This window comes from Dermacentor variabilis, chromosome 5, assembly GCF_050947875.1.
Source record: "Dermacentor variabilis isolate Ectoservices chromosome 5, ASM5094787v1, whole genome shotgun sequence".
Taxonomy (NCBI): domain Eukaryota; kingdom Metazoa; phylum Arthropoda; class Arachnida; order Ixodida; family Ixodidae; genus Dermacentor; species Dermacentor variabilis.
Window position 1 is genome coordinate 149259449 of NC_134572.1, and position 72089 is coordinate 149331537.

The following is a 72089-nucleotide window of genomic DNA, read 5'->3' on the forward strand; positions in this document are numbered from 1 at the left end:
GGGTGCTTGTACTGATACTGTCGCAAGACATCGAAAAGCGCGAAGTCAACGCCCCTGCTTACGCACACCTTTAAGCAAGCTAGTTCCCTCCTCATTATTTCACTCCGTTTTCCAATGGCTTTTACAGCGCGTTGAGTCAAGTGTTTGATGTCACCTGTGAAACAGTCCTCATAGAGCCCACCGCGCTGTCCACTCTGACAGCAACTGATGTCATTCACGTCGACCGACTCAACAGCGCCTATCACGCTCCCCACACGACGCACACGTTTTCTGCATCAGGACACAGCTCACTCGTGCGGGGATAGAATGACAACATAGTAAATGACCCCGGCCACAGCAAAGCTGACGATGAAAAACACAGCTGTGCTCAAGCTGTCATTCATTCTGATCACGATGCAGCTGTTATAGAAACTTGGTACAAATTGCCTCTGTGCAAGGCGTAGTTTATCACGCAACACTGTGTAAAGGTAAGCGGCTGACAAAGCATATATTTTACTGGTGGCAACGCAGGAAGTGTTCGTCAGCTGTGTTTCTCTCAAAGACGGCACTTGTTTGGACTCCGTCAGCCTGGAGCGCATAATTTCCCTGCATATGCAATTCATTGCTAACATCATCAAATGGCAGACACATCATCGGAAAAGGGACGCGGAAAGTGACATCACATTGAGTTCGAGTTAACAGTTCATTATTCTTTTGACAGTCTTATGCACTTCAGAATACTTGTTCTTGTTGTTCTGCTGTCGTATACAGTTCGGTATTCTTCTAAATTTATTTAACGACATGGACACAATATCGTTAAATCATAAACAAGAGACATGGCAGAAAAGGAAGGTCCTACACAGGTTGTGTCTCTCGTTCGCGCTTTAAAAATATTTGTCATCATCGGCCACGTCGCGTACGTTGCAGCCTACCACAGATGGCTGCAACACGAACGAAACAAAATCAACGTGCTCATCAGAAGAGCGTACAAGACAGCGCTGGGCCTGTTCGAGTCCACAAGCACGACCCGCTTGTTACAACTCGGGCTACACAATACGCTCGAAGAAATAGCCGAAGCGCAACGGACCTCTCAACTGGAGCGGCTGTCCATGACCAAAGCCGGGAGGAAGATACTGGACGATCTGGGAATAAGACGCTCGAACGAGGTGGAGATGAAGCTCCCCGTCCCCGAAGAGGTCCGACGCCAGACCAGAATCGACCCCATACCGAGGAACATGAATCCCGAGTTCAACAAGGGAAGAAGAGCTGCGAGGGCCAAGGCTCTCATCGACCAGCATGCCAACGACGACCACGCGCGGTACGTGGACGCGGCCGAATACCAACGGAACGCCTTCGCAGCGGTCGTCATAGAGGCGTCAACCGGCGCCACGAGGACGGCAGCGAGCGTGAGAAGCACCGAAGCGGAGCAAGCGGAGGAGGTAGCCATCGCCCTGGCCATCGCCGACGCAGACTGCCACACGGTGCTGAGTGACTCAAGACAGGCGGTGCGAAACTTCGCCAAAGGGCAAATCTGCAGGGAGGCTGAGCGCGTGCTGCGAGCGGTAAAACTAGACGAACGAAAAGTACGACTCAAGTGGTTCCCGGCGCACGCGGGCGACGCGTCGGAACGCAATGAGAACCATAACGAGACGGCACACGCCGCGGCGCGAGCGCTAACCAACCGCGCCCCGGCGACAGACCGTCCGACGTGGTTCGGAACGAAGGACCGCATGACGGATTACAATGAAATCACGAAGGCCTACCGCTTGGCTCGCAGGACTCTTCCACCCCCGCACCCGAGACTGAGTCGAGCGGAGGCGGTAGTACTGAGACAGCTCCAGACCGGATCGCTACCGAGCCCGAAACTGTTGAATCGCATGTACCCCGAGACATATCCGACAGATATGTGCAGAGTCTGCCGGAGGGAGACCGCAGACTACACGCACATCTTGTGGGACTGCATTAAATATCCAGAAGACGCTAACTCAAGAACACTCCCACCGCGGCTCGAGGCAGCCGCGAAGAGCTACGACCGAGACGATCAGCTCTGGGCCGTCCAGCAGGTCCTCGAGGCGCTCGAAAGGCACGGACCCAGCGAGCCGGCAACGGCGAGCGGAGACCCGCGCCGAGTAACGGCACCTTCGAGGATGACGTAGGCCCTCGTCGGGGCGCGCGAGCGCCCAACTGCAGGCATAAATAAAAGTTTCTCCAATCCAATCCAATGTCAAGTATGCACCAACTAGGCCCACAGAAAGTTCTTCTAAGTGGACAGAATAGTACAGCAAACCTAATCAGCGCAAAGAAGAATTCTTGTGGAGCACTTTTAAAGAAAGTTGTCGTGCGAGGCGCATCTGCTCGGTAATTCATCTTTTGATGTAGAAAGTCTTCAAAAAGTGTCAAAAGGAGTCGCCCGCTGAAGCTGATATATGAAGCTCGAGCTGGTTGCCTAAGGACAAAAACATACGAGCGCTAATATTCGCAACAAGATGAGGCATGTGCAGGCTGCAGCAAAAATTCAAAGACCACTCAGCACCCCCTAGTGGAATGCCCCCAGTGAGACCCCGAGGTGACCTACACCTTCCAAAACCACTTGGGTTTAATGTGGACGGAAGCATCAACTGGTCAGCCGTATAGATAAGCAAGAGACGCTTAGAGTAGTGGTGGAGAAAAGGCAGCGCCGGAAAGATTGATACGACCAGATCTGTTACGGGCATGGCTAACGATGCAAAGTAGATGGAGAAGTTCTGAGCGAAAAAAAAAAAGAGATTATGGAGACGTACACAGAATTGCTGGAATAAAAGACATGTAGTAGTATGCCTGAAGGCTCGGTGACCTTGTCGTAGCCCCGTTTCAAATTGGATGCCAATTTAGCATCGCGCGCAGCATTCAGAGAGGCATAGCTTAACAGCACGTTTGTTCATCCCAACTGGTGTTCTCAGAAGTTGTGAGGCCTACACATGCGCAATATTTTGCAAAAATTTCACATGTGCTTAGCTCCCATTGAAGACTTAAGTTTGCTAAAAAAACGATTTGTCGTGATAGCGGTGAATTAAATCGGCTGCTGGTCAGACAACAAAACGATCTGCTACAGGAGCGACACATATATGTGTGTTTATCAAAGCGTTCCAGCGTTCAGCGCGAGTACTTCGAAGAATATTCGTGCTCTTAACATGGGCCACTGACCATTCATAAGGAAGCAGTGACAACTAACAAAGCAAAGTGAGGATGCCGCGGCGAATTCAGTAGGCACGTTGATAGAGAGAACAGATGCACGCACACAAAGTCACTCCTTTTCCTCATGGTTTAGTTGCGCTTGCGTGCACTTCAGTGATGTCTTACCAACTACAGACCAGCAACAATCGTCTTCGTTTATGATTTATTTATACAGCTCTGCCAGGCTAGAACCCTTGACATCAACTGCAATGTTATCCGCAATATGCACCCCCAGCCGCCAAGCGCGTTCCTTGCCAATATCCGGCGCAACATAATCTGCTTTTCAGCTTTCATTTATAATGGAACCTATGCTCAAACATGAATGAATTCTTGACATTTATCTAAACGTTGGTATGTGCGGAGTTGTTCTGACGTCAAATTTGAACCGGTGCTTTTTCTTCGGAAACATTCGACATGCAATTCTTCCACCGGGACTTGAAGGAACCACGAGGTCCGGGTACCGAAAGCCTAAAGCTAGAAGCCGTTGTAGGAACTGTAGTGGTAGGTCAGCTTATATGCGTCCCGGTAGGGCTTTAATTCTTTAAATAAGCCAATATGCAAAGTAGTAAGGACTAAACAAGAACCCTCTAACCCTTTATTAGTAAGCACTAAACCAGAACAAAAGCCGGGAAGTTTCTACGGTGTGCATTTCAGTGAAGGCCGGCTCCCGACAGGAATTGCATTTTGGTCGCGGTACTTCTAAGCACAGATTGCTGAATGGTGACTCCATAAGCTCTCTGCTTAAGGAGTGGATGGTTGGATTTAAGCAGGAAACAAAATGCCCAGTTTCGTTTCTGTGCCCTTCTGATGCATACTGCATTAGCTTTTCGATATTTCGTGCTACCTTATAACAGCTCCCTCCTTATGTAATGCCTTTGGGCCTTTGATGCTAGAACAAAGGAAATGGTTATCGTCACCATCGCTAGCTGTTAACATGTTAGCATATCCTTGTCCTGAAGGAGCTCAATGTGAGACGTCACTGCGAAAACCACTCCGTTACGCGCCATGGAGTGTGCTTGTCGCAAAATATGCACCAATAGTTATCCTTACTGGCTCTCTGTTGATTTCTAACTACCGCTAACAAGGAGTCTGCCCGATGAGAACGGTAAAGAGAAGGAGAGCTAACACATAGCCCCATCTCCACGTGCGCCTCGCAAGGAGCAGATAATTGCGTGCCTAAATTTGGGACCTGCCCGCATTTCCATACGCTGGGAAATCCGCCCGCGATACCGCAGTGCCATTAACGAACCGCCATCTCAAACAGCAAGCAGAAAACCCTCAGGTGACAGTGAGAATAGTCGGAGGGGGCGAAATCGAAACGCCATCGAATCGGAGGCGTCAGGGAACGACGCGGAACGCTGCTTCGATCGAAAGCAAGAGTGTGTGCGGGCAAGCCGGAGGAAGTACACAAGTGGGGGTCGGGGGGGGGGGCACATCGGTCGCGCCGAAATCAGCGTCCCACGGTAGGATAACGGTGGCGACGAGACGCCGCCGCCGCACGCGTGAAGGCCGCCCCGCGAAGCGCGCGCGCGCGCGGAGCGGCAGCAGCAGCAGCATCATCTCGTCCTTCTCTTCATCCTCCTCCTCCGTCACCTGCACAGCAGAAGAGAAACTGCGGTGGCGGCGGAGGGTAAGAAGGAAAGCGGGGCATAGGGTCAACGCGCGTGCGGGACCCCATTGGTCCTCCGGCAACCCTTGCCTTCCTCCACCCGCGTGGAAATATATAAGGAAGATCCGGCCTTGCCAATGGTGGTTCTTGTGTGTGTTCACTTTCCACCGCTCCGTGTGTTCTTCTCCCGTTGCCGGTCGTGCCCCCCCACCGCCGCCACCAGCACCGTTACAAGCGCTCGTCTCTTGTGGCCCACTTCGCACGCAAAAGGACTTTCTCCTCAGAGCCAGCCCGGACGGAGCTCGGAGAAGGTTGTTACGCCGCCGTTGCGCTACCGACGCACACACTCGACGAGCTATCCCCCTCCGCGACCAAGCCAGCATCCGTGCATCCCCGAGGATCTTCTTCGTAGCAGCCCCGCCACCACAAGGTGAGGCAACCGCGCACTGACACCGAACCTACCTCCCCTAAAGGCCGATCGCCGCCTGCAAGGCAAGCAGCCACTGTGGCTCCTCGTCAACCCGCCCACCCCACCTTCACATACATCTTCCGCAACCCTTGCTCCCACGGCTCCGACTCTGCGTGCACCATCGACGCTCGGCCGACACCACTTCGCGTGTTGTTGCGTGTGTGTGCTGGACCCTGAGCGCCGAGCATCCTATCGAAGGGAGCTGCCTACTCGTGTCGCCCATCAGAGGTCCGCGTGTTATGCAAAGTGGGCCGCGCTTGCGTCTGACAGTCCCCCGTGGCCTTTGCCACGAGTAGAAAACGAGTCTTGAGCGAGCCGACGTAGACGCCATCGCGACAGTCTGCTTCGTTTGTCACTGGCACTGGCCATTGTTTCATGCACGACAACGGGTCGCAATGGAAAGGACCCTAATGTAGCAAGAACCGCGAGTGTGGTGAGCAGGCCAGGCACGCTCTCGCGGCAGGAAGTCGTAGCGCTCGGTGATCTGGATAAGCTAAAGCATACAGTTGGGAACACAGCGGGTCCAAATCTGAAAAAGGGCGATCAGCAGATTCGTGGCTTAGTAAACCGTTTTAGTGGGTGAATCGCTTCATAAAGCTACGATTTCGCTACAATTTTTGTTCCTTCGCATTCTTTGGAGCGTATTGTGCGCGACGAGCCTTAGCATAGAAGACAATGCGCGCTATGTAGGATGTTCAGGCCCTGAATGCGCGAGCAATGCTTCTGCCCCGTACCTCTTCGGAGGTTGCAAGAAGGATAGCCCTTGTCGTGATTACGCCTAATTTAAACTTCCTTAGGCAGCGCTTACGAATCGCTTGCACGTATAACGCGGCATAAAAGCATTGGTTGCGGTGTTACGTTGAGGTCGTTTATTTCCTCAGTCAATACATTTGCATAATCACGAACACGTCAAGGGTAGCGTGGATTGTAAATGCATCGGTGTACCGTGATTAACCACGCTGGTATGCTGAACGGTACCATCCCAGGCAAACATGTTTTCCGCGTTAACCCTGGAAGGCTTGCTTACCTACCCATTTATTACAGCTGCCTTGTACGCTTCGCGGGTCATGTACAGATAGTGCTTGTGGGTATTGGAAAAGCAGGCGAATGGTAGGACAAGGTATACTTTGTCAGATCACTTTCTTCGGTATAGATTTGAGCGGCCTGTCTGGGCCAGCCATATTTATTGCTGATAACTCTCTGAAACTTATCAGCGGCTAGCTTCTCGCAGTTTCCTGTTCTTAACAGGAGATTGTCACTGGTTTTCGCCATCGCCCATCATCCTGTTGCCTGCGACGTTGGCCGGTGTCCGCTTGTAGAAGATATTGTTCCACCGTAGAACAGATATATCAGTCTGGACTTCCCGAAGTGATTTCGCAATGCTACTTATGGTTTTCGCATTTCCTTCGTTATCTTATATTCCAAAAGAAGTAAGATACTTGACTATGTTATTCTCTTCGGTGAAAAAATTCTCGGTACATTTGAACGAGACACCTTACAAAGACACAAAGTGAAAGAGTTTCAGCGCTTACATTAACATTATCTATTTTGTAGGTAGTGGAGGCCATATCGTTTCGCGAAACCCATTTCAGGCGTCTTCACATTTAAACGTGACCCGATCCGTATACCTTGCCTTTACCTTGATGCATATGCCTTGCCTAATACTTTGCATGATATTTCGCACGCACTGGATACTTCAAGCAGAACTAGCACAGCCTATATGAACATGACAGCCGTTTATATATTTAATACGGAAACTTGTTCTTAACAAGCGGTCACTCGAAGGAGCTTCTTTAGGTCCGCATTTAATTAAGAATGACAAAGCTTAAGCGAAGCGGGGAAAGAAATTCAGTGCGACACGGTACCCGTGTTAGTATCTTCTAGTCACTTGCGGCGCGGTCTCTCCGGCTCTCTCCCGGCCCTTATCAGCGACGCAACTAAATCCCGCAGTATCGTCGCAACAAAACCACACGTGCGCGAGGGACAAGTAGCACTCTGGCGTCCTTCCCGCGAGCGACTGCATGCAGCGGTCGCGAGACCAGCTCGCGTTACTGGTTCCCCGCAATCCCTGGCCTGAGAGATGAGCGAAACTGGTTCTTCCTGCCTTACGTCTTCCGGCGCTGTGACAGCGACGGCGCTACATCGGGGCGTCCCTTTAAGCTGCCCCAAAGCGCGAGCAGCTCAGAGTTCCCTGCGGCCATCGCGGGTTATAAGTAACCCCAAACCCAGCCTTCGCCGCACGCTGACATAACTCCTGCGCCAAGTCCCTCGCCTTCTCTTCGTCTGTTATTCTCTCGCGTTTGCTTTCTTCTGTTTTGTTTTTGACGCACAGTGCGAGCCTCTTAGCGCCTGCACCTCGCCTCCTCTCACCTCGGCTTGCTTCGCTGAGTGACGAACGCGGAAAAAAAAAGGGAGGCGCTGCCACCTGACTCGGACGGCTGCTGTCCGTCATATTATCCGAGAGGCTACAACAGCTTGTCCGCGTCTTTGCGAAGCACAGCGGCTAGGCGCCACGAAGGAACACGATGGATTAGAAGCGCAAACATGTGTAGGCTGCATAGCTCCCTTCTCCCTACGCACCCAGCATGTCGAGATGTTCGAAAAAGTCCCGAGGCTTCTCGTGCCGCGCAAGACGAAAGGCTCGCCGCGCGGTCGGGCTTGGAAGAATTCCGAAGCGAGATTGACGTGAGAAAAAGGGCCGACCAGCGCCGGCGTCGAAAGGTAACGCGACGCGGGCAGCCGGTGCCGCTGCATAGGCGTGTCCGACCGGGGCACCCTCCGGGAGTGGCTCCACTTACTTACGCGAAATTGCGCCAGGTCGGGCGTCCGGAGGAATGCTATTGAATTTCCATTAATTGGCCTAGCCCAGAGACGAGATGCCGAAGCCCCAACGTCGGAGCGCGCGATATTGACGCGGACGACCAGATGGCCAGCGCCCCGAGACGCCCCTCGCACGAATATTCGAATCTATCTCCATAACGGTGAATAATTTCTGCACGAGTAGCGTACCAGTCCATGACGGCTTATTTTCGTTGACTATCTGTAGGCGTTTATGCTTGGTCACGTAATATAACCTCGGGCTTGCCTTCCGTGACGTGCAGTCCAGCCGAGGTTCAGGAAATATGTAGTAGCACTTAAATTAGGATGGTAATTGGATGGCAAATTTGATAGGTTACCTGCCGTGGTGGCCTAGCGGCCATGGGGCTGAGCTGCTAAGCACGGAGGTCGCAGGATCAAAATCCCGACCGCGGCGGACGCACTTCGATGGGGGAGACATGCAAAAACGTCCGCGGTCATGTGCATTGGGGCACGTTAAAGACTTCCAGGGGGTCAAAACTAATCCGTAGTATCCAGTACGCGTGCCTTATAATCAAATCGTAGATTTGGTGCGTGAAACCCGAGAACTTCATTTAAGTTTTAACACTGTTATTTCAAGAAGACAGCGACGCAAGGCTGCCTTCTCTTTAAAAGAAAAAAAAAAAACATCCATACGTACGTTTGTTCAGAATTCTTTCCATGCCATGGTGATAGAATCGAGAGCGGACGCGGAGTGGTGAGCCGCTGTGCTTCTCACTGTGATTGATTTACTTTTGTGTGTTTTATGCATTCAGAAGTTCATGCGTTTCAGCACTCTTATGTCATGACCATGCCTGCTAACACTGACTACGCGACTTCGTCCTCCAGTGCTGGGGGGCAAACGAAACGGACGATAACAGACTCGTGGCTATTTCTCTAGGAAAGGTGGCGACATTATTATTTCACTGCCTTTTCAATTACCTCCACATTCGAATTTCGATACCGACGACTCTCTTCGAAGGAAGTGAAATTTCGTCGCGTAATATACGTAGCGCGGTAAACTGCACTGCACAGGAACAAACTGACAGTGCGAACTCTAGATATGTCCCGTTTTCTCCAAAGTAGACCGAGACATCGGGACATATCGAGAGTTCACAGAGTCAGTTTGTTCCTGCGCAGTGCAGTTTACCGCGCTACGTATAGTGCGCCACGAACTTTCACTTCCTTCGAAGAGAGACGTTCTAGACGACAGGACGTTCTAGACGACAGGACGTTCTAGTGCACTAGAACGTCCTGTTCCGCCATAGAAAAAAAAAAGAAATATCGAGCGTTGAAAGACGCAGCGGAAGCAGAAAGTGAGCACTAATCTGTCGCGAGATACAATTACCGCGTGTAAACGAGCTCCTGCTAGAAGGCAATACAGATTAGACAAACGTTCGTGCGAAGCCCTGGCGCTCGCCTTTCCCGGGCATGCAAGTAATAGGAATGAGCTGTCCGTATCGTCTTGCGAAAGGTAATCACAACACCTCGAGGGCCTCCCCATGTTACGCCCTGCACGCAAGGTCGACGTGACAAGCATCCCAAGCGCCCATAGATCGCGTGTGAGAGCGCTCACCGATCGCGATCCGCCGTGCATTGCAGCTCGCTTCGCTCCACACCGCCCGGCGATCGCCGAGTGGGTGGGATGACGCCTACTTGTTTTGCTTCGCAATACCGCGAGGGGCTCGTATCCTCGACATGCGCGGTTCGGGACGGAATGAATTGCTGTGGTAGCTCGTCCTCGCTCCCGCAGCAAAAAAGAAAGCTGTTCGTGTACACGAAGTACGCGTGTAGAACGAGTTAATCACGACTGCGCGGACGTTGAGAAAGCGTCGTCCACCGTGTGAGCGCTCGCGAGAACGAATTGTCCGCGGCATACTAAGCGCCCAGTCGTGACGATTAGGAAGGCAAGGATTTTCCGTGCGCGTTCCTCGTGGTCTTTCACCTTACGCGCATACGCGGAGGTCCACCAAGCCTGGCACGTGGGTGCTGTTCAAAGAATACGGAGCACAGACTCGCTCTGTTTTTCTTCTTTTTTTTTTTAAGCTATCTGGTTTTTCATCACAACGTGGCCGTAAGAGACGATGTAGTAAAGAGGCGTTGGGAAAATGGAGGGGAGGGGAAGGAGAGGAGGAGTCTGGACAAGTTTTGGTCATCCGGGGCTTTCTTACGTGCACTGAAACTTCACTACACGTGCGGTTTTTTTGTGTTCTGCCGCGAATGAAATGCAGCCTGGTGGAGCCCTTAATTCAATTGCTGTCTTTGTGCTTAGCCAGATAACGCCATAGCCGAGAGACGGGCCCTCCTTTAACTTGAGATATCGACTGCAGCGATGCTTACAAAACTTTTGTAAAGATGGAGACACATTGGGCGAAGAAAAAAGGAAGAGAAAGGCTTTCTTGCAAGTTGCGCGAGCGGTACTTGGAGTCGAAATACGCATTCAAACATGCTGGCGACGTGATTGGTTTGTTAAAAATGTCAGCTTCTTTCTGGCACCTCAGTTTAAAAGTTATGTCTCTATGTTGCTGAAGCATGACAGTGAGTGGTCCTTCGATGTTACAGAAAGTCGAGAAGCGCGATATGCGTAACCAAAGTATCACTCATTAATACGTGAACCAAAATTGTGTAGCCCAAGGTAACGTCAAACATTTTTCACCTCCTTACATTCCTCGCGAACAGGTGAAACTGTCTCCCATGGCACAAGCGCGAGAATTTAAAGCAACCCACACACCGGAAACTCAACAGAACTCATTTGTTGGTACAACGCCATGCGCAATGCACCCACGCGCATAACACTACAAATAACGTTTACATTCAATTGAAGACGAATCTTTGCTCGCGCAGGGTTTGTTGGGCGACGCCCTCCCCCCGTCCGCGCACACCGGAAATAACGTTCACATTTACCGCTATCGGGCAGCCGTCAGGCGTTAACAAAAGCAAGAGGATCCACGTACAGCGTGGCTCATTTTAATCAGCTCAAAGTGCGCACTTTCTCTTGCGACACGAAATGGTGAAAGGCACACACACGCTATGCTCGAAGAACACACACAAACAAACAAAAAAGGAAAGGAAAAAAGAAGGGGGTTGCAAGTTCGAGGTCAGGCAATCGACGAACAATGCCACCCTTGAAAGACGCCCGTTCTCGATACGCCTTCGCGCCCGCGAACTTCGATGGCTATCGGTTACGGAAGAACGCACAGTTGCGGTAGTACCCCGGGGCACCGTCAGCAAAGAAAGGGACCGCCGCTGCCGCTTTAATGTCTCTTGCCTTTCTTATCTGTGCGCGTGGAAGAAAGAAACACGGGAACGCTCCCCTTTCGTTGCAGTAAGCGACCGCAGTTTGCCTCTCACGTTTTTGCGTGAGTTAAGGTCGCCTGCCCGGGGCGAGCCTCCATTCATGCGGAAGGAAGGTAAGCACCGGCACATCTTGCGGCACGGTGTTGCGTCTGCAAATAGCGAGCTTCCGTTGAGACAACACGATGTCTGGATGAGCTGCAGAGAAGCCACACGTTTCGTGCCTGAGCAAAGGAGCAGAACGGCACAGTCGGCTGCAAGCGCGTGCCAGCACTGAGCTTCTTATCTGTGTTGGATGCAAGTGCGATCGTAAGGCTTGGTACTGTGGGCGCCAAGCCTCTATTAATATGTATGAAAGTTCCAGCCAGAAATCGGGATCTAATCGGCCCTAAAATGTATAGGCCACACCGGCGCCGGAATCTTCAATGTGGCCAGAAAGAACCCATTCAAAATTGCGCACTCGAATTAAACCAGACAGGATAAGGCACGTATCAAAACACCTGCACGGTAGGACGTAAATTGAAGCAGCTGAAGGCGATCAATGAAGAGAGGAGACTCCACCCAGTGCCAATTTTCCGGCAAGATCACTTGCCATAGTCAAGGCATTACGAGTGCGAAAGTAGGCACAGACTTTTCAGCTTGGCAAGCTAGTTCTGCTATGGCGTTCTCTCGTTTTTCCTCTCACGTTTTAGCTTGTAGCAGGAATCTATAATTGTCATACTTAAGAATTCCTCGAGAGCGAACCTTCTCAATTGAAGCAAATTTTGTCTTGGTCCCGAGGGAGGAAGCCAAGTAGAAGCCATGGTCTTTGCGGGGCGATCGCTCCACCAGGTTAGCTAAGCAGGTAGCAAAACACCTGCTTAACTACACCTGCTGCTACCTGTGTAGCAAACATAGGTAGCAGGTAGTTGTCGGTTAGTTCGCTCACGCTCTCTTTCGCTACTAATTGCCGGCTGGATAAACTCCGGCTTATCTCTGGTTGTAAAAGGACTACTTTGGGAATGCAGTGGTGTTGGGTTTGATTGCCTGACAAGGACAATCGTTTTCGTTAAGTGCGCAGCTTGCGTTCTAAGGGAACCTTGGGCGTCATAACGTAAAGTCATTCCATTCTTACTTGATTCCAAACTTCTAACATCAAATTTACGTAACCGCTGGCACAAGCACGAGCGGTGACCCGCAGCGTTGTACCAACAGCCTAATCAAACACTCTCCTCATTTGTAGGAGGAGATGGAGTTGAGAAACAGTCGGCGACTTTGATTTCAAACCAAGTATCGTTCTGCTACCGTGACATGTTTTACATATCTGCTTGGCTGACGAGAGGCGAGCAGCGCGCAGAAGAGCGGATAGAACTTCGGGAGAGCCGAGCTGGCACAGTGAAACTAGATAACCGCACGAGGAGAGTGGTGCCAGCGTCTCTAGTTGGTCCGCTTCCCCTTGCTCAGCTTGCGGTGACTCGTCGACAAACGCGGCGGCGTGCAGTGGGGCTTTAAAATGCTGCTAATGCAGGGCCTCAGTGAAAAAGAGTTGGCAGAGCGATGTCGTATACTTGCCGAAACGTATACGACACGTATACGCACGTATACGTGTCGTATACGTGCGCTCTACAACGTTATAGCGCCACTCAAGTTTTTTTTTTCTTTTTTTTATAAACGCAAATAAATTCATTATTCATGGCAGCTTGAATTAAGTATCCAGCGCCAGACTGATCGTCGGGCAGCCGTCTTCTATTTTTTTCGTAACAGGATCGTCAGTGGCTATTCGAAAAAAAAAAAACAAATCTGTTATGTTTGCCATAATAAGGCATCTTTAGTGCATAGCCTTTGCGTCATAGTGACGCATATACCTAGTTTGGAGGATAGGGCCAGAGCGAGGCCCAGTGGTTAGGACACCGCGGCAGTGTTTGATCTATTAACTAAGAACGAAAGAGAGAGAAATTGATGCTGGAATTAGTCGTAACGAATAATGGCCCAGAAGTGTCTTTTTTTCTTCTAATTCAATTCATGCTAATGATGCGTCCCACCAACTAGTCAATACCGGCGACAGACGGGGGCGCGGCTTCGTGTTGGCCAATTAGGAAGGACCAGAAGAACGAAAAAGTAGAACGGTTCGCCACAGAGTACGACGGCACTATAGGTTTCTCCACACGTCTGAACAGACGAAGGGCAGGAACATGCACCTACGCTCTTATAATGCATTCCAAAAGCCGTCGCTGCAAACTCTCGCTTCTCGCGCGTAGGCGCCGTGCGTCGTTGGTGCAACGACATCAGTAGAAGCGAAACAAGAACAACACAAAACGAACGAACAAAGAAAAAAAAAGGCGTCAGGAACCACGCGTTTCTCAGTTTCTGCTCTCCCGAGGAGGCAGCGCGCGCTCACAAGCGGTTGCGCAACCTCCGGCACTTCAGCACCCCCCCCCCCCCGCCTTTCCCTCCATCAGCAAAGAGCAGTGCAAGTTGTCGTCGTGAATGCGATGACACACCAGTGCGCGCGCGGGTGAGCTTACCTCGATCTCTAATGGCAGGGTCACACACAACCCGCACACACGCACTCCCGCACGTTCCTGCGGCGTCGGCCCTCGTCGAGCCGCGGGTATCATTGTCAGAGAAACGCCCAGCGGGCACGTAATCGCCGCCCACGCTGCCGACACGTACCGCTCAATGCGTGCGGTTCACCGCGCGTGTCATTTCCGGGTATCCGATTCACGAGGCGTCTTCTGCGCGGCGCTCGCGAGCTCATTCCGCGGACTGATCACGTGCGGATCGCTCCTCTGTTTCCTTGCCCTTTGTTTCCACGCCGGACACCGCTGGGCAGCGCGTTCGGACTCGTGGCGTATGCGTTCGTTCATTCATTGCCTCATTTTTTTTTTTTTTTCGGCAGCGTGGGAGACTTCTTCTTTTTTTGCGAAACAAAGCCAACACGTTGAGACCTCCCGCAGCCGCACTCCCGTAAGTCTTGCGGCGGCAGTGTGGACCGGAAGGAAGGGGGAGGTGAGTTGGAAATTTGGATGCCAGCTTGTGGTTATTATGACGTCATTTTATCGCGGGCACCACAGTCCGACATTGATGAAGTTAGGGAACACCACAGGCACTTGATAGTAAATTCAGCGATCCAAGTTTGTGCGTCAGGTCGTACAAGTGGAGGAGGAGTTTTACAATAAATGTGCTTGCGTAGGAGAGGTTTTCGTCTCAGGTGTGATGCAGGCTACACCTTCTCGCTTAGGCAAGCAGTGCATATCAGACAAAGGCACGCCGGTTCAAACAGTCGTACAAATGAGCAAGCAAACAATCATACGAATGAACAAACAAACGAACAAACAAACAAACTAACTAACTAACAACTTAATATTAAAATGAAGTCTGAAGAGTAAGAACGTACTAACGCGTAGTTCACGGAATGTTGATACTGGCACATTGCAGGTCTCAAAACACATAGTTTATGCAGCAAATAATGATAGGCCATAAAAATATGATATCAAATTAATATTGTAGCACAGCCACTTGCACCCTGCACCTGGTTCATGTAAGCACCGTATACAATGTTTGCCTAGTGCAGGCGGACCTAGCGTCTCAAGAGCTGTGGTCAACTGCTCTTCCCAACCGCTACTTATCAAGCGTGTTAGACCCTGAAGCAGGTCACAAACTAAACAAGAGACCATGAAATGCAACCATCAACTCGCATAGAAATGTTGTGAATGATAAGAAGGAGAACCAAGGGCTCAGTTTTTCTTTCTTTTTTTTTAGGTCACAATCATATGAAACCAATTGTAGTTTTTAATTGTGATTTTTAATTAACCATCGCTTTATTTTACGGCAGAAACAGTAAGCACATCTGTATAAGGGAAACCACTGTTAATTTCCCTTATGCTTTCCTCGGCTTCATCGCCTGTTCGCTTCATACGATTGGGATCGAACTGTTCGACATTTTACGTAGAGTTGAATGCGCAGGCTACATCCCATATTTCCAAAGGCTCCTTGCCTCTTTTTTTTTTCTTCTGCACTTTCCGTTTAGCTCAACCTTAGTGCTTGTATAGACGCGTTCGTCTCGGGAAGCTTGCAGCTTATGCATCGCTTTCGGTATCTCGAGAATGAAAGCCTGTTTGCCTCGGAAACACGTTCGTGCTGTTTTCCAATCCTCTTATTTTCGTGCCAATTCGTCGCGGTGAGAACGCGAGGAATGATCAAACGTAGAAGGCAGCGCCGTAACAGCCGATTTTTGCACTGCTGCATCTGCTGTATCCGTATCCGACGTCTTGTTTCTCTTCCTTCGAAACATTTGGATACGGAGGGCCGTTTCGGAGGTCGCTTGTAAGGAACGGCCGTCGTACGCAAGGTCGCAGTTACGAATGCGTTTAGTATTACCTTTGGTTAAAGCGTAATCCCCCCGTTACGGATCGTGTTATTCCTCTTTCGGTCATTTTGCTGCTACCACATTGCTTCTTGTGCAGCAACGCTTAGCAGACTGCTTCGACTGCCGCTCCACGTTTATATATATATAAAACCTGTGCACGTGGCCTGCCATTTCGGACGACGAAACTTAAGGATCGAGAAAAGGAAAAGCGCTGAAAGCTTCCGTACGACACCTCTAGTACAGAAAGTCGACAAGGCTAGTAGGACATTTGTGTCATGGAAAAAGCAGGCCTGCAAACAGGGACAGCCGGAGAACAGGAACAAGAAAGCCCTTTTTTTCTTATTTTCTTTGTGTGGTGTTGTTGTCATGAATCCCATGACTTCTATTAGCGTTGAGTGCACATGCCACGACAAACATGAACATTTATTTAGCAATGTCCCATGCCGAAAATTGTTCCGCTGGTTCAAAGCCAACAAACGTAAATACATCTGGACACCAATCATTGGTTCGCCGTTGCAGAATCTGAAGAACTGTTTCAAAGAAACGCTGGTGCGCTGAAGAACTATGAATGTGATGCATAATCAGTGCACTCTTGCACCCCTTGAAATTCACAACATTTTCCATTCTCAGTTGGAAGAGTGTAAAAAAAGAGCGGCCTCTTCCCCGGAAATCATACAAAATCGCCTGATAAGTGAATCGGAGAGATATATGGGTAGCCGGCCGTTCTTTACAACACTTGGCACTTGATGACTCCAACGTTCGCCCCAGAGAGAGTTACAGATCATTCGCAACAATTATACTTGGGCCGATTAGAAAAGCCACTAGCGCGTTTCAAAACACCGCGATGAAGATACTTACGTTCTCTATCCGTGCCAGCTTCCGGAACTCTAGCTCAGACGAATTTCTCTCGAGAGGGAAAACCACTATTAGCAGTCCAATGTCGTCAGTCCCTGGCACGGCGACCGGACAGAGACCGAGTGGTCTCCGCGAACTTGAGCTGCCTCGTTCAGTCGACATTCGAGCTGATTAAAATTCAGCTCTAGACCGTGAGATCCGCTCCCGTATTTCATATTCTGCCCACGTACGTAGTGTGTAGCCTTAAAGCGGCCCTGTACGAGACACAGATTTAGGCCTTTTTATTTATGTGCGCTAAAGCTTTTCTGTAAGGTGTGATGATAGCGAAACAAGGCAGGTAAGCTACCGTTATGTAGATCGTGTCCCATGGCTCTGAGTAAGACGCTAATGTTCTTTAAATAGCTTTAAATTGAAGCGAAGGCCACAACGTCCATTTGGAGCTGTTTAATCGGTATCGCTTTCGGTGCTGTAATACACAGGAAAGTATCGAAATAGCCTTTGAACTACCAACCTGCACTGAGCAGGTTAAAGGCCGCGTAGACGTACGAAATTTGTTGAGACCAGTCGTGGTGGCTTAGAGGCTTTGGAGTTTTGCTGTTATATACGGGGTCGCGGGTGCGATTCCTTGTCGTGGCGACTACAAGCCTGACCGAGGACACAAGGATGGTCTAAATAACGAAATAATTCTGCAGGTCTCCACAACGTCATCTATCAAAGTCGCTGCGTTGTTTTAGAATGTTAGACACACCCAATCAATTAATTAATTAATTAATCAATCAATCAATCAATCAATCGGCATCCATAAACAGACGTGATTACATTATGACTGATGCCACTATGCATGCCTGAGGCATAAGCCGCCGATTTGAATGACGGGTGTTACATCACAGCCAATGCAGTAATATGGTTTCGACAAAGCAATCATGCCCGAAAGGTGGCTCGAGTTTGTCGCCATTCTAGGCACCCTTAAAAGACCTCCGTCCTTGAACACTACACTTCACGAAGTCATGTGAAGTACAACCTTGCTTCCTTAACGTGCCTCGCCAAACTGGAACCTGTTGTCGAACTTTCGTGGGTACCGTTGCGCAGACTAGTATAGCGTGGCCGTTCGATTCCGCTGCCCCGAAGAGTGACGCGCGCAAGCTTCGATTGAAAAAAAAAAAAAAGAAGAAATCCAGGTGACGCGCCATATACTCTCTAAAGACAATCGCGCAGAACACGCAATCTCACCGCAAGACAGACAGACGCGTGCCCGCGACCTCGGCGCGATTCAAGGCGGCCTCTTTCCCATCTCTGCGCGCGGTGATACCGACCCGCTTCTCCGTAACAACGGGAGGCCTTGGCGAACAAAGAGGGGAAGCGGGGCACCCGCGAGCATTGCGTCGCCCAACACGTGGTGGGCGTCCGGATGCCAAGCGCCCACACCTCGCCGTCGCTGGTTTTCTGCGGTGGGAAAGGTGGAGGGGGGCAGCACGGTGAGCCTTGAAGAATGTGCGGCTGTTTGTCGTGTCGCAGCAAGCAACGCTGTCTAATCTGAAAAGGTTATCACTTCTCACTGCATGCCGGACTAGCAACGCGGGCGCCTACTCTACAGTGAAGCACCTCGAAGAAGTTCCGATCACTGGAGAAGCCAAAGTAAAAAAAAAAAAAGAAAGAAGACCTTTCGGAGTCCGTGCGATTCCATAGTCACACTTCGTACTAGATAACGGAGGAACTCGCATGAGCTGGGAAAATTCTGTTTTTTTTTCTTTTTTCTTCATCTTGACTTGTTCAATGATCGTGATTCTTAATCCTCACGTTCCCTAACCAAACAAGTTTTCGTCTAACTTTAGAATAAATCTCCTAATGAAGCATCTCACGTGGTGTTGCGCCGCTCGAGACGCCACTCGAGCACTCTACGGTGCTAATGAGTCATGGTGTCAACAAGGGAGTTCCCACCCGCCGCAAGCAAACGTTACGTGGGCCCTGCAGTCGCTGTGAGATTTGTGCTGTGGATATAATTTCAGCTATTTCCCCTAACATAAACCAATGTGCCATGAACTTCCACAATACATTTTTTTAAATTTAATTGCATTCTCTCTAATCTAGGAATGCACCCCGTGGGTCTGCACCGGTACTCGGCTGCACAGTTGAGGTCGTAATGAACTCTAAGAAGAGCCAACAAAAACGCACATACAATCATCATACCTTGCTGGTGAAGCAGCGCACTGACACGGGCACAGTGAAGACAAACAGGAAAAGACGACACTCACTCCTGTTTGTCTTCACTGTGTCCGTGTCAGTGCGCTGCTTCACCAGCAAGGTATGATGATCACTCACCAACTAGCCCAACTTTCCGCTTTACTGAAAGTACATACAATCGCCGTGAGATTTCCAGTGCACCTGCTCACCGTATTGAAAACGAAAAATTAAATTGCAGATACGTGCATGTTTGCTTAATGCCAGGGGAAACACAGGTTGTGTTTGTGCCAGTGACAGCAAGAAATAGGTTCACGAGCAAAAGAACGATGACGCTGCTATCGTTCAGCTACCACGGCCATGCCACGAGTGACCAGACAAAGGTCATCATGGAACCCGGAAGCAGGGTCATTCCTGCGTTCCACATCTGTCGTCGGCTTGACGAGGGTTGCAGCAGCGCGCTCAGAGAGAGAGAAAGAGAAAGAGAGAAACCTTTATTGTGCTAAGGGAAGGCGAACGTCTTCCGAGGGAGGAGCCTTTTTAGTCCAGGGACCGTGCTAGCTGCGTGAACGATGAAACAACGGCGCGTCTCTTGTTGTTCACTGCGTCCCATATGTATTATTGTATTATTTTGTTTTAAAGTCCGCGTCGCTGGCGTCGCCAACGTTGATGTGACTACAGAGCTGTCGCCGGTGCGAATTTCCTTGCGTCTAGAGGGTGGCGAAAAATTGAGAAGGTCAGAGTTGAACTCCAGAACGGCCGGCACCGCAAATTATTCTTCTGCGTTTATAGCCCCCTTTAAGGCGCATGAAATTTAGGGTTATCCCATGGAAGAAATTATGCTTTCTGGCGACTTTTATGTTAGTTTCCCATGGTGTCAAACATAATATTTTGCTAGTTGCTACTGCTTCTGTTACCATTTCCCCCTCCCAAAGTATAGGGTAGCCAACCGGACACGTCCTTTATTAACCTCCATAACTTTCCCTCTCCGTCTCTCTCTCTCTCTCTCTCTTTCAGGGTTTACGAATGTGGAGAACCACCGAAGTTATCCAGTATTCATCTCAAGCAACAACACGCGCAGAATAAACAAGGCGCTAGATAGCGCGCGGCTTTTTGGCTCGGGCTAGGTGAAAGCGGTGGGGGCCTGTTTTGCATGCGTGGTTGCTATACTTTCTCTTCCAAATACGCGTATCGCACTTACTGTATAACTTGCGGCCTGCCAAGACAACACCTACTCAAACGCCTCGCTATGGGGCCCGATCTAACCAAGGACATGGAATTGAGAGAGCCTTTAAACGAACGCCATCAGCAACACACGCCTCTAACGCGGAGGTGCCGGAGCGACACAACCATAACCTCCTACAATCAAAGTCTTGCAACACGAAACAGCAGAGTGCGGCCACCTCTTCCTGTAGCTCTGTTGGAAAAAGAGAGAGAAGGCGTATGCGTATGCACCAATGAGTTTTTGCAAGGGAACCTCCCAGCGCAGTAGTGTACAGAATCAGTCTTGTTCACGCAGTCGAATTAGCTGTACGACGAGGTACGGGCGCAGAAAGAAACAACCTCGTAGCCACGTCAGCCTCCGTCAGACATAACCCGAAGAACCAATTGCGGCCTACCTTCAGCAAACGCAGGCTGTAGGCAGCCTGAGTTAAAGTAGCGTGGAAGGCATTGAAAGAGACGCACATTAAGCTGGCACTTTGAGGGCACACTAAATAGGAATCTCCAGCAGCACATACTGGAGAAACTAAAGACCGCTTAATGCGTGTTCGTGTTAAGTATGACGGAAGCTGTACCACATATTCGGTAGACGTCTGGACGTACATTTAAGAAAACGAAATCCGCAGCAGAAGTCGGAGTCGGAATCATCGGGATTGTGATGAACCGGTCTCTGGATTCGTCAGCGCCACCGATTCGCCCATTCTCTTGTTGTAACGGAAGCGACGCTTGAATCAATAAGGAAATGCGAAATGTGTCGGTTGAGTGTGCACGTAAGAACAGATTTATTTCAATAGTACAACCTTGTGTTTGGGGGCCCCGTTTACTACTAGCTAGTGGCCCGCGAGAATGACGAACGCTGTCAGCGAATTAACAAAGCGGACGAAGAAAACAGCACGTCAGTGCAACTTTCGACGGCTCCCGTCGCGTCGTGGCTCGTGGAGTTTTGACAAGCGTACCTTCGCACGTCTGATATGCAATATTATAGCACGTCGTCAACCTTTGACTCGTGGACGCGCGATGACAAGCAGCGAACCGGAACTAACTCGCGAGCGTCGGGAGTTTCTCGTTCGAGGAAGCTGTGTGTAGGTTGGGTCAACGCGAGGCGAGCTGATACGAGCGTACTGGCTGGAGTTGTTTGATGTTGATCGTTCCACACGCGGTCAGCGCCGCTGGCACAGATATTTTATTCTTTCTCGCCGTGCCCGATATCAGAGTGGCGCGCGCAGCCTCGCCCGCAACGCCCAAAACTGGAGCGGTTATTTTTAACGTCCGTTGCGTTCAAATCGAGCGAAACGTCGGTCAAAATAAGAGCGAGGAGCGGTGAAAAAAATAAGGAACAAAATCTGGTCGGAGAAAAGCTGCGCGACGATTATCTCGCAAAATGCGAATAATGGAGTCACTGCATACGAAACGAGAGGATCGCAAGTGTAGTCGTGATGCCATTTGTTAGAGGGAACCATGAAGGGAACGCTATGAGCGGTTCATTCTCATTTTGCCAAGTCTGGAAGCGCTCAGCTTTGAGTGCAGACGACACGCGACAGATGGCACTGGCTCTCGCCTCTAAACCTGCGCAGTGCATCGACAGCACTTAGGCGGGCAGCGGCGACTGCAGCGTCATCAATAAGACAGCCAGCTGTGTGCGCGTTATCTTTAACAATGGACCTATCTGTACGTTGTCGAAAGTTGGCATTCGAAGCTTTCTTCAGTGCAAAACAATATAATCGCTTATATGAGCGGTGTAGCCGGAGTCAAGGTCATTCAATACAGGTAAAGCGTGTCAAGTAGAACCGTTAAATGCCTTAAGTGTTTCAGCATCCTGCAACGCTTGAATGCTATCCTCGCATGCCTGTCCTTTACAGAATTTAGTTCAGTTGTCAGAGGGGCACTTACCCGCCGATCGCGGATTACACCTCAAGGCGTCGTTCAACATCTTTTTCCTGCTAGAGGGCCGGCCTAAACCTTTCAAGTGGCGACACATGTTTGTTTGCATGATGTAAGCTGGTATACTCCAGGCGCATCAAACGCGGGCCTTATGACTGCAATTTTTAGACAGCTTTAGGGTCACTTTGATGGGCGCAATGCGTGAAACTTCAATTGTGCTTTTTGGTTATTGCAACAACATTGTTCTGACCCGTAAAAGGAAATGGACGATTTGCTCGTGCTGACCGCTTAAACTAGTTGGAAATCTTTCGCCTTCCCAACAATGGCAGCAAGACCATTGATCAAGGAATATGCTACATCTGAAGATGAAAACACATAATACACGCGCAATTACAAACGTTGCCCATAACGCGTGTAATGCGTAGAGCAGATAACCGGTGATCTTTTAGAGTTACACAATGGGTGCCAAGAGAAGGGAAGCCTGGTTGGGGAAGGCAGCAAACTAGGTGGTGTGATGAAATTAGAAAATTCTCGGGGATAGGGTGATATCAGCTGGCAGAAAAACAGGTCTTCTTCCTGCAGTGGAGATAAAGAAGCTGACATGATGAAAAGCAAAGCCTTATTGGCTGATCCTCCTGATTTCATTGCAGCTCCGAAAGAAACAACAAAAGAAATGGACAGCGTTAACGTACGAGCCACGCGATGTGATGCCGGACACCATCGCTAGAGTGTCGAAACCGGCGCCAGCCGTCCCGGCCCCGTCAGTGCGACAGCGCTAGGCCCACCGGGGCACTCCTCCGCCCACGCCCTTGCCCCTCCACGGATCTCCCGACTGGGGGAAGGGGCAACCGGTGGTGGCAAAGCAGCTCGACAGCGAGTCCCGTGAAAGCGCGTCGTCGCCATCACCGAACGCGGAACGAGGGTAGCGGACGAGGAGGCGATTGGCAGAACGGCGAAATGAGAGGCGATTTCGCTCTTCTGCGTCCCAGCGGGACCGCGTCCAAGCGAGAAAAAAATGACCACCGGCGTCAGGGAGAGGGACGCGTTCGGCTAGCCGGAGGGGACGATCATCGCGCGTCCACGCCAGCCGGGCGAAAGCCGCCGTGCCACTCGTATCGCTAGCCGATCGCAGCCCGTGGCAGCCTGTAAAGCTTGCGAAGCGTCTGACGCCATACTTGCCGTGCCGCGTCGGCCCCGTGCCTCGGGGGCCCTCGTGGCCGACGCGTCGGGAACGGTCGAATGCTGGCGGGGGCCTCTGCTCGGCGCTTCCGAAGGGGTCGCCGGGGGTCACGGCGGCTACCGCGGGCCGCCTTTTCTGCCGTGGACGTGAGCGGGACGTCGCGTTCGCTCCGCGATAATGTGGCACTACGCTGAGCTGCGCTGCCGCGCTGCCCCGCGCAGTTACCGAGAGCCCCTTGCCCCCTCGCTCGCCCACATAAACCCACTCGGCTGTTGGAGAGGTGCGGCCCCGTTGCTTTTGGCATGCTCGGCGCAAACGCCGAAGTATGCTGAGCCGCAGTGCGGTGCGGAGAGTGAGAGAAATGTATGTAATCAGCTTCCAGCCAGACGGACGGATCGGTGCGTCTTCGCGTATCCGACGTCCCGCGCTTGTGCATAAGGAGTAGTTGCTGACCCGGGGGGGGGGGGGGGGGAAGGGGGTCATCGCTTCGGAAATGCGGCAAGGCATAGGAAGTCCGTCGATGAGGCTTAAATATGCAGATTTGCCTACGCGAATCCCCTAAATACGGCAGAACTACGCGCGCTTGTATGTGACAGTCGAGTGATGCATTGCGTTATAAACGAGACACGTCGAGGAAAGCTTGCACGCGCCCTTCCTCTGCCTGTTGGGCGACGAATCTACAAGAACCATTGCTTCGTTATTACTCTATATATGGGTTTATATAATCTTTGCGGCCACCGTGATTGGCTAAAGCGGTGCCATTAAGTAATCAACATGCGTATGACGAGCTTCTCGAACCCATTCTATATACAGTGGGCAGGAGCAAGATTCTCGACACTTCATTAGTCACAATTATTTTGTAACTATCAGTTCCCTTGTTCCCTGCAACCATCACCCACGATCGGTTAGGGTACTTTCGGGCAAATGACCAGACCTGCAGATCGAGGAACGCATCCACACATGTGATTGACCGTAAGCGTGGCGGACTTCACGTCTGCTCTTCCGATAGACTCACTACAGTCCCTCCACTGCAAATATGGCCTTCAGGGGCCTCATTAAAAATGAAGTTTTCGCTGTATGCCGTTTTGTGAGAATGGCATAATGGGCCAATAGGTAGAGGCGACAAGAGGAAGCTACTGGCTTCATATGGGTGCGACTAATAAAAATCGGTGCCCTAGATTCCATTTCTTCTCGTTCGGTATTTGACAAGTGCATCTCACAGCCAGAAGTGCCTTACGATTGCGGCTCCAGAATCTCAAGTAAAAGAAGTCCTCCGCCATTTTTCCACTGGCCAGGCGCGTCACTATTCACAGGAGGTGCCTAAAAGTGCATACGCACGCAAAGAAAAAAAGAAAGAAAAGAAAAGAAGTGACGTATAAATTCTAAGACACGCGCATATCGGAGAGCTTGCCTGCCTCTTTTCGCCGAGCGTTAACTTGGCCAACACGAAGCATCACTTAATGCCGAAACGACCGCTCGCACGTCGTGCATGCGCAGTACGAAGAGGCGAAGCAGAAGGCGTCATTAATGGCAGCTGTCCCTGGCCACTTAACGCAGTCGCGTGCATTCCCTGGCGTCAGTTATGCAATCGTATTCCGAAGGAACAGAAAGACGTGCACGTACCAGCACACTCATTACTTTCCGATAATGGCGAGAGAACGTCTCCTCGAAGCGAATCATTTCCTCCGGCTCGCATGATCGTCGACGATCGCCGCAGGCAAGCTATGCGTATCCGTCGCCGTTTCCTCAAGCGCACGGTGCCGATGCTTCGCATTGACCCACTTACTGCCAATTTGATGAGAAAGAAGAAAAAAAGATATCCAGAAACAAAAAGCGAACATAGAACAAAACAAACGAGGGCCAAAGGAAACTGAAAGCACGTCTAAAAAATGAAGGAAGGCTTCCGCGTTTCACTTACGCGGTTGCCCATGCATATGATGTCGTGATTAGAGTGCGGCTTTCCATTAACCCCTGAAAAAAAAAAAGAAAGCAAGAGAAAAGGGCGCGCATTCGTCACATTTCGCACTCAAACGCAGTCCCCTACGCAGGCGAGGAGGCAGAAACAGGGCGAGAAGGAAAGCAAGACGGTGGGAGGCGTAATCAGCGGATCGTCGGACACCGACGCGCATTCGGGTCCGAGGACGCGACTCGAGGCCCAGCTCGCTTGTTGAGGACGGCAAGGCTGGTCGCCGCTCGGGGAGGCTCTTACAAAATAGGGCCATCAGAATCACGCTTCCCGGTCCAGGGTCAGCGAGCGCCTTCTTCCTCGCCAGTCGATTCAGCCGATAGCGCATCGCTCCGGGCGGCGACGCTAACGGCACCGTCGCCGCGTAGTCGTGAGCACCTTTGTTAGCGGCGGCAAGGCCTTCTGGCGGGTTCTAATTAAGCGAGGCTGCGGCCGGAGAGAGGAAGCGCATTCCACTGGCCGGACCACAGCGTGCGCTGTTCCCCGAGTTACGGAGCGGCGGCTTGGCGCTGCAGGAAGCCAACAGCGGCAGCATCGGTAGGGAGGAATGTCGCCAAAGTGTCATGAGCGCATGCCCGGAACGCGCAGAGCAGGGAGCGTAACCTTGGCCCGAGAAATCCTGAGACGACCGTGGGAGAGGCTATATATATATATATATATATATATATATATATATATGCTCCAGGGGGAGCAGCGGCGAGGGCAGGAACGTGACCGTTGACACCTTGCTGTTCGCGCATATATCCATTGTCTATACTCCATCTCGCGAGTCACAAGGCGTACACAGGCAGTATCCTTGCGCAGCGGTGTATAGCTGCGGGCGCAACTGGTTGATCATTGGCTGCACTAGAGAATTTGATTTTTGCCAGCTACGTGATACGGTACAGCGATAATTGACATGTTACGGCATGTGCGCATGCACGTCGTAAAGCGAGAATTACTGCGGCAGTTACCGCCGGTAACCTTAATATCCACCCTAACCTTCACCTATAGTAATATGGCAGCGCCCATACAGCGCCGACCATCCGCTTCGATCCGAATTCGCGCTTGTGACTGGCTCTTGTTACTGGCTTGTTACGAACTCTCGGCTCCGTCAGCAAGAAACAAGTGGCAAAATCTGTCATTGCTAAACCTCGTTTCAAGGTTAGATCAAAGCAGTAGGTATGTTTCGCTGCAATTATTGAGATCGGCTGTTTGTTTTCACGCTGCTTAGACTACAAAAACGGCACCCAATCTTAAAACTGGTGATGCACTGAATAGCACTTGTGATGCGTTGACGATGCGGAACGCATTACATGCCTAATTGTTGACTGCATAATTAATTAGTACCTCATTCTAGCATGGTGCGGGATGACGGTAGTTAGCAAACGCCAAGTAGACGCCGAGCAGACGCTGTGCCGCAGGTGAACAGTTATTTATTTATTTATTTATTTATTTATTTATTTATTTATTTATTTACATGTACCTGACAGGCTTTCGAGAAGGTATTGTGTAAGGGGGGGAAATACAGTAACACATTAGTATGGAATCGGGGAAAAGAAACATTAGTATAATGAAAGGAATATGCACGCAACATGGAAAATGAATACGACACTAGCAAATACATATGTTGAACAGTAACAACGCATGCATGTAAAGAAAGCTTATGGTTATGGCGTCAAAACATTTTTTTTTTCTTGCGTCAATGCACCAACCATAAACCATGTACCGACAGGATGGCAAGCAGACGCTGAGCAGACGACGCGGCGCGAATGAGAACATCTCGAAGGGCATTCCGCCTTCCTATTGGTCAAGAATTCGTGCAGCTTCCACAGTACTGCAAGGAACTACTGAGATAGAGTATAGTCTTATATCTGAGGTCAATCAATACAGGCGCCAATAGCAGGCAAATGCATTACGTGGTGCATCGGTGAAGACAACAACGGAGAACCAATAGAGCGGAAAATATGCTTGGTAGATATTGGTGTAGGAGCATTGCTAGAATGAATGACATATAGAGTGAAACGTCGGGACACATAGAATTTATTGTCGTGATACAGACTGCAACAATGGTTTAGCCATGCGGATTGTGTGTTTTAGGTGTTTGTGGCAAAAGCTGGGTCGTCGAAACATTCAACCTAGCAGCGTAATAAAACACTCTTGCTGCAGCCTAGAACGTTGTATTTACATTTGCGAGGATGAGGCATTTCAAGGCAGTGATACTGCTTTGCAGCGTAAACTCGAACTGACTCTGCCTTAGATGCTCGCCTTCCGTGTTCATCAGAAAGTTCACTTTGCCTCGTTTGGGTATAGACATGCAGCTTTATATAAAGCGACAGCTGCACGTGATTGGTAGAGCTAATACTAACCTTCGTGAACTTTGGTTCTCACTGGTGGCTGTAAAAATCAAAAAAGTATAGTCACTCATTTTCTGTGCTGCAACAAATTGTAATAGCGTGCGTTTCTTTGTTAACGCAGGTTCCACCACAATGCATCGTAACCTGATCGTCCTGGCTCTCAGCGCCACAGGTAAGAACTCGTATTCAGTCCATGCATAACCATTTTGCAAATGGTTCGCAAACATACGTGCACGCCATAACGGTACTTTTTTCTTAAGACTGATACAGACTGAACAACTCATCATTATCAGATTTACCTAGGTGCTCTTGATGTCTTAATTACCGCGCAGAACACATTATTATATCTAGTTCACGCTTGTATGATGTGATATGCACAGAAGCGCCAATATATCGTGTATAGAGAAAAATAGTATCATAAAAGAAGACCACAGGAACGGCTGGTAACCAATCCCCTGTGTGCATTAGAACACCGAGTTCTACGAAGAAAAATTAAGCCAAAAAACTGAAGTGTCTCAAACACGATACGAATTTGATGTACTTAGTTGCTTCTTCCTAAGTGTAGTTTCAAACATCACAAAAAATTTCTTCAGCGGAGCAAAAATTTTAATCTGTACGTGTCCGCCAGTTGCGCACACGTTATCACGTGGTCTGGTCGATAGCCACGAGTTTCGTACCGGAAAAAGTGCTCCCCAGCCTGCGGTGGGTGCATGATGGGCGACTGATACGGAGCAACGGGAGTGACACGCGCACGAAATTTACGCCATAAATGAACGCGAATAAACGCGTGACGCAAGTTCGCGCGAACTTAGCGCACTAGTCAGAACCGGCTGACGCAGTAACACAGATATCAACATTCAGTTTGCACTGGATGTCCACTTTATCCACTTTACACGGGAAACATACATACAGCTGAAATTAATCGAAGGCACCAGAACTAAAACGTACGTGGTGTGCGCGCGGGCCATTCAGTATGTAGACCCTTCTATCAGCACTGTGGCAGCTGTGTCGTTGCAAAAGTTTCCTACGAAGACTGCTAGGGTGAATTGTGGTGCTAGTGTCTATGGGAACTGCCAGCGGGACAGTTTAGCCAGCGCGGGAAATGTGGCTAGTACACGGAATTGGCTAAACATCGTCCTTCTGGCTTCAAGCGGCATTGTGGCTTTGCAAACTTAACGCTTTCAATAAAATATCACGCTATAAATGCAACAATTCGCAGTGATTGAGCATGCGCAAAGATTCTTTCTGTATTCCGTATTTAGAAAAGTAACATTGTTTCGAAATCAAAGCCGATAAAGACCTGAAACAGCGAAGTAAACAAAGCCACAAACACGAATATCAGAAAAGCGCACGCACACACACACAAAAAAAAAAAAAAACAATGCACACACAATTCACATGGTAGCGGAACGATCTAATCTCCAGGATCTGCTCAAACATTTTAGTTGGAAACGCTGTTGTGCGTGTGGCCTCAGAAAAAGTTCCGGTCAAGTGTTTCTGTTAGCAATGTGCACGAAAAAAAAAAAAAGGTATTTTATCCCGTTGTCCACCACGGGTAGATGTTGCTGTGTTCAAATATATACGAAGTACAATTAATCTGTCGAGCTCGTGTATGCGGCTCAGTTCTTGTGCATTTCGTAGTAAGATTAACTTATAAATCTACATTTTTTTAAAATTGTGCTGCAAAGATGTACCACAGCTAAGCGTGCCACATACTTGTTTTCTCTTTCATTTATCTGCCACCGGGTTGTTCCGGAGAGACGAACGACTTTTGGGGATCGGTTTCTGAAGAAACAGGTGACGTTACCATTAACAGCGAGTCCTTATTCGTAGACTCGTTCCAAGTCGCAGTAGTGTCACTTCAGCGCAAGAGTTAACGTTTCCCTCGTTTCGTTGTTTAATCCCGCTCACGCGCATCAACACGTACGATCAGAACAAGTGCCGTGACGAAGAAGCAAGGGAATGCTTTCCTACCTACACTTTCTTTTATACTGAATGTGCGCGTACACCGCCCCCATACACTGGGTCGTCTTAAACACGACAGGTTCGGTAAGCAGCGAGAGCGATATTGATCAGGGAATCTTCTTTCATTCTGAAACGTCAGGTGTACAAAAAAGGTCGCGCAATGAGGCGCGAGTAGCCTTGAACAATGAATAGTGCGGCGCGGGGCGCCTGAATGCCAAGCGCGTCAGTGTCCCGTTGCCCTGGCTGACATTAATTGCCTCTCTCCGGGCACAACGCCAAACAATGAGCTTTAACCTTAGGCATTAGCGCACGTTCATAATGCGCCAAGAAAACTTTGTTCGTTCATTGTGTCCGCGTGTTCTTTGCTTGAGCACTGTCTGCATTTTTTTTTTATTTCGTTCCATGTAGCATCCCCCTCCCCCCCCTCCACACACATACATCGGCCTGTTCCCTTCCCAAGGGAAGGGTAGCCAACCACACTGCATCTGCGCCATACAATTCCCATAGACGTCGCACCTTTGCGGGCCTCATTGCTCCAATAATGACGCTGTTGATGTTTCTCTACTGTGTGCGTGCTCTGTTCTTCCGGGGCGCATTAGCTCATTGTCTGCTCTATACCTCATTTATCTTAAATTTTTTTTTCTTTGTCCTGAGTACAGTGAAGCGAGTAGGACGCCAGACTCGTTAACCTGTGCGCCCTGGATTTCCCCTTTGTGTATAGTTTCACATTCAGAACACACTCCGAGACGACAACAGCACACTTCGCAATGGAAATTTCCAAAGCAAACGCAGTGCCCCGAATTGAACGAAGTGATGCATTCCTTCCGTTTGCAAAGGCAGTTTAAATGGCTTCAAGAAAGCAAGCAATAAGTTATTCGTTGCTTTGCTGAATGTCGGAGCGACCAGCATGGTCGAACTGTCGCAAGGTGAATGTAAGATAATAGATAAGCAAAGCACTGGATGTCATTTATATACTAATAATATACATTAGGCATTCAGAAACCGACTGGACAAGAACGCTCACGCTACTAGTCGCGGCATTTTTCCTTTTATTCTAGCTTTCGCGAACTCCGACTTTTTCTACCTTGCCCTTCGTCCACGCTAACAACAAAACGCATACTTTCGCTTCCAACGCTCTGACGTCGAAGAAGCAGAAGGGAGCGACTCGAGAGAGCGCTCGCGCGATATCGCTCCCACGGTTTGTTCGGGAGTGGACATTACGCCGGCTCCGACAGAATCGCGCGCTCGAAGCGAGAGCAACGCCATTACGCTTACACCTGCTCCGGCGCGTAGCACGTGACCTCACGCATCCTCCGGCTGCCCCGCCGCAGCGCCGCCGAGCTAACCGAGCTCCCAAATGGCGCGCATTTATGTGCGCCCGGCAGTTAAGCGGAACCCGGTGGAGCAGGTGGCACGCCGTACGGCCGCCGCCACGACCACCGCCACTTCTGCCGCAGCAGCTATACCAGCGCAATGCAGCCAAAGGCGCCGGCGATGCAAAGCACCCACGAGCACCGCGCAAGCTGAGCGATCGTTGCAAAACGAAGTGTGCAGTCAAGGCCATCGCGGAATGCTCTGCTTCATCGCTGCCGAAAGACGCGGCCGCCCGCTCTCCCTTTCCTCTTCGCTCTTTTCCTTCCCACCTGCCGTCTGGATAGCGGTAAATCTTCGTGGCTCGAGAAACGCCTCCGCGTAGGCATCTGAAGCAGAAACAGGTTGCAGAATGCCTGCGAGAGGATCAGTGTTTTTTGTTCGACCGGTCGATCGGCCGTGCAGCGCCAGCCGAACACCTATACAGGTCGTTTGGTGAGGTCGCCGGCGTTTGATGAAGGTTTGTAGATGCGCGCGTTATGTTGGGTGTATCGGGCTTGCCGCGTGTTTCGCGTATGTATACGTGTTACTGCGTGAGCGATCGCTCCTTGCATTCGGTTAATACGTGTGCGTGACTGACGCTAATGACGTCTTGTCGTCGTCCTAATATGTGGCTTGGTACCAGACTGATGAAATGCCTTATACGACATGCACAAGGCGGCCCTAATGATTCGTTGCAGGCCCCTGCGTCGTTATAGTGGTCTCGGCAACGTCAGTTTTTGCTCTTAAATTCTGCGCCTCTCACACCATCATTCGTCACATCGTGGTAAAGATTTACCAGAGAAACATACGTAAAAAAAAAAAAAAACATGCATCACGTTATCTTGTAGTCGGAGTGTGAGAGGGTAGCAAGCCTTTCACAGCTGCATTGCGCCAGTAACCTGAACCGTCAGTCCTATGGCACGGAATAGCCTACACACTGAGTGGAGGATTGGTAATATTCTGGAATATTCATATGAATGTTCCATAGAGCCGTATGTCGCCCTTTTGCTCAGTGTCATCGTATAGAGGCCTTCGGTTTCGTACTATTCCATTTCGCGTTAGTTTTCTTCGCCGGATTAACAACAGTGAAGGGATGAATTCAAAAGCTCTCAGTAACCAGCTGCTCACGAGAAGTCAATCGTCAACAAGTCACAGGCACAACGAAACTCGTCAACATACATCGCCGTTTTATCTACAAAGAAGGACTCGCGGAAGTGGCTATACATTCCGCAATACTGTTGGTCCATGCGATTGTGGAACCGACCTGATTTCAACGTAGCTCTCTTCCGCTGCCGAACCGCGCATTTCATGACAGCGTAATCGCACGAGGACGCATCAATCGCAGAAGCCGCGGACGTCTCCGGAGAAAAACACGCGCACAAAGTTTCAAGCGGAAGGATGAAAGAATAACTGCGAACGTCACGCTTCCCCTACCGCACACAGGCACATAGTTCCTCACGACGTTTCTTTTCGAATTCACCCTTCCCGCGTCAGCGACTGCTCGGAAGGTTTCACAAAACCGCCCTGCAGTATAGTGTAGTAGTACGCCGGGCTCGTTGCCGCAAACTCGGCGCCAAGTTCGACTGACAGCTGCGTAGACGAAAAGACGATAGACGCGATATCCAACTCACGGGCCAGGCGCCAATCGTGCGGCGGAGCAATTGACTCGGCCGCACATTCGGCGCGCCCGATCCTCCGCCGGAAGGGTTCTCCGTGGGGGTCAGCGGCGGGGCGCTCGATAGCCTCGCGGCGCGCCAATGAGATGCGGCGGCCTCGTTGGACGCCGCCAGGCATCGCGTGAACCCGACGCCGAAAGTGCAAAGAGCACGGCTTCCTCGTGACGCCCTAGGCGGCTGAATGCGAGCTCCGCGGAACGGCTCTCGCTGGATGCGCGGCCGAAATCGGCCGGACAAGTGTGCGCCGGATCGGCGTAAACTGTAGAGACCGCCGGTGAATGGCGGAAGAAGTTTTTCGGCTCACATAATCAAAGCAGAGACGGAAAAAAAAAAGAAACGTGCTCTTTGCCCTTATTATGTGCTGTTGAGCTAAGCCGCCACGTTATGAGCGGCGTTCCGGAAAAGTTCGTGTTCCTGGAGTGCCTGCCTTCGGGTACGAACAAAAGTGAGGCGAACGTTCAGCCTCGTTATGACCTGTTTTACTAGCCTTTTTAGGGTCTGCTTCATACGCTTGCGATTTGTCTGGCCAAATAGAAGGCGAACGCATCAAACACGAAATTATTCCTGCGGGAAAGGTCAAGTGGTTACATTAACACATCGTTAACCTCTTGGCTGGTATACCGCAAAAGTGAGCGAAGCATCTATCACAAGTATTTGTCCGAAGTAAAATGGGGAACACGTTGGTCTGACGATCGTGTCAGGCTAAGCTGTCTGGTCAGTAAGGGCACTTGCACGTTCTGCTGTATGTCGGGTTCCAACAAAATATTTTGGCAGGGCAAACTGTTTGCGACTGTCAACAGATTGAAGTTGACTGCCCAACTGGCAATCAATATTGTGAAAGCTGAAACAAACGTAGCGTTGTAAGCGCTTCGTAGTGAATAAGCGTATTTATTTCTCCCTTATATTGCTGGCAGAGCTGCTTTCTGTGTCTTAAGCAGAGTGGTGAGTTGGGCAAGTTGGTAGCTGTTCATCGTGGACGCAATACTCCGCACGACAAGTTAAGTGTACGTGAGACAGGGTTTTCTTCGTCTTTTTCTGCTCGTACTTAACTCTGTAGCGTTGAGTAATACTTACACGATTAACATTCTGAGTCTTGATTAACAGTTTGAGAAAATTGATTGATGCTTATTGAGCGCGTTGGCCCAAAAAACGCAACCAAATGAGTACTAATCGCAAATTTGAGCAAGCGGTGCCAGTGCGCGTGCAACTGGATACCGTATATGGTGTGGGCTGCGTTCACATCGTCCTGTCTTACCTCGTACATTCACCTCAGGTTAGGTGAAAACTACTGAGCAATCTTTTCTATGCCATAGACATCGAGCTCGAACCAGCCCTAGCGTCTCTACGCTACGCTACGCTTCGGCTACAATAGCTCCATTTTCATGCGTTCATTTTTCATTTCAGCTCCATTTTCATTCGTCCATTTTCAAGTGCCAGCAAACCTGAACTTCTCAATTTTCTTGTTTTAGTGTTAAATGCGTATGACGCTGCAGAACCGGATATATTGAAAGCGGCGATCTAAGCAAAGGTTGTCACCTGTTTCTCATCATTATCATCGAAGGACGAACTTCGCCGACGAAGTCGGCTCGCTACCAATGACAGGAGCAAAGAACGGAAGGGTTAGGCTGAGGCGACTAACCTGCAGGAGCTAGCTGTGTCACTTAATTTAACATTTGTCTTGCGAATGTCAGCACTGCGGCATAAGACTACGTAACGTTGTTTTGCTTACTATTCCCCCTCCCCCCTCGCCCCCTTCTATCAGGCGTTTCTGACATTTCATAATCACCGCACTGTGGGTCGGCTGTCGGTGGAACAGATTGAAATGTAGGCAATAGCGCTTCCGTGTGAGTTTGGTCAATTTTGTTGTATTAAAAGTAACCCTCTAAGTTCAATGAATCGATAACGTATTGTCCTCGTAAATCGTGTTTTCTTTGTTTGGCGAGAAGCGTAGCGACTTCCTGTTCAAAGTTAAAGGTGCACGAAATGTCACGCAAGCCTGGGATTCCACATTAAGCCACACAATTTATGTTTTCGCAATTTATTCCTGCCTTCTGAGCAGATTTTCCTTCCATCGTGTCTTGCCACTAAAGGTGCTAATCTACCACTTATACAATTAATGCCACATTTCGCACTCACGCACATGCATTGTAGCAAAGTGCCGTATTTTGCTGCAATGCCTGTGTACAGCAGTGCACGCGCCAACGCGCCGCAGCGACCACCTATATTTTCCCGAGGATGGCATCAAACGTGTTTCGTGATATGCGTAATGCGCTGGGCAGCAACAAAATTGGAGTGTCTGCGGCCCACGGAGCGGCTGGCCAATCCTTTAGCCGACAAACGCGGTATTACAGAGCAGACACAGTCGCTGAAGACCGAATGCTGCAGTTAATCGTCAGAAAAAGGGCCGACAAATAATTATGAGTGCGCCACGACGAGTGAGCTGTAATAACAAAAACCAACGCCGTACGCGCACGTTTACAAACTGATGACTAACAGGCGACGCTATAGGCGCAATCCACATCATACATTGTAGCGACGGTGACGCCGGTAGATTTCGCAGACAATGGTGTCCTGGTACATTCCGCATACGCTGTTCTACAAACCTGCAAGGCTCACATTTAAAAAAGAAACTTGAGCAGAGCAGGCCGGCCGACAGCGTCGATTTGCTTTCACGTGGCGAGAGCAGGATACTCGCTCGCTTCGCTGTACTCTCCTGTATCCTTATTTACTTGGTTTAGACGCAGTCCTGCAGTCGTCAAGCGGCTCTGAACGCGTAAATTGTCGTTAAGTTCTCCTTGCCGAAGCCTAATAGTGCCGAGATGTCAACATATCAATATCTATAGCTCAATATACGATATGCATATTTTTCACTGCGTCAGTGTCTATCAGCGTTCTGATAGACACATCAGGTTAGGAATTTCCTAACCTGATGTGATCAGGTTAGCAAATTCGCAAGCATTGTGCTTGATACCTTGTGAGCAGATGAGAGACAGACAGAGAGAGCAAGGACAGGAAACGCAGGGAGGTCAACCAGTCGAGTACCCGGTTTGCTACCCTACACTGGTGTTGCGAGAGGCCTTTGAGCTGCTGTGGACACATATTAGGCCGATGATGACGATCTCAGCGCAGAGAGGTCTATCGCGGCCAAGACAGGCCTCAATCAATGCGACGACGACGTGCAGTACACCGTTCCTTCCGAAGAACGTACCTTGACCGACAGAAAGAAAACGCGGCTTGTCCGAAGAGTGTCTAGCACGAAAACGCCTTAATTGTCCTTACAAGGAAACGCGATCCTTAATAACGATGCTCGGCTCCGCACCGGCTTCCTTGGGGTCACCGCGGAGCTCGTGTACGAGCGAGCTCGTTCGTTGTCTGTCATTCGTCATCCAGCTTATATGTACTACACAGCCTCTGAGTCAGGCGTACAACGTGCGGTTCTATAAACAACCGAACCGGGCGGCAGCGCTCTTCCTCGGCGGCGTCATCCCGTCCGCAAGGTCCCGTCGGCGGGCCGCAGAGACACGCGCCGTACCCAGCGCGCCGACCCCCCCTGCGTCCCAAATGGATGCGTGCCCTTTCCGAGCGTGGCATTGGCCCGAGCGCAGGCCCGGCACGCGCGCTTTCGCTGCCCTTTTTTCTCCACACCGTAGTGGCGGCCTCCAGCGATATTTCATGTCCGGCCGCTGCACTGCAAGCGCGCTATCAGCGCGGCTACATCGTCCACAAGCGGTCGCCTTATAAGCCGAGCCGCTCTTTCTTGCCTTTCCCTCTTCATCTTCTTACTCGGCAGTATGCGTATTTTCTGTTTCTCTCGGCCGAGTCTGTGGTATTTGCACGTCCTTTGCAGGTCCTTGCTTGTTATTTGTGTTCCCGGGCGTCTCGCCTACAAAGAGAGAGAGAGAGTGAGAAGGAGGAAGGGTATACCTTCGGCTGGCGCATCCGCAAGTTGCTTGGCGTCTCCTCGGGGAGTCGAAAAGAAAGAGTTGGGGAGCTCTCGCACGCACCTCGGCTCGTCTGTCTTTTGAGCGGAAGCCGGTTCCCCCTCGTGGCGCAAGAGGAGTGACCCACATATACGCGTTGCTACTTTTTATTGCGTATCCAATTAAGCGGCGCCCAGACAACATCAGCGTTGTTTGTTTAGGCGTCTGCGCTCGGCGCACAATGGCGAGCCGGCTGTGCATCTGACGTGACGCCGAGTGTAAATGGGGTAGCCGGCTCTTGGTCGTGCGTGCGTGTCTGTGTACCGCATTGATATCGTTGCAACGCTGAGAATGGCATACTTTGTGTGATGAAACTGTTGTTATTAATATTAGGTTTGTGAATACAAAAACATAAAGACAGAAAGAATGAAAGAAAAATGGATCGAGCAGGCTGCAGTAACTGCCACAGAGAATGGCACAACGCCTGCCAGCTCTTCAGGAAAGGAGAGAGAGAGAAACTGAAGATGGGAAGAAGGTTATCGAAAAGATGGCAGAGTGAACAAGACGATTGATTGCAAAGACCAAAATTAAACCACGATAAAGGATTAAAGAGGGTAGTATGCATTAAAAGAAGTATGACAGGTGGCCACACTAATTCAAGTAAGAAAACGACAGACTGCTTGGATGGGCGTTCCCGTCCTCTAAATGCGCGCCTCGTGTGATCAAGGCCTCGAGCAGCCTCCTTAAAATTCTGCCACCATATCTTGTACCGACCCATTCGAGGGCGTCGCTCAAACGTACCTCAAGTGCTTTGCTTCAATTGGTCGAGTTTTAGTAATGTAATTCCCAAGCTTAATCAGAACTTCCCGCCACGTTCTAGTCGCTAGACGCTATATTGCGAACGTTAGGACTCGCCATGTATCACTAAACACACACACCACCCACTGATATCGTTATGACACGGAAATAATAATAACGAAGGTGTGTATTTAGTGGGCTTGAAGTCCAGCACATAGTGGTCGAGGCCGCTGACGAGCGTCCTCTGTCACGGAACGTCCCTCCAAATGCCTCAATCAGCTCTTTCTTTTTTTCCTCACGTACGTACACACCCGAGAACTAGAATTTTATGAGACTTAACAGCATGGCATCAGAGCCGTGGGAGACCCAAGATAAGAGAGCTTCACTGCAGGGCAGTTCCGCTGAAGGGAAACACCACTGAAGGGAAACACTGCTGCAGGGAAACACCACGCTTGACTTAAACATTACGTTTTCCAAGCTTGCAGGCGGATAATGTCAATCCGTTCTTTGAGGTAATTTAATTACGAGTCCATCGCTGCCTCAAAGAGCGAGGTACACTCTAAGCAACGTTAACTCTTCACAGTTATAAATGGGGAAATCAATCTTCGTTACAGCAAATTAAGAGCCTTAATTCAGTGCGGCTTTAGAGAGCGAGCGAGAGAGATAAAGAGAGAGAGAGAGAGAAGCAGGCAGGTTCTAAATGGTCAGGCCTGGTTGTGAAACCTGCGGGCTGGCAAGGTGAAAACGGCGAAAGAGAGGACAAGAAGGACAATCAGTGCGCTCCGCCCGCAAATGAATGTTCACTTAGTTACAGTCAGATTAAACTATGGGATGTTGGGCACTGAGACTACGATCTGACGAGACACGCCGCAGTAGGGGACTCTGGGCTTAACTTTGACCACCTAAGGTTCTTTTGCCGTGGGCCTAAACCAAAGTACACGAGAGGTTTTTTTTTTTTTTTCTCGCATTTCGCTCCCATCGAAGTGTGACCTAGAGCTCGGACGAACCCGCAACCTCGCAGTCAGCAGCGCGACATCACAGCCACTGGGCTACCACGGCAAGTAATGTATATAGACTGAAGCATTCGTGCATATTCCTGGTGCCTTCGAGAAGCACATTAGCGCTTTGATCGCCTTGAGCATACTGGCCAAGGTTACATCCCTGGCCAAGGTATCAAGGCCCACATTCACAAACGCTCTAACGCTACTATTGTTCGTAAGAGAAAATTCCAACTAATCCTCATACTGGACATATTATTCGCGAAGGCGACCGACCAACACTATGGGACACTTACCAATGAAAACCTTTTGCAAATGCGGCTCCAGGATCTTTACTTCAGACAATGGTCTGTCGTCTAAGTAAACTGGAACTACTATACGTATGGCACGCGACTGAGAGGCGAAGCATGAACAGTTGCACAGAATGTGCACTGACATTTTCATCACGCAGGCAATAGTGGCACACTGTCGTTGCCAGAAATTAAATTACGACATTGAACGTCTCAACGCAGCACGCGGCCGACGAGAGACGCCGTACCGGACGACTCCGCATTAATTTCGAGCACCGGGTGTTCTCCAAGCTGCGCCCAAAGCAAGATCCACGGGCATTTTTTTTTTTTTTTTTGCACCCCGCTCACCACTCGAATGCGTTCGCCACGGCGGGGACTCGAACCCGTGACCTCGCGGCGAGCAGCAGGGCACGTCATAGACTCTGGATCCACCGCGGCGGGCCATTACAATTCCGAACGTGGTGCACGAATGGCATCTTGCCGTTACCTATAGGGTTGCGCGGCTGCTGTAATGCAAGCCACGTTCTTGAATGCGAGCGGCTCCGGCGTAAAGAAAGCCATGGTACGAGCAGCTTTGCGCTCAACGAGTCGGCAAGCTCGCGATACCATCGTCGTGGCTTAACGTGTCCGCTGTTACTACCCTTGGGCAGCACTGACGCGCGTTCTGGAATGTACGAAGGTCGCCGGCTGTCGCTTATGTACGGCCGATTTATGCATTCTGGCTCCTGTGTTGGCTGCGAGGACGGCTTCGAACTTTATTTTCTCTTTTTTTTTTCGAGTGCCATTCTCTCTTTCCTACTTTTCTCTTTCTTGTCTTCGATGCTTACCTTCCCAGCAAGCCGCCACTGGACCAGCTTCTTCATTTACTTCATTTACATATAGAACAAGAATGGCTCACCCTCAGAAAGACAGAAACGTGCGAACCGGGAATTGAAATCAATGTTGCAGGCCAAAAGGAAAAAAAATGACATATTTGGTGATTAACTTGATACAATACACCGGGGATTGTCAAAAAATTGAGGTTCAATTTATTGAAGGGTCCAGTTTGCTTTTGTTTTCTTTAAAAGCTGAGATCGAATTCGCGTAGCCATTCATTCGTGCGAATTGTTTCTAAATGACCCGACATGGTTGCTAATGACACGATTTCCGGTTGACTTCCGACAAGTGTTCCGATTGCTTGGAATTATTCTTAAGAGAATCTATATTGTACGAAATGCTTTGTGCAAGTATGTGTTAGCTTTTCAGAATGTCAGGCCTCATGACAGAGCCTATCTACGAGAGGTCATACCGTTTGAAAACGGCAAAGAGAGAGAGAGAGAGAGAGAGAAAAAAACAAGGACAAAAATGTGCTGCTTGCATGCAGCGTAGGTTAACGGCATCTTATTGATTTTAACGTTGAAGTACAAGGTATTGTGTTACCAATATCAAACTTGCATTGCATTATTGTAGTCTTTTTGGTAAAGGAGTCAGCGTGAACATTGAATCTGTAGCTAACAAACCTTCCCTCAATTTTTTTTTTCAGCTCTCTACCTAGTGTGCGGAAAGTCGCTTCACAGGGTGAGTACACGATTTTCGATAATAGCTGGATCGCAATGGCGCTACGACTCTGTGCGCTATGTGCCAGTACATATTTAGCGGTAAAATAGAGAAAAGTGCAAGCACGAGTCATAAAGCATCACATAAAGCATCTAAAAAGCAAAAGAGGAACCCTAATGACACTCGACTCTTTTCCATCTTTGGTCGCGTTCCAAACGTGTCAGGCATTGAATTGAGCTTGGCTTCCCACTGCAGTTGTGAAAGTGATCAGTATAACGACATCACGAACAGATTATCCTCAATACCGAATGAGTCGCGCAATAGCTCTCTTCCCGAGATCGTCGAGATTTCAGGCGCGAAAGTGAGCCTCTCAGTTTAGGAATAAGGAACAAGATAAAACGACGAGAACAATAAAGAGAGAGAGAGAGATCAGAAAGCAAAGATGTAAACGAATGTTCAAGAGCTCCAAGCCACAACAGCAAAGCGTATAGGCGGTATAACACAGTTAGTATTCCGCTTACGAAAATGCCGTAAGCCAGCAGGAGACTTTGACGCTGCCAGTTGCATAATATTATCACCCGGCGGTATGGGAAATGTGCTGTCCTTGAGCGTCACACGTAAGCAAATACATCCGCAGCCTGAAGCAAGGAAGAGTTCGCCGCCGGGCGCGCGTACTTGCCAAATACCACACTCCGGCACGTGCATTTCCCCTCTGTGATTTACGGACACAGGTAGCTCCCCCCTCTCCCTCCCCCTCCGACGGCCCATAACTGCGCCGGCCGCAACAGTCACAAGCAGCGGCGGGTGCCTACGGGGGCACGATGGCTGCCAAACTGCCTTGATACTGACATTGTGTGCGCGCCTCTCTAGGATGGCGCGCTCGCGCGGATTAATGGCGCGCGGGCCCAGTAGGAAGGGGGGGGGGGTGCGCAACCCCCTAAACTCCTACCCCCCAGGGCCGTGCGCGCAACGTTGCAGTTCTGCGTTCGCGACGGCGACGCGAGCAGTGTCTCTGCGTCGAGTCGTAGCCTTGGCGCTCAATGGAATAGCCACAAGCGCGCCGGGGCAAGAGGACGAGACGCGCGGGTTAAACCCTCGCCATTGTTGCGGCAGAGCCGGCCGAGACGCGATTCGCCACGGCAACCCGGGTATTGAAGAACGGCACTGGGGCGACCTGACGGGGCCCGATGGGTCAAACGGTGCCTCTCTGTGTGTGTACACGCGCAGCAGCCGTTGGATATCGTTCCGACGCGCTCCATTGTCGCGCTCGGCGAGAGAGATCGCGCGGCGCGAAATTGAATGTTCCTGGCAGCGGCGACCGAGAAGCGCGATGGGAACGGAGGAGCGAAAATGCGTTTGAGATTGCCGTGGCCGGGCCTCTTTGAACAAGCTTTGGCCAGGGGCCGATTGTCTAATGCGGACGGTGGGAAGAGGACGAGAGCGTGACCCTTGGAGAACTTACGCACTCAGGCTCACGAAAGCCTATAACGTTGAGCTTACTCTTTGCGCAAAACCCGTGTAGCATTTGCGGCTTTGCGCATTCGGCTGAGAGCGAGCCCCATAACAATGATCGCGAGGGGCACGATTCAGGAATTTTTCCTCCCGTCGTATTTATTTTTTTTTCATTGACTTGCGCCTCTGTTATAAACTTGTTTGCCATCACCTTTAGTCGGCTTCCGCTCCTAACGCGTATACCTTTCCTCTGTATATTTGTCTTTGTGAATGCGAGCCGTAGCCTTTGCGCCTAGGCATTGACTGAGGATGACGCAGAAAGCAAGGACTCGCTGTCATGCGGACGTTCTTGAACTCCCCACGTTTTTCTCTTCCTGGCGCAGGCGAAGCGATGGGAAGAGTTTCCGGACGTCGAATTCCACTTCGACTGCAGTGACAAGCCGATCGGCTTCTACGCCGACATGGAGTTCGACTGCAAGATCTTCCACATGTGCGACGCCTACGGTCGCCGTGTGCCGCACATCTGCGCCAACGACACGGCCTTCAACCAGCGGTACCGGGTCTGCGACTGGGAGTACAACGTCAACTGCGCGGACTCTCCCAACTTCTACTACCTCAACGACCTGACCTACGAGACGGAGCCGCCAACCAACGCCAAGGCCTAGTCTGTCAGATAGCTAGATTCGACAGCGCGCACGGTTCAACCCTTCCCGCTTACACTGCCACCCCTCCCTCCCCCCCCCCGCGCCCCCATCCCCTTGACCCCTGATAGAACGGCCTCCCTCCCAGACCCTTTTCACGCCCCTGATCCCTGTGACAAGCCAGTCCCCATCCCAGCTCATTTTACCGAACGCGTTTCCCAAAATCTCAACCAGGCCACCCTTTGAGTTCACCCCAAACACGGGCTTCTGAGCAGATCGGTCGCAGGCAGATGCCTCAGCAAGGTAGCATTCATACTGTGTTGCCTTCGCGGGCAAAACTGTCCGTGAAACAACAACAAAAAAAGAAGAAGAAGAAGGAGCGCCCTTTCGGACTAATTCGCTAAGAAATGAACGCTGCGTGCGTGGTATAGTCAGTTGCAAGGAAGAATGCACGACTTAGTTAAAAACAAGCACGAAGAAAATTCACCGATGATCAGAGCTCATTCCTCGCCCAGGAAGTTGACGAAGCCGCACCGCCATAACCTGTCACTTGAGTGGGTACCTGTTGTACCCTCGGAGCACCTCCTGTGCACAAGCGCGACTTACACGAAGGACTAAGCTTTAACGGCAGTTTTAAACATCGGTCGACGTCGCAACAACGCTGTGCGGTAAACAGTAAGCTCTCGGGAAGGCACGGCAAGCTTCCGGCTTGCTCCCACAAGACGCGGCGCCGACCCCTTCCTCGTGGCGCTCATCGTAAGCGCCGCAACGACAACCGACGCCCCAGAGTCGAGGCTGCGGTGAGACGATGACAACGCCGTCGCATGACGTGAGTCTAGGTCAGCGATAATGGGCCCTGCTTGACCGCGCCGAGCCAACGGAAAACGCGGCGTGCTCAAATTCATTTCCGGTAAATGTCAGTCAGGGGCCTAATTGCGCGGCGCACGCGTTTGCAGCCTTCTGCCAGCACTAACATCGATCCCAGAGCGCCTGGGCTTCACCGTCTCTTGACAATCACTGGCTTCGTCGCTGCCGCTCGTGCGCAGGCAAATTAGAGCCCTGTCCCTCAAGCTACCCTGAATGAGCGCCGAAAGTAAATTGCGTAAGGCTCCGGAGCACGCCGGCTTGGCATCCGCGTGCGCCGGGGTAGCCCGTTAAGCAAGCCCGCTCTGTCATTACGCGGAACGCGTCACGTGGGTGGCACTACAGGGGCACGCGCACTCGAAAATCATCTTGCCCCGTGTCCTTTAGCTGCGCCGTTCTCCGGAGCGAACAGACGAAGTTTCAAGCGGTCTCAACGTAGGCTATGGCAGTGTTCTCCGGTATCAGGCAAAACTCAAACCTTGTAAGAAATAAGCGCTGATCATTCCGGTACTAGGTGTGAAATGGTTTTAACGATATCAGAAAGGAGCACTAAGAGGTGGTTCTTTGACTATTCCTGGATGTATAGATTTGGCAAAATGGAGCTGCACGTTGCAGACGAACAGCCTCGTCGGATCGCTACATGCTCCAGACCCTCACCAAACCCTTCCTCACCCCTCCTTTCCAACATACTCTTGTTAGTTTGCGTGAAGAAATTTGCATGGCCTATAGTCGGTTTTCTGCTTCAAGATTTACGAATTACGTACAGGAATTTTTTCTTTGAAAATAAATTGTCGATTGCGGTGCTGTTTTCGAGGCAATTAAACAACCTTTAAGAAATCCGGAAGAGATAGATAATTAAGGATTGCGTTTTCAAGTGTGTCCTTTCATCTCAACCCATGACGCGTTTTCGTTTGACATAGTTTATCACACACGCGCTCCATGCTCGCACATATACATGCAAACTTTTAAGTTATATGCTTTTACCTGCGTGAGAAAAGAGCGGTCAATGCCGCCGTCTGTAAACGAGGGACAAATGACGGTCGTAAATCATCACGGTGTACATAAGTGATTCTGTGTGCCCGACACATGCAATGTTTATATTGTCGCGTACTGTATAAGACAAAGCATTAGTCCCAGGAAGCTAAAAAAAAAACAGCAAATACGTGTGTGTAGTTTCGTGTTTCACGAAAAAAAAAGGCAGAATAAGATGTTCATTGTGTGTGTTTTATGTCGTGTACATAAGACAATAAACCAAATGTTAGTTGTACGAGGTGTTGTGCCATTTTACTTCCTTTTCAAGCATTCCTAAGCTCCTGCAGCTCTTACGGTTCGTTTAGGATGCTGTTCAGCAAATGGATAGTATTGTCTGAATGGTTTTCTTGTGAAAAAGCCGACGCTCGTCGCTCACCAAGTAGAAGAGAAACTGGCAATGTGCTATGTTACATGGCACGCACTATCAACGGCAGAGTTCTGGCACAAGTGCCGAGCTGTTTGTCTAATAATGGATTCTCTCTTTTACGCTTCACGCCTTGTAGCGTGAATGAAAAAAAAGGGGGGGGGGAGGACAAGGAGGGGGGTCTCAGCCGATAAATTTACGAGCTAAACTACAACGCGCATTCCTGCCAGCAATTTATACACCACTAAGTTTCTATCGTTTTGCGTACAAATGGACTGTATTTAGTTATGGCAATATACATGAATTAAAATATTGACGTAAAATTTCTTGTGTATTTGTATAGTTATTTGTAACATTCAGAATGCCCGTAGATGCCCTCGGAGAAAGTATTAATTGCTTAGGGCAGGAGGTTGGAAGGGGGGGGGGGGATGTACAGAACAGTTTTGATAGCATAGGAGCCTTGCAAAAGTATGGGGAACGTAAATTAACACGGTAGAACGGGTATAATAAGGTACAAAACTAACAATAAAACCTTATCATGCATACAATGCACGCAACACAACAGCATAAGCAGTGAATAATGGATAGTTGATTTGTAATTTTAGTGACTGTCACTCTGACGTCAGCAACAGTAACGACATATAAAAGCACATGTCAGCATTTCTGGACTAAGCAATGCCTAAAAAGGGTGTCGAACCAAAAGAAAAGATACCGTTTCGGTTGGGGTTCGGGTTCAACGCACTCCACTTTCATTCCGGTGCAATTCCGGTTGGGAGGAATAAAACTTTATAACAGTGCTAACCAGTTCGCAACACTGAACCGGTTCGCGAAGTGGTTCGGCACAGTCTATTTTATCCTGCCCCATGGCGATATGCTGCACAGTACTGTACGCTGCTTCACATGCTGCATGGACAAGTTTCATCAAGACTTACGAAGAATAGTGCGGCAAAACACGGGACGAGGAAGCAATACGACACGACACGATGATTCTTCGTCAGTGGGGAATGCCAGCTGGCCCAGCATTCGGTACATCTATGGTCCATCAAGATGAGGTAGGAATTTACGAATGAAGTATACAGTTACCGAGGAATTCCGATGCGTATATTGGAGACAGAGGTAGTTTGTGAGAATCCCTTCGTCGGTGCAAGGAGTGTAGCTTCCACACTCGTTGCTCTGACAGCAGCAGGGTCAGTTAGCTTCTGTTTTGCTTGAGGTTTGTACTACAGGACTGGTGGCGAGCGAACTGTGGCATGCGATCTATGGTGTCGAAGGCAACGTGAATCCACGTTGTATTACATAAATTACAACTTCAAACAGGTAGTCCGTAGCAAAGAAAGAGACCACCAGCCTTCGACAATGCGCTCGGTTTTCTGCATTTCTTTTTTAAGCAGGTGAGGACTGCGATGCTTCTGAACGATGCCGAACCAAGCGTTGCGCCTTTCTTGCGCATCTGTAGTTGCTTCGCAGTCCTGCAATGGCTTTAAGTCAAGAGCGCGCAGACTGTGACCCACGAATGATGTTGCACTGTACTTGGCTCAGCCCCGAACGTGTCGTTGAACGATGACACGCAAGAAAAGTTGACTGTATTCATCAGCGACCGCAGTGTTAGGCTTACAATAAGTCATGCAGCTGAGCTCGGGGATATCTCTCCTCGAGGCCCTCTCTTTTCCGCTCTCCGTCTTTTTCTTTTAATGAAATGTCTATTAGGAGAGGCTGGTGCCTTTATTGCGCCCACCGGCTACTTCATTGTCATTTAGCAAAGGAAACAAATATGCGCAACAAAGCGTGAATAATGTCACAAATATGGCACCCAGTAGAACACCAGATGTAGAAAAAGCAACGCAGTCCAACAGTACACGAATCACAAAGTTTTGGCCATGAGTGCAGTATACCCATACGCGTACATATAAAGCCAAATATTTTGAATGGACTTACACGAGCACGAACACGAGCAATTACACTGTAAAATATGGAACACCGCAGTAATTATACATAGCGTAAAAAGTACGATCACCACATAAATCAATTTTGAACACATTTATATCGCTCATTTAGTTAATTAGGATTAACTGAAATTTAATATTTCCCACAAATGTATGCGTCTTCGAAAAACGTTGTCAAATGAAGAAGTGCTATTTTCTGAAGGCCCGCTGTTGGCCATGCACCAAGCATCTTTTGTAGATTGAATAACCTTCTATGTAAAAAGCGACAAATTTGCTTGCAATACCCTTAGTGGTGAATCATATTTCGTGCACTTGAGGAGGAGATGATGTACATCTTGGTCTGGATCGCCACAAGAACACTGCGGACCAGAGGCACGTTTTGTCCTGTATAATAATAATATTTGGGGTTTTACGTGCCAAAACCACTTTCTGATTATGAGGCACGCCGTAGTGGAGGACTCCGGAAATTTTGACCACCTGGGGTTCTTTAACGTGCACCTAAATCTAAGCACACGGGTGTTTTCGCATTTCGCCCCCATCGAAATGCGGCCGCCGTGGCCGGGATTCGATCCCACGACCTCGTGCTCAGCAGCCCAACACCATAGCCACTGAGCAACCACGGCGGGTTTTGTCCTGTATAAGTGCCGCGTAACTGCAGTACCAAGATGCAGGCGGTTCACTAGTGTTTCTCGTTCATCAGCGTTCATCTAGTGTTGACTAGTTTATCTTGATTGAACAACAAATTCAGCTAAAGGGCGGTTTGGGAGCGTCACCAGAAATGTCCGTTCCGCGGAGCACCTTAAACAACGTGTCAGCCGCGGAACACAACTGGCATGATCGGCTTCAGAAGTGCAAGCGTCTCTGCAGAGGTGTCCGTATATCCATACCCGCACGTCTAAACATACCCGTCATCTATACATATCCCCAAATACCCGTCATCTATCCCCATTGAGACACACAAAGCAACTTGTGAGTCGTAGAACCTGCTAGTAAGGTGTGCTGAATGAGGCAGTCATTCGAGCAATTGTGCAAACTATTGATCGCCCGTTGTCACTTTATATGCTAGAACCGTTTCATCCAAACCTGTGACCACTATTATTTCTGGGGTTCAGGTTCAGTTTGCGTTCAGGCACATTCTAAAAATACCGGTTCGCTTTCGGTTTCAGTTCTGCCCGAAATTGGGGTTCGGGTATGGTTTTCCGTTCGGGTTCGGTTCGACACCCTGATGCACAAAGCTGTGCTTTCTCCTTGAAACATACAGCATACAATAATTTACGCAGCGCTCATCATTCATACACAACTTATGGAAATCCAGCTCGCCTCGGCATTGAGCGAAGGCTATAGCTCAAAAAATTGTAGGCCCAAGCCTCATCACTGGTAATAAGGAAAGAGGAACTGCTGATTCATGTGTGTCTTTCTTCTTTTCTGGTGTACGTGGCAGCAGAACTCCTCTCTGTTTTTTTTTTTAAGCCAGCATAATTTCCTACAAGGAAACGACCATTACTGTGCATGCATCCTCTGATAATGCCCTATTATAACGTCTTGATCTCCAAAGTAAATTTGGGGTAAAAGTGCCGATACTGCTTATCTCGAACGTGGATAGGTTTTCACAAAACAAGCCATGAACCTGCCATGCTGGTTGTGGAACAACAGTGCTTCCTTGGCAGTTTCAGAACACATTGACTCCCGAATACGGGCCATTCAAATGGCAGCCACACCAGCGCCGGCTAAAACTAAAGATAAAACAAGTGGCTGCTCTATGACGCAAGAAGACAACAGCAAAGCGAACACGATCGCCAGCCAGAGGACCATGCAGTCGTGCCGAGCGTTCAATGACTCTAAGCTGCGCGTCAGTCACGCCGGTGCGCAGTCCATGAGTACAAATCGCGCTCTTGTTGCATACGCAATCGATTCGCGCAGAGTACACAATCGCTGGTGTTTCGCAAAGACCCGATGGGTGTGTCCACATGTGCTCATCACCTCCGCGATTAACGAGAGGCCTAGAATCTCGAAGCCATGTCATCACGCCGGTGCGCTGACAGCCCGTGCGTTCAAAGCACTGAAAAGCGAGCAAAGGGAAGAGAGGGAAAAGTAGGTGAAAGACAGCAGGTAGCTTAGCCATTGCAGAGATAGCCTGGCTACCTTGTGCTTTGGGGTAAGGGCGCGACAGGAACAAAATGCGATAGGAGAGACCAGAAGAAAATAAAATAAAAAGGCATACTGCGCACTCGAAGCATACACTCTTGAAATGTGGTCTAAAAATTCTTCATTATAGCCACCTGTCCTCGTAGCCCTGCATGCGCAGTGATCTGGAGCTTCGTCCTACAAGCACGACCTCACGACTCTGAGCTCATCAGTCTTTTCACCATCTAGGAGGCGTTGCTGCGCCGCTGGTCGCGACGCCTGGGGGCCACCTGTAGGCGAATGCATGTGGTCCGTGTTTTACGGCGGCGTCCTGAGGCGCTTTCGCCTGCGTAGGAGAGGATGTGGTCCCAGCGGTCGATCGGCCGCCGCTTGCACACACACAATGATATTTCAACGGGAAGAAAAGAGGGACATTTTTGCACTAAACACACGAGTACCTTATATTCAGCCTTTCGCGTGCGTATACTTATAATGCGGTGCACAAAGGCGAGGCAGCGTTGAAATCTGCGTCCAATTTGGAGCTCAATCCCGCATAAACATCGACAGGAGCCCGCTCACACACCCATAAACATGCACACACACTGACATATGCGCGTTTCGATACGCACTCACTCACGCACACACGCATGCACGCCCGAAGACATTGATATGGTTTCTTCGCTTATGTGTATGAGTCGACGTATTAGCGAGAGAATTCGCAAAAGAGCAGTACTTCTTGTATCTAGCTGTACTAACAGCAAGGATGATAAGAAGAAGAAGGTGGTGATGATATACGGTGGACTCTCGTTAAATGGAACCTCCATTTTTCAGGAGTTCCGTTGGCCGGAAGATTGAGCTCAAGGGTAGACAAGATGGTCTTCTGAAAGGGCCAGCTACTTTATTGGCAAAAGCAGGTGATAGGCGCAGCAGATTTGATTACAAAGTCTTTTCTTACAAAGTTTGTTTGCGCGCAGCCACTGACTAGAGCTAGCAAAATGAAACGCAGTGAAAAAATTGTCATTTTAATTCAGCAACCACTCTAGAAGTCATCGATAACTTCGACATATGTCTTCAGCGTGAGCGCTTTGTGCGGGCTTTTCGATGCCGCCATCGGAAAGAGAGAGAGAGAAAGAAATGGAGATTTAAGGAAGGCAGTAATGTTAACCAGTCAAGAGTCCGGTTGGCTACCCTACGCTGGGGCAACACCACCTAGTCAAGAGTCCGGTTGGCTACCCTACGCTGGGGCAACACCACCTAGATAGCACAAGGCCTTTTCACCCCGATCCATGACGTCATATTACGTGGCCCGACTGCCATAGAATTCAATGGGGACGCTCCCGACTCGGCAACAGTGATTTTGACGTCACCGCTTTCATCATGCCAGCCTTGTCAATGAAAATTAGGGGCCAGGTAGCGTGACGTCATGGATCAGAGTAAACAGGCCTTGATATCTATGTGGCGTTGGCTGGGGGAAGGGAGAAGCGGAAGAGAGAGAAGGGAGAGAGGGTATAGAAAGGTGCAAACTCACCGCTCACAAACATTGCCAACACAAAGAAAATGCACCAGCTACGACCACGATAGAGCCACAAAAACCGCGACTACCGTAGCTATCACAGCTACCACGGCACCGACAAAACCCACCTTGGCGAGAACACGGACAACGGTCGATAAAACCCGAAAAAGGCAAATATTGATGCGCATCTCGATGCTGTTGAGATTGGGCGTTCCTTTTAGTTTTCCCGTAATATGTTAGTTCTGTTTACACGGAGTTTAGAAAAAGAATGGGTTTTCGTGTGACTAATTTTTTTTTTTGCATTGCCTAAATGCAATACCAACCAGCCATTGTTGTATCAGTTGTAGCAGCGGAAGTATCAGTCGCGGCGGTCATTGGTGGGTGGGTACGACTCATGTCACTGGAGGTATGACATCGTGACCGCATAGGGGAAGTCCATAGAAGCGCTGGAGGTGATGACGCAGTGAGAGCACAAGAGAGATACCTGCACACTCAACACACACAACACACAAATACAAATAGTGAGCTAGAGACAAAGAAAGAATGAGGGAATCAAAGAAAGTAAGAAGCCCTTTGTTGAAAAAAAGCTTTCGTGAAAGATTGTATGGGTGCCTATGACTCTAAAGGCTCCGGTGCGGCAATTCAGACGAGTTACCTTAAAAAACTGACCAAATACTGACAGCTTGTTTCTTCATCTAACGCAAAATTTAGTTAACGTTAAGATAACGCAAAATTTAGTTCTATGTGCAATTTTCAAACGCTATCATTCTAGTAAGTGTGATCCCAAAGGGGCCCCATTGAGATGTTGGGCCTCCATTTACTCTTCTGGTAATGCATCTCTCGCCACAAAAGTAAGGAAAGTAGTGTTTTGAAACATTAGTTTATCAGTTTAAACTTCCTTATTACTTTCTTAGCGTTCCTTTAACATGCACTAAGAGTATGCTTTCCCAAAACTATAACAAAAACCCAGGATGTTGAGTAATCTCTCCACAAGCAAACAAGGGCGCCTGGCAAGGAACGTCTTGGCCTGCATGCAACAGAAATCATTAACGGTTCGTTCGTTCATGGGTTGCAGTGAAAAAAAAACTGAAGCAATTCCGCAACGCACATATACACACCACTTGCACAGGGCATGTACGACAGCTGCCAGCGGTCACTCAACAAATCTGCGCTCCTCAAAAGACAGAGACATCTGCGCAGTACGCGAGAAAGCGCCCGGACGGTGCATTCCGCAGCGAACGCATACATTGTCGGCAGCCCAGTAGGCCTAGCAGATCCTCGCAATGTGGCGGGGGCGTCAGCTCGGTCTGCACGCACGGATCCCTGATGCAACTCGGCGGCTAACAGGCGTGCGGGACGCACCTTGGCCAACAAAGGAGGGCCACTGATGTTGCAGCCACTGAGGTGCCGAACAAAGAACAATCGAGTGAGTTAGAAAGAATAAGCTTCCAACCACTGCCATGCAGCAGACGACTCTGCGAGCCTTTTCTTCTTTCTCTTGTTTTCCACGTTCGCAAGCATGTGGATGTTGGTGAAATACGTTCGTGTACCGGGATTGCTGCCACCTGGGAGCAATAGAAAACGCGGAAAATGACGGTGCGCTTTCTGCGTGATATGTTGTAGCAGTGGCTTGCTGTGACGAGAAGCTGCATAAACCCACCGTTCACACTCTAGTACAGTGAACAATCGCATTTCATTGTACCACGCATTGTCCATGGTTTAACGCATTTCACACGTAAACTTTCTGGGGTCTTACTTGCCAAAAACCACTATATATTTATGAGGCACGCCGTAGTGTGGTCTCCGGACTAACTTATACCACAGCTAATGCACGGTATACGAGCGTTTTTGCATTTCGACTCCTTCGAAATGGAGTACTGTGAGTTCGGCAAGCTGTTTATATAAGGTCATGAAAAAAAAAATGATTGACACCTGGCTGCAATGATGGTGTAAGCAAATACAGACTTCCTGATCTCATGGCAGGATTTTGAAGCCGGTGGTGCACCATGAATGCAACCTTGGCCATCGTTACCTATGTTGAACATGAACAAGCTATACTCTAAGAAAAAAAGGACTAAAAGGGGTAGGGAGGTTAGTCCTTTTGGGGACTAACTGATTTGCCACAACCATTAGTCCTTTTGGGGACGAACTGACATGGGATGAACTGTTACTCCTCATGCGCTTACTCCTTCGCGGACTAACAGTTGCCCCTGCCCGATGGTCCTCAAGGGAGTAACGGTAATTCGTTCCGATGCTCCGCAAAGGTGGAATTAATTAAATTAGGCATTTATACCGTAATAAAAAATAATTCAGCTGAAAAAAAAAATGCGCCCGAGAACAGGATTCGAACTCACGTCCTCTCGCTCACAAGTCAGGTACTCTAACAACTTCACCACGCCGCTTCTTTTTTTTAATCCCTTTTATTTCCTTTTTTAACATAGCAGGTACCATGCACGGAAGCGTTCTTTCTTCACAGCTTTTCTAACACACACACACACACACACACACACACACACACACACACACACACACACACACACATACATACATACACACACATACACACACACATACACATACACATACACATACACATACACATACACATACACATACACAGAGAATTGCACATCTATATAAGTATTCATCTTTGCTGCAGGCGATTCTGCCACACCTGCCATCGCTTGCTAAACTCATCTTCGCCGCCCAGCAGCGAACTTGTATACGCAAAAGCATCACAAAAGTGCGTCCACGCAGGTTTTGCGTTTTCTAGTGCTAGGACGTAATCAGTTCGGGATCTCCAAATTGCATACAAACCTAGCAATAACAGGGTTTCAACACTGTTATTTCTGTCATCTTCCAGTGTCAGATATTTTACGTTATCCCAATTTGGGTATATCTGCACGTCAAACACAATTCGTATGTTGTGCCAAAATAGTACTGCATTTGTACAAAACAAAAATACGTGCTGCAACGATTCTGGACAGGTGCAGAGCGGGCAGTCCGTTGACCACGGCACGAAGAAACCCTTGTTACGTAGCCATGTTTTTACAGGTAGAACTTCGACATGCAACCTAACAAAAAAATCCTTAGTCGCTGTTTTTACAGGATATTTTGGTAGACGCTTTAAAACGTCACACTCCAGCTGGCTTTGGTTGACAAGACGGGATATTTAGACAAGGTTAAGCATGGGAACGCAAGTGCGGCAATATAAAGGTGACTTCGTATTTTGTGCAAGCTATGCAGTGAGAGTCTAACGTTGAGTGTACTTGCAACCATAAGCGACTGCGAAAAGAAATCAGCCCGAGTATTCTTAGGGTGATTTAAACTGAGGCACTACGCCATGTATACGTGTAGCGAGCTCAAACGGGCCACCGAAGACGACAGAGAAGGGCAATTTCTCTGTCGCTTAGCGTGTGCCGTTTGAGCTACACATCGCTTCAGTTCGCAACCTCCTTGGAACAGAACGAACTTAGGTACTATTGACCAAGAAAATCTAGCCGTCTATCAATGACTTGCGCGTTTAATGTGTATCGCTCATTTATGGGGTGCGCACGAAGGGCATGCCTCTTCACATTCCAGTATTAAGTTTCACGTAATTTTCTCACGAAGAGGCAAGGTGCTGCTTTGCATGTAGTTCAACAGACAGTGCAAGAACTTCGAACCATTCACAATTGATGGACAATACCGTTTTCGCCGCGTCGCTCCATGACACCGACGAAAACAGCGAAGTGCCTGGGGAGTAACTGTTGCCGTTCGTCCTCCCATTGCTCTCTTTCCAAGCAGGGACTAAACACTTACTCTCCGAAATTTGCACACGGCACGTACATTCATGCAGTTAGTCCTTTGAGGGACGAAAGCGCCCTTTTCAGGACTAACGGCGCAGTTACTCCCGTTTTCTCCGGGATTTTTCTTAGAGTATAGGGCAAACGCTACAATAGTGGTGTTTTACAGCGAAGGTGTATATGGCTGGGATCCCGGGATTCTTTCGCGTCCGTCGACAGAAAGCTATCATCATCAATGGCTCATAGCCCCGGAAGTAAGCAAAAAAATGCAATGTCTCTTAACCCCGTAAGGAATAGGCTACAAGCACTCGGCAAAGTGAAGCGAAGAGGTCTTGCATTTTTTGGAATCACGCACGCATCCTACAGAACAGCATGTCGAAAACTGTCATCATCAATGGCTCATACCTCCGTAAGGCAGAGGCGAAAAGTACTCAACGAAGTACAGCGAACAATGCATGCATTCTTTGGAATCACGCATACAACATACAAAACAGCATACATTTCAATAAATATCAAGCTCGAAATAAGCATACAAACCACATAATTGATGATAAGGCGCCCTTGATAGCAATGCGAAGCCCGTAGCGCTCCCCCATACGTTTGCCGGTTAAGATTTCTGTTGCGCAAGTTGCCGCGACGGCGCGAACTTGCGACATGGGGTGTGACCTCCCTAGCCTTTCGTATATAAGATAACCAGCCTACCAACTGACTTCGATGTTGTTCCAGCAACGCTACGGGCGGCGGCATGATGTCAAAACTGTGATTACTCCCATTTCTACCATTGCTCCACCATAGTACTACTACCATTACTCTAAAGTCATAAAGCATTGCATACCACCCTCAGGAATTGCAGTGGTGGTTTTCAACAGCTGCGCTGGACACCCACTTTCGCAGAACCGGAATGGCTGTTTTTTAAGACATTAAACGCACCTTCGACACCGTCAGCAATGTCCATGTATGGCGTTGACTTTTAAATCTGGGAGTCTCTGGAAAGGCGCTGCGGCGAATATCCAGCTTCTTGAACGGCCATCAATATTTATTAAAACAAGCGAAGGAAAAAAAGCCTTCCTCATAATCCTAGCCAAGAAGCCCCCAAGAAAGTGTGTGAAGTCCGTTTATTTTTACTTGTGTTATAAGGCGGATTTACCGCGGAGATTTTCACCTGCACTATACTACTCTCTATAAGCTGATAATACCAACGGACATCTAAAGGGCTTTCAGCTGTGCCTTGAGGGATTACCTTTTGGAAATAGTAAAATAGCACAAATTTCTTGGTGTTACACTAGAAAAGTATCTTGGAATTCTCACATTAAACGCCTAGAAGAACTAATAAACTCAATAATAAATATTCTTCGCCACGTATCAGGCATGACATGGGGAGGGTCAGGTTCATTACTACTAAAAGTGCACAATGTAATTATAAAGCAAAAGATAGCATGTCATTGACTTCTTCTACATGGGATCTTCCAATCGTCCAAAGAGAGACTTCAACGATTAGCAGCTGAGATCCTTAGAGTATGTTAAGGTTTTCTTCGAGCAACCTCGAGTTTCTTAGTAATTGCAGAGGTACGTCAGTCTCCATTTCCTATTATCGAAATGGTTGAAAGCTTTTGGCACTTCTTGTGCGCTTCAGTGCGGCCCAAAAGGTACCTACTAGCAATTGTGCTTATTCAGAAAGACAGGGCTAGCATCATCACAGTGATTCAGGTGCTCAAAAATCTACTGCCACACCACGAATTTTGGATCTCAGATGTCTCATACCCTCCAGGCTATCCGTAGCCCCGAAAACTGAACTTTCAGTTGAAGGAATCATTTGGAAGCGAGACATGTTTGTGCTAGCAGCGCGAAAGCTTGCGTTATATTAGATACACTTTCGATACCCTGGTTATATCAAGCGTACACTGATGGTTCTTGTGAAACAAATTCTTCTAGAGCCGCCTTTGACATTCCAAAATGGCACCGAATACAGACGTTTAGGCTGTCTCACACCTGAGGTAGCAGACCCGATGGCAGACAAGCATGCGACCAAACAACGACGTGCCGCCTACCTCGCAGCAGTGGGCAATATACTCTCTATACCGTCGCTTCCACCGAAGGTGTTCACACGGCGGGAGTCAGTCTTGCTTCCGAGAATGCAGACAAGCACCCTCCTTACTCCTCACTTGTTGAACCGTTTCCACAGGGGTGGCACACCACCACCCGTAAGTGGGTTCTGTTCCATGTGCACATGTCGTGCTGATCTCAACCACCTTTGTTGGGAGTGCCCCCTCTACATCCCACCAAGGCTTCGTGCCCTGGCCACCATACAGCGGGAACACTGGCCTTCTCTCCGGACTTGGGCTTGCCCGAATACCACATCTTTGGACCATGCCATCGAGCTCTGGCGAGCACTGCTGTTGTTCCTCCAGGACTCTGCGGCACCACCCGTCGGCGATCGGCTCCGCGACAGCCACAAGCGTCATGCGGCCCCCACTTAACTGCCTCCAGGACGTTCGTTAATAAAACGGAGGCAGCCTTACCTTTCCCCTTTTGCAATAACACCCCTCCCCTTTCCACCGCAGCGTCTTCGGCGCATTTTAATGTGGAATAAACGTGGTTTCATTCATTCATTCACGATATCATCAACTGCAGCCGTGCTTCTTGCAATATTGTCTTGGTTACAATACATAAATTCAATTCAGAAAGGTAGACAATGGGTCCTCCTTCTAGACTCGCAGGCGGCTTTGTCGTCACTTCATAGTGAGATCAGCAATTCGCAAAACATAGCTTTAGTTTAAGAGCCTCAGATAGAACTCACAACACCAAGTGAAGATAATTATACAATAGTGATTCAACGGATACCTGACCACTGCAATATCCCTGGAAATGTCGGAGCAGACGAGGCAGCGGGACAAGCGCATGTAAATAATGTCACATCTTACTACCTTTTACACAAGGCGAATTGCTACAGATACTGATCTCAGCCCGTGGGTGCAATGCGACAAAGTTCCATCAGAATTCGAAATCTTCAGATTTGTTTCACATTGACCCTTCAATTTAAAATGCCGTCCACATGGGATACAACCAGCGGCCTTGAAGCCCTGGTTCATCGCCTGCGGTTTGGTGCCACGTATGCAAAACACTTTCTGTATGAAATTCCAAGAGCTGAGAGTCGGCAGATCACTTTAAGCCACGTCGATGAGGATATACAACATATTCTGCTCGAATGTTCGCGTCGCCACATGCATGGACAACGTTTAACACGTTATTTATTGGCATTGAACCGCATCCCTTCAGCCTCAGGAAGATCTTATAGGTAGATGGCCAATATATTGTTTGCAAAGACGAGCGTTACTGGACCTCCAAAGATTTCAAGAAATGAGCGATGTGATCAAATATATTGAGTCGAGTATTTCTTTATGAGATATTCATTCTGTCTAATTTGATCCGACTTTGATTAATTTACTGTCTGGATTCATGTTCCTTCGTGTGAACGTATTCCGTGTTTTCTTATGTGCCCTGACTTTAGTTATGTGACTGGACTATGTGTTGTCTTTAGTGTGCTTATGTGACTGGACTTTCTGCTGATGTGCTTCTGAGTTGACTTGTAATTTTAGTGTGGCTTTAGTTTACTTATGTGACCAGACTTTAGGTTACTGTTGTTAGGAGTTGACTTTCTGTTCAGGTGCTTTTAAGTGATTTCTTTTTTTATAACTGTTGACATCATTATTTGCGCATATGTAGATGAAAGGCGACGACATGTCCTAAGCACGATACAATAAAAAATTCAAAAAAAGTTTCTGTAACCGCTGTGTAACAGTGGCGCATATTCAACTGCACATGCTCGATGACGCATGTTGTCTATTTGGGTATATATACGCAGTGGCTCAAGTTGTTGACTACTCGGCAATTAGGACAGTATTACAGGCAAAGAGGTGGAAGAGGAAAGAAAGCTTAGCGTTAAAAGAAAGGGCAGAGGCCAGGACTGAACATAGTTGGATACCCGACACTAGGATAGGGGTAAGATGAGCAAAACATAAAGATCACGAAAGGGTGCGTATTCAAATTGGCTAGAGTAGGCGGCGAACTATTGACGCTGAAGCCAAGCACACATATCCCATCAGCAAGAAACCTCTATCGAAAAGATGCAGTTCGTCAAGCCGTAATGACAACGTGGTCCGAATGCTCCTGTGCGAGAAAATGTTTTAGAGCGTAGCTTTTAGGTGCCGATTAGTGCGTTTACCGTCGGCATCACTCGGCGTCGTCCTTCGCCGTAACCGAGTGAACTAGCACAGCGAAGGATGTAACAGCGAACGCGGAGCGCAGCGGGGATGAAAGACGGTGATAGAGAAGAGAGTGCGAGGAGGAAAGCGGAGGAGCAGTATGGCGAATGCGCGAGAAAAAAAGCGTAGTGCTGCGCAAGACGGTCTTCGCGGCGACGACCGCTACGAGATGGCGCCAGAGTAGCACGCCGTCGTCTGTTCAACGATGGCATGGGGCGAGCGCGTCTATCGATGCCACATATGGAAACAAAGCGCTGCCTGAGCGAAGTACTGTCTGCTGCGGCTGCTCCGAATCAGGCCCACAGGTCGCCCCTGCGCTGCCTCTCGCAATATCCCGATTAGCGAGGCACACTTTGCTCCGTTTGCAATGTGCCACACGAGAAAGATAGACCGCGCCAGCTAATATATTGCGAAATAAAAACGCGTATAGAGCTGCGCTCAAATTTCGCGTTAGGGAGTATCGTAATAGCCGGTGAAATTTTTTTAATGTGTTAAGGTACTTCCTGCACTTTCCGGGGCTATCTATTTATGTATGTTTCTATCTATGTATCTATGTGTCTACCTATATATATTTGTATATAACCTCCTTCCCGCCTACCGGAGTCACTGCTGGGTAATCAGTGGGCTGCTGTGCTGAGGTACCAGGGTTCGAAAACAACCACCGGACCAACTTGGGTAACTGGGTATGTGGCAATGTGTACATAGTTGCCGCTCCTAAACGCACCCCTTTCATGTCGACGTCGGTCACCGTAGCGCTTGACTGAGCTGGTATCGCTGTTCGAAGAAACTCACGCCGAGCTGGAGTGCTGGGTATGTGGCGCTCGGTTTGTGCTAATCTTCGATGAACTTCTATGATGCCAAGTTGGATTACTCGGTATGGGCCAGTAGGTGGGTGCCTTTCTTCAGTGAACATCTCTGAAGTCAACTTGGATAACTAAATATGTCACACTGAGAATGTACCGTTCGACAATGACGAAAGACAAGCCCTAAATCTTTCCGATGCTCAGCGGAATCCAACCCCCGTGAAAGGGATCCTAAAGGACAGCGACCCGACGCAACAGCAGGCTGAGCCTAAAATTCACTGGGTACCGTGTAAGATAATTTACACCCTTAAAAGAGAAAAAGGGTGTAAATGTGTCTATAACTCACACCCTTAGGGCGGGATTTATATAACGGACACCCTCTGGGTGTGAGTTATAGACGCATTTACACCCTTTTCTGTTTTAAGGGTGTAAATTATTTTACAGTGTATAGTGTCGCCCTTCAATCCCCCGCCAACTTGGGTTGGAGAGCCTGTGCCACTGAACGTGCAGCAATCAAGGGAACAATTCCCAGCGTTCGCTGGCACCGGCGCACCACGCTTCTCATCTCGGAGGCCATGCGTGGACTTCGCGGCAGTACCGCTAGATGGCGCACCATGCGCAGAAATAAGCACGAGAGAAGAGCCCGGTTGCCGCATAGCGCGTTTCTAAGCGTTCCCACGCACCGGCGCGCCATGCATTCCGGAGGCCACGAACAGGCTTCGCCACGGCGGCGCTAGATGGCGCGGAGTGTTTTCGTGGAAGCGCGAAAGAGGAGTGCCGCTGCAGTATACGCCCCATACATGCCTCGTTCCGATGCTGGGAACATGTTGCTTCGCTATATTGATTCAATGCTAACGCACTGCCGCCGACAGTCATCATGACACGGGTTCTGCCGCAACTTTGGTTGTTGTCGTTGTCTTCGTCGTTGTCGTTGTTGTTGTTGAGGAGGAAATGATATCCATAACCGTTGGGTGCCGATTGTTTACCAGCAGCGCAGCAACGCAGGAGTAGAATTTGCCTGACATTCACGCGGTCGTTTATCGAGCACGCCCATATAGACAGCGCCGAACGCCCCCGTTCCGCACGCGTGTCCACACAGCGGCGCTGAACGTCCGGCGAAGTGCTGCTGTTCCTCGTCGAACGCTGCCAAGGTGAACGAAGATGGAGCGGCCCGATGAACCTTCACCCGCGCGCGTCTTCCTCGGTCATTATACTTGCTACACGAGGTTCCCGTTAACCACATGGGGTAGGCCAGCTGTTTCTATTTATCGAGGCCGAATCGATTTCGACCCCGACATGCTCGCGCTAGCGTTCATAAACGCCGGGCACGCAACAATGACCGTACCTGGATATAGATAGAGAGCACCGCAGGTAGAAGACGCTCTCAAGTGCTTTCGGGCGTGCAGTAAACACACGGAAGGAAAGCCCGCGAGGTGCACGAAGGGGGCAGTGAAGTTGTAAAGAACAGGCAACGTTTCGTTCCACTCGTCCCATCCCACTGGAGAAAGAAACAAACGCAGCAGGAATAAACTGAACAGGTTTCAGGTAAGACTCGTGAAGGTCGCTCGGAAGCCGGGACTAACTGCGGGTGGTGAAGCCCGCCAACCGTATAACTTATACGTCGCGAAATGTTCCCGTTCCAAGCGCGTCGTGTTTCCACCACGTTAGACGACTAGTTCCTGTGTCGCGTGCTTGTAGTGCCATAAAAAAACTACTCAGCGATAGTCTCGGCCGAATGACGGAGAATAAATAATGTCGTATTAGGTTTACTTGTACTTTACAGCCTTTGTTTTTCTTGAGTAGTTCATAACAGTTTCAAATACTTTCTGCCCTATTGTTCGCCTCTTCACGTACGACCGGTGACATCTTCAAGACTGGGCACAACGGACTATACACAACGGTAGCGTAATCTGTCTGCATTGCCCGTCGGCGTGACTTAGTGGCTGTAGCGTTGCTCTCCTAAGTAAAAGGTCGCGGGATCGATTCTCAACCATGGCGGGCGCATTTCGATGGGAGCGAAATTAAAAAAAAAAAGAACTTACATTTAGAAGCGCGTTAACGAACGCAAGGTGTTCGAAATTGACTGCATTCCCCCTACGGCGCGCTTCAGAATTATAGCGTGCTTCTGGCACGTATAATGTCAGAAATTTTGTATTCTGTATCCTACTTTCAAACACTTCTTCAATTTTTTTAAGTTTCTCTCTCTCCCTACCTACTCCATTTTCCTTCAGTGCTGCTGACTAGCGCGGCTGCTGGCTACCACGCAGAATGTGACTCTCGCTGAGCCAACGTAGACATGTGGACTAAGAAATTCCAGGATTTGTTGATATACGAGCAGCAAGATTGCTTCTCACTATGCACACTTGTGCCAAATTAAAAAAAAAGAAAAAGAGAAGCATTAAGACAGGCAGTTTTCACCGCTGCGACTAGTGGAAATCCCTTGGCACGTGTAGAATGATTAGCATACCGACATTCTCGTATTCCCTCTTTCAGTCACTCTCTCTCTCTCTTGGGGAGCCTCAAAGGTTGCACTGGCAGTGTGAGGAAGGGCAACACTGCGCTCACCTTCGAGAGACGTTGTCGCGCACGTGCGTTCAGCGTCTTGCTTGCGGCGCCCATGATTACCTCCGGGAAGGACGCTATAAGCTGACCGGCGTACCCAAGGCCTCGTGGAGCAGCACGATGTCCGACAGGAGATCACGGAAGAATGACCCAATGATCGGGTATGCTCGTCGACAGCGTGCGGTCATAGGTGGCTGAAAGATATTCAATGTATCGAGGGCCAACCGGTGGCAATCTATTCACGTTCACTTTCGCGGAAGCAGCTGTCCGTGGGGAGCTGCCTCTGTAGTGCGTGCTAATGAGGCGCTCCTAGCATTTCTGCGGGATATAGCCTTCAGTGAGATATTGTAAGGTACGTTGAGTTCGTGCGCACATGCGTATAGAATGTGTATTTGTTTGTGTATGTTTCTTTTCTTTCATTATCTTTCATCCTGGACCATACATTGCACTTGGCATGTCAAGTAACATGTCAGGCTTGTAGCTTTAGGCTAATGTCTCCAGTTGACATGCAACTTTAAAGCTTTCTCTCTTACTCTCACTCCACCTGCGCTGCGCAGTCCAGGCGCCGCTACATTTGTAGCGAAGATTTACCCCCTAGACTGGTGAGCGCTGACGTCAACAACGACTGGCTAAAGAAAAAGATAATTGCATAGCTGAGAGCTCCATCCGATTTTTTTCTTTTTTTTTGTAGTCAGATGTGTATGAAGGATATACACGTGATGTGTGACAGTGAAGCGTGCTGTTGCGCATAAGCTTACTCTGTGAACAAATGGACTTGTGGTACCTCCTTTCGCAGTTGCGTAACTTCAACTTGTAGATTCCTGGTAGGTAACGATGAAGTGCGACAATTATATGCATATGCCAGAGCACAAGCTTATAAGCTTCATAATCATCATCACCCATTCTGCAACGTTAATGGTCCCCCCGTTATCTATCCTACGCATATAAGCTTGCTCCGCATAAATACAAGTTTACTGTGTGAACAAATCGACTGCTGGCAGCTCCCTTCGCATGGGTTCAAATTCAATTCCGACATTTCGGGTAGGCCACGATGAAGTAGGACAAGTATATACTTGAGCCAGAGCACAGTGAGCGTTCTGCACAGGCAAGATCAAAAACACACGAAGACAATAAAAAATAAACTTGCGTACAGCGACGCAAAAGCTGCCATGTGTATGGCAGCGTGTATGCATGACTTTTTCAAGACTTCACTCTTTCCCTGCTTGATCTCGCAATACGACGCTTTACATTTGATCACCGGGTGCAACAAGACAGTCACCATGAGCGTCTGCACGGGTTCGACACCGAAATGAGCTTTCGCGTGCCATGTAAGCTAAAATAGTGAGACACCCGTTTGTTGCCAAAAATACGACTCGGTGTGACATTCACATGGCGCTACGCTCACCTGGTCGGTCGTGAGTGCAATCCAGATTACGAACGCTGTCATGTAGTAGAAAGGCAGCGCACGAAACTTGCAGCATCCCTGCATATATGCAGGAGCGACAGGCTTCAGCCTCCTCACTGGCAACGCCAAATAATTCACGGAATATTATTTGGGGTGCTTGGCCCCACCGGAGATGTGGTTTACACTAAGTGGACCGGCCTTTATGCCACTTAAGTGCAACACAGAACTGAACTGAAGACTGGCTCAAGTATGCGGCTGTCTTAATCACCAGTATTAGTCACGCTATTAATTTGGCTTCATCACTTTTCATACGTCATTCGCGTTCCTTGTCCCATTCCTCCTCTCAAAGTAGCAGGCTAGAGCTCACAAACTCCAAGCCGATCTTTCCTACTTTCCATAAATCTCTATCAAAATAGAGTTAAATGATGCACAAGCTGGGACGCCCGCGAAAGAAGTTGTCAGCAGCACTTTGATCTCAGGTGTATAGTCATAATGCTTGGTAAAGTATATCAAACATGCTGCGTTCTCCCAACACTACATATGAATAGAAACAATGACCTATACTAATCCATCCTCGTCAGACACTTTAAATGCAGCATAATGTTATAACATAACAAATTATATTTACAACATTCCCTCTTTAGTTTGTAGTGCGCTGAAAGCGTGACAAACTTTTTGCATAAAACAAGACCTATTCTTTCTTTGCGTTATTGTACTGACGACTGCAGTCGAATTGACATAATCTCAAATGAATGTGCAATGGAAATGCATTTTCTCATTTTCAAGATAGAGCCTCAACGTTATGGTAACAAAAATGTCACTACAGAAGTGACTGTTGTAACTGAACGTGAACACTTTACAGTAAAGGATCGCCGAAGGATGCTCCCAGTTGAACGCTTACTTCCGAAGATGCAACCAGATGCTAACAAAGCCAACAGAATACGCTAACTTATTTCCTTTGAAAGAAATAACACTGTTGCGAAAGGAGTACCTTCATGTCCGCACCACGCACACCTAAACTCCGGCACCAGATAAAACGGTTCCGCACATGCCTCACGCTTACTTCCCCAACACGATGACAGCCTAGAGAGATGTTTATTGTAAGCGCTTCTGAGCTCTCCTGCCATTAATTTAGACCGAAACGAGCCGATTGTATTCACTCGGTCCTATGCAGCGCTGTATATCATCGCGTGCCGTCGCCCTTGCCGCTGACCCCTACTCACGCGAGCTAGCAAGCCCAGCAAGCCGAGTAACGTTCGGCATACGCGGGGCACTGTCTTCGCAACGCTCAGCCTTGAACCGGGCGCCAGCTGCGGGGGCGCCCGGGCCTGCATAGAGCGGGCTCATTTTCTATCCGGTTGCTCGCCTTCGCGTTTCCTGTTCGTGGGCTCGGTGCGGGCGGCTCGTATACACCTAGAGACAAAGACCCGGGAGTAGACAACAGGCGCAGAGTGTCGGAACTGCACAGTGAACTACTTCTTTTGCCTGCCATCTCTGAGAGTGATTGATTTGCAGGCGCGCATCCAGTCACCGCAGCGAAAGATCGTTGTGGAAGAACGAGTCGCTGTGTCTGCGGTCTCGCACGATGACGATGGCGAAAGTCGCAAGAACGGCGCTGCGGTTGCCGAAACCGTTAGGACAGGGTGGATGTCTGCGAGCAGGGAGGTGGACATCGGAACGATTACCAGCTCACATCAGTTGCTCTATTCTTCTGTTTCCGATGCGGCTCGTCTCCCTTAGCCCATTTTCGCGTTTAGTTTCAGCGCAGTGACCGGCAGCCAAAGGGCGCAATCGCTAATTATACTCTCCCTCCACGATACGGTATGGCTGGCCCAAAAATTGCCGCGAGGGGTGTTTATAAACCCTAAATCCACCCGTACTAAAAAGCCTGATAGACCAAGGTGCGACCGTTGTGAATGCCACAAGAATAGCGAGTTCTTGTTGTGCCTATGCGCTCGGTGCGACATCCAATGCCTGTCCAGAGCGCGTCAAAACTGGCTGGACTCCAAAGCGTTTTCAGAGAAGAAGGTTTCAGGACCACTACAGCTGCCGTTGGCGCAAAGTACTCTTATTGCGCTCCTGCTGTCTTGGAAGTTTACTGACCTGACCTGATTCACGGACCGTCATGTTACACCTTAGTGAGATGCACGAGTAGGATGGTGGGATTGCCCACTAGTGATTGCTCACAATGAATCGTTATGAACACATTGATTTTCTCTACACATTATGAATACATATCTTGTTCAATCATTGTACTCAGCTATTAAATTTAAAGAAAAATAGGCTACAGAAGCTTCCAAATGCACTGCCTCTGATATCACTGAATGACCGAATAAGGCCAGGAAGTTTTAAATTAGTCCTTGTGAGGCATCACTCGTTCAATGGTTTATTATTATCGAGTTTTAAAGAGAATCTATTCACCCGATATTTCGGGCCTCGAGTTTCAACTACCGCGGACAAGCAACGTAATGATTCACTGAAAAGGACCCTACCACAAGGCATTCCCGACTTCACATGTTTAACTGACAAAAGACACATCCACCACCCACTTAAGCAAACCCTAAATGCACGCTATAGGGATACCAGAAAATGTACTAAAACAAACACACCAACACCACATCTGAGCAATCGCACCCGAAGCACCGATAATCTGCAGGAAATGCGTAACTTCCACACGCGGGTGAGAGCCACGACTCCGTGCCTAATGCAAGCGTCAGTTAACTGGTCGAAGAAGGAAATGAAAGTCGTACTCCTTGTTCGTTGTGCTCAGTTTAGACCATTGCGTTAGAATAGCTAGCGATTCTACCACCGTGATTTAGACACAGAAGGCTGACGGGCCGCCTCACAGTGTACATACTCGATTGTCAATGGGGATCCACCGCACTACGCAGTCAGGTTATCCAGCACAAAACACCTGCCTCAGGTTAATCTTGTCAAACTTCTGTTTCGTTTCACCTATATTTTGTGACATTAACGTGCAGCTTCTTGCACGTTCCTCTCGAACAACGCCGAAAAAAGCTTGAGACACGGTACAGCCCAAACAATATATTTATCGATGCTAACCTGCACCGACTTGCCGACCTGGTCTGAAGGATGCAGGTCGCAATATTACCGAGTGCGCTCGACCATCTCGAACAATCACCCTCACATTTTTATAAATGCATTTAGTAATAGAATATGTGCTTAGCGGTATATTTAGACTTCTCGAAAGCATTCGACAGTATAAATCACTGCATTGTTCTTTCTATGCTACACACTTATGGCATTCGTGGCATAGCCTGCGATCTACTTTACACTTACATTTCTAACAAGAAGCAGTACATCGATATAAGCAATTCATCTTCTTCCAGGTTCTCTATTACAGCAGGCAATCCACGAGGGAGCACCATAGGGCCACTTTTGTTCCTTATATTCGCCAAAAAGATTCTACATTGTACAGATGGCGCGCAGTTTATTGCATATGTAGATTATACGACCGTGTTGATTTCAGATACATCGCAAAAAAAAGAATTAGAGCGCCAAACAAACCTACAAGGAATTGGGCTGACAGTAACCCTTTAACAATACGTTTTAGCAAAACCTAAAGCAGTTCTTTACGTGCTGCAATAGAAGAAAATAGCTCGGCCTGTACTCGTTTACATGTGTTGCGAAGTTATGGGGCTTGCAGATTCTGTGAAGACACTCGGTGGTATAGTTTATGATCACTTAGCGTGAAATAAGCACAGCGGTCTTTATAGGGGTAAAATATATTCTGCTGATGGTATAACCGCGTGCCTAAGGTGCATTCTTCCCATCGCAGCCAAGGTTATCCTGTAGAAATCAATAGTGCACTCGCTTTTTCAGCATTGTGGCTTGGTGCACTACAGACATCACAAATGTTAGGAAGTTAGACTTAGCTTTAAAAAAAAAAAGGCCGTTCGTTGTATAGCAATTGTTCCTTGCACTGACCCCACCAAAAGGCTTTTTGCCAAATATGACATTCTTGCTGTTTTTTTCTTTGTATGATTACAGGATCACAGTGTGTTATACAAACCTAGTTTACACAACGTCATTACTTCTTCGAATAATCTGCAAGAACATTTGGGCGCAAGGACGAATAGGTATAAAGAGCCCTGGAAGGTATCCACTCCCGGAGAGTATTACAGTAAACAGCCCTCGCGTTTCTCTGTACCAACTTTGCTAACTTTTCTTTCTGAAGAAACCCTTGACTCTTTTCATTGTGGGAATGCTATAATCAAGTCATTCTTCAAAAACACATTTTCACTGCAATAAATAATCTGTGCCATTGTGAACATGTTGCGCTGATCATATTGTCACTTGAATTGTTTTATCTGTTGTGCATACTGCGTCTATTGCAAGCGCATTTGTATCTTGCGATTTGTTGTAAAATCTATAGTTTTATATTTGTAATATTTTGCCTATCTAGAAAATTACTTCTACGGGGAGGTTTCATTCTAATACACAAGTTACCGCAGAATGTATGCAATGTATTTGTGCTGCTACCATGTAACAGGGATTCAGGACCTCAGTGATGCCAAAGCATGGCTTTTAGTCGGGCCCTATTTTTGTTTAAAGAAATAAAATTTCACTGAAGCTTTGATCGGTTCAACGCAAACTCGTAGCCTGCTCTTCCTACTTCACTGCGAACTAGCCAGCGAATGAATTTGAACCAAGAAACTCTTTCGTTTTCCGCAGTTTTCTAAATGCCTATTTTTGCAATCATTCTTTCTACGGTGGTGTGCTCTTACCGCAGCTGGTTAGGTATGGTGGTGGCTGCACTAGAGAATGCATTCACTTTCACAAATTTGGTGGCCAGTAGAGAAACCTGAGCTTTTCCCTTATCTATAATATGTAAATAGCTCAGCTTCTATATATATGCCTTTAGGTTAATTTCGACGTCATAACCTTTTGACACTTCGGTAATTGCCTAAATTGTTCATCTTACAGCCGCAGATTTCATTCAATAACCAGTTGAGTTTAATGAGGTCCTACATATACCTTATGGTGGACTTAAGGAAAAGGCCTGGAAGCAGCTTGACAAGTGCCTACTAACCATCCGCCTCACAGCAGTAGCAGTAGAATGGTCGATAATTCTGGTTTACGCAAGGCAAGCAATTTCCGCCCCTCATAAGTGCGCCTGAAGTACTCACGCCAACGAAACATGGGAACCAGCCCATATTATATAGCGAAAATAGCCAAACGCCGCTATAAGAGGAAGCCGATCAAAACCAACTTGCACAGTCACAGAAATTCCAGGAAGGCGAACTTCGTGCTGCCGGTTCCACGTCCCCGCCAGTGAAGGGACACCATGCAGTGAATATTTAGCCAGTTGCCCTTGTCAATGCTGCTTAGCTCACGCAGTTTCCAATCAAACACGTAAAAAAAAAGTCCAGTTCTTACGTCAGCAAGTCAAGTTTGACGAACTTGCATTGCTGACAAATATCGGCCTTTGTCATCATGGGTGTCGCTGCACACTGGCTATCTCCATCAAGTGCCTGCGATGCAAACGCAGTCGCTCAAAAAAAAAAAAGAAAGAAAGGAAGAAATGGGCGAAACTAAATGGCCTTTGTGACGAACAAAATGGGACCTGCAAAGTCGGAAGATATTTCACAAGTGCTTCCACGCTCCGATAACAATATTACTGTGTGTCTGTGCACAGGTACCTTGAACTGCAGCTTTCCAGAAGTGATTCTGTAAGGGTCCACCTAGTCCATTTTGTTTGCTGCTGAAGTAATTGAAAGGCTGGGGGAGGCTCCTTCTGACCCGTACCCAGCCCGGCCAATCATAGCTTCAGAAGCAGATGAAATGGGCGTGTCCACTAGGTGGACACTTACAGAATACTATCCCTTCCTCCCTCCCCTCTATCAACACAGTGCCTAATAGCCCAGGTACATCCAGTGTCTATCTGTATACATGATGGCGCTCTAAATCTTTCTGATCATAAAGACTGCTACCGCAGTATTCGACTGATTGGAGTTGTGTGCTCATTTCCTTCCTACCTTCAGTCATAACAGGAAAATAGAATTAGGGTCTATAGCGAAAACAGAGGATCACTCGCTTAAACGTGTGGGATCGGTATTAGCCGACCCGCGAAAACCACATACCGACATCCGCCTTTCCCTGTTGGCGCAGCGAGGGCGCATTGCACCGTGGGCTCCTCGAAGGCCGGATTTCCTTCCGGGGCACGCGGGTGAATCACGCGCGGAATTTCCGAGTCTCGGTAGCCAGACAAAAGCGCTCATGGCAGCCGCGACATCAGCCGAGTAGACACCTCGTGGTTGACCTACATTGGGCGCAGGTAGTTGCTCAGAGACAGCAGCGCCGGCGACGACGCGCGTGATCGCGACACGACGCAAAACGAAAGCGACGTACACGCACAAAAGCATATAACCAATGTCGGAAAAAAAGGAAATAGGGTACCGTGTTCTTGCGTGTAGAGGAGGCGTTGAAACTGGATGCCCTTGTATGAATAGGTGCGAGGCGTCCACGGTTTTGACTGATAATTTCCAGCGTATTGCGGCTTTTAGAGCTGCGCATGACGCTGAACGAGGGTTGAGTACGTAGTCGTTCGTTACGCACATCCATGCTGTGGTGCGTGACTGACGTATCTACATTTGCGTGCTTTGGCGACGCGTGGCAGCTACGGGGAGAGAGAAGATGAATGAGTGAATTTCCGCAGATCTAGCGAGTAGAGGACAACATGGAGCACGATATGTGCGTGCCAGCATCGTAAGGTGTATATCTGGCAATAGTGCAGACGAAACTGATGATGACGGTCCTTGAGCGACAGTTTTGATGAAACAGAAGGCATTCTGTCAGCCTACCCTCCTGGGCGAACATGTGTGCATAATCGTTCGGGATTATTTTGTGACCAGACATGTGCATGCTGCCTGTGTGGTCCCACAGGTTTTACACGGAAAAGAGACCCTCAGGTGGAGCAGTTGCCGCAAGATCGCCACCACCCCAACTACCACCACTCCCACTGCCACTACCACCACCACTACCAACATCAAATTCTGACGTCTCCTTTCGCGGTTCCTTGTAAAAGTGATGGACGCGTTCATATTTGCTCTCCGACGGCGGCTCTCCGAGCTGCAGACTTCGCGCAGGAGCCAATTATACGCGTGAAACAACGACATAGTCTTGACCTTCCTCCGCGAGGTGGCACCTGCGAGCCCGCTTCCTTGAGGAGTCCACACACCCCCGCTGCGCGCCCAAGCGGCGGGGAAGCCTGCGGTGGCCCTCATCCTTGGTTTTATTAACGCGAAGCTCACATTCCGGCGGCTTACGTGTTCTTCGCTTCGCTTTATTTGTTCCTATAGGCCTCTCTCTACCGCTGCTGTTCTTCGTTAACGTTGTATAAATGGCATGCAGGAAACGAGCGCATTAGGGGAACGTTACTTTCTGCCTTTTCTCATTTGCGGTTTGTTTGAACGCCATTCTGTAACGCTCTTTCGGCCAACCACTGTACCCAGCGTTTCAGGCAGATTTAAACTAATGAAGCCACTCGTCTGCCTACCTTGTTTAAGGCAATCGAGCCGCAGGGGTTATGCGCGTCACGTTTTCGCAGACGCACCCGCAGATCTTTGGCATGAGTCTTCGCTGATCTTTCATTCGCTGTCGCGCTGAGCTACGTTTGTGCTCACCAGGGCTAATTGAGTGGCACACCCATGTTGCGAAGCGAGGCTTTGAAATTAAGATGTGGAGCATCTATTGGGACTTGGAAAGCAAGGCGCACGTTGAGCTCTGGAGTCGCACAACTTTGAATGTGGCGTCTGGTGTGCGTACGTACTCTGCAGAGCTGTCTCACAGTTTTAGGATTTTCATTCGATGGTTGATTACTCTCTGCGGGGCAAATTGTGAGCGCAATAAGCAAAAAAAAAAGGAACAACGCACAATGCGGAGTACTAAATGATTTTTTAAAATATACTGGATGTGGGGCGGCTGAATTGAAATTATATATATTTATTTCGTGCGACTCATTTTTTCCACTTCATTAAGTTATTTGCCGTGGGTGCCCAATAAAAAATAAGAAGGGGGGGGCGCACAAGATTAAAATACCAGATAATTAAAGGTGACAACGTAAGTACAACCGGCGACGAAATTTTGAGGGGCAGGAGGTCTGAGCAAAAGCTGAATATCGCCGCACCCTCACCACGCAGTCTGGTATTTGCATTTCGGGCCTCGACTGGAATATGCTAAAAACACTGTCGCATACAGTTTTACTGGCTACTGGTAAAGGTTGCTCGGGATTTTAAAGCTTTTCGGAGATCCCGTGGTTCGTAAACTTTTGTCCCCGGGTGTACAAATGCGTAGAACTAGCCAGATAGTCAAAGTAAATAAAAAAAGAAAAACAAAGTAAGCAGATCTCAAGGTAACAAGGCATGCACAAGGACAAGGGTATAAAAACAAGTAAGATGTTCAAGCCCAAAAATCAGCAGAACCCGAGGGATCAAATACGACATATTGCATAGAAAGCAAATTAAATCGAAGAAAATCCATCGTCATACACAACTATATTGTCCAGTGGTAGTGACGGTGAAGAAAGCAGCAAAGCTGCGAATGACGAAACTAGAGCTTTATTGGGCGAACTTTTATTGGCCCTCGAAAACAGGCTACACTCAAAGCGCAACGATAGCGGCGAACACAGTCGGCGATCGCCGAAAATCTGATCAGCGGGTCAAGCGCGTCGGCTTTTATACATCAGTCATCGAAGGTTCCATAGTAATCGCTGGCGCCCGCGTGTCTTCCAGAAAGTTCTACACCATTCGCGTCGCGCCATGAAATCAGATTACACAAGGTTCGGTGACAACAGAGAGCGGATAGAACCATCGATAACTTTCGAGAACCTTCCGATACATGCAAGCGCGTCCTGCGCTGAGCGATAACATTTGGTACGCGGTGAAACGCGGTCACGCGATAAAGATTAACTAGTAACGTGCCAATATTTGGTTTCGGCTTTTGAGATCACTAGAGATGTTAGTATTGCGAACACTTCCATTGCATGTATGTAATATTCGTATTCTATATGCGGCGCTCGTTGCATCTGCTGATCATGATACACATGTTGAATATTTTACATTTTGATGAATCCTAGCCGTTTCACCCTTCAAGAACGGATAGCCAAAACTCTTATGACTTTTTTTTTGTCCGACCGTCCTGCAGCAGTTCGCGCGACATATTCCATAAATAAAGTAACCGAATAACTTCAATAACCTTGTAGTCCTCCAAATCAGGGGTGGAATCCACTAATATATGTCCTTCGTACGCAATTCTTTAGCCGGAAAGTTCCCGCGCTGATAAAAAAGCGCCGTCGAAGTGGCGGTGCATTTAGCTTGCGCGTCGCGTCAGGGAGAGAAGGAAACGAAAGTCCAGATTAAACGACGAGGAAAGAAACAATCGCAGCTGCGTAGTCATCGCATATCACGGTAGCCCATCA

General features: G+C 48.9%; 1 protein-coding gene across 1 annotated transcript; it reads left to right on the plus strand.

Moving 5' to 3' along the window:
* Nucleotides 1–5001: 5001 nt before the first annotated feature.
* Nucleotides 5002–44124, plus strand: LOC142583231 (U-scoloptoxin(01)-Er1a-like). Its single transcript, XM_075693604.1, has 4 exons — nt 5002–5231; nt 27486–27536; nt 39887–39921; nt 41736–44124. Exons 2-4 carry the CDS (start codon nt 27497–27499, stop codon nt 42015–42017), a joined length of 357 nt encoding a protein of 118 aa, XP_075549719.1. The 5' UTR covers nt 5002–5231; nt 27486–27496; the 3' UTR covers nt 42018–44124.
* Nucleotides 44125–72089: the final 27965 nt, after the last annotated feature.

What these genes read in the sequence shown, in the direction of transcription:
- LOC142583231 (XM_075693604.1), top strand. Translation starts at nt 27,497, where the DNA reads ATGCATCGTAACCTGATCGTCCTGGCTCTCAGCGCCACAG. An exon ending in CCTGGCTCTCAGCGCCACAG is followed by an intron (nt 27,537 to 39,886) that starts GTAAGAACTCGT and finishes TTTTTTTTTCAG; the next exon opens with CTCTCTACCTAGTGTGCGGA. An exon ending in GCGGAAAGTCGCTTCACAGG is followed by an intron (nt 39,922 to 41,735) that starts GTGAGTACACGA and finishes TTCCTGGCGCAG; the next exon opens with GCGAAGCGATGGGAAGAGTT.